The 72,089-nt window shown below is 40.7% G+C and overlaps 2 protein-coding genes across 3 annotated transcripts; one reads left to right on the top strand and one right to left on the bottom strand.

Moving 5' to 3' along the window:
* The first annotated feature begins 37,726 nt into the window (after positions 1–37,726).
* Positions 37,727–39,554, top strand: LOC110697587 (DNA topoisomerase 6 subunit A-like). The gene is made up of 2 exons (XM_021874973.1): positions 37,727–39,282; positions 39,375–39,554. The coding sequence occupies exon 1, from the start codon at positions 37,929–37,931 to the stop codon at positions 39,261–39,263; it is 1,335 nt and encodes a 444-aa protein (XP_021730665.1). The 5' UTR covers positions 37,727–37,928; the 3' UTR covers positions 39,264–39,282; positions 39,375–39,554.
* A 188-nt stretch (positions 39,555–39,742) lies between these two features.
* On the bottom strand, positions 39,743–54,114 carry LOC110697586 (pentatricopeptide repeat-containing protein At5g02830, chloroplastic-like). Of its 2 annotated transcripts, XM_021874972.1 has the most exons (13): positions 53,719–53,817; positions 53,445–53,636; positions 52,052–52,139; positions 50,887–51,091; positions 48,243–48,350; positions 47,395–47,559; positions 46,615–47,208; positions 46,100–46,165; positions 45,944–46,024; positions 45,637–45,734; positions 41,565–41,772; positions 40,426–40,486; positions 39,743–40,228 (listed from the first exon to the last, which is right to left on the bottom strand). In XM_021874972.1, exons 2-13 carry the CDS (start codon positions 53,545–53,547, stop codon positions 39,897–39,899), a joined length of 2,109 nt encoding a protein of 702 aa, XP_021730664.1. In that variant the 5' UTR covers positions 53,548–53,636; positions 53,719–53,817; the 3' UTR covers positions 39,743–39,896. The 2 variants fall into 2 exon arrangements, with proteins under 2 accessions (XP_021730664.1, XP_021730663.1); XM_021874971.1 differs by having other exon boundaries at positions 53,445–54,114.
* Between the last annotated feature and the right edge of the window lie 17,975 nt (positions 54,115–72,089).

Raw genomic sequence — 72,089 nt, 5'->3', positions numbered from 1 at the left:
TGGGCACATAGAGTTGTTGTTGTTGTTTGAGTTATTTGCAGATATGATTCTACAATTAAAAGCATTTGAAATGAAAAACTGATTAGGGGATTTTTACCCCGCCACGTGACCTAGTCCAGACCCTCCACGTGTCATTCACAAAAATCATCAGTCTGGTAGCAGGCGGCAGTCGGGGTCCTCTTAGAAAATGACAAGTTCTTTTCTTAAAAGTCAAAAGATTTTATGTCTGAAAATTTTGAGAAGGTGAGACGAATGATTGGGGCGCCGCCCTTATATAGAAGGGTAGGAATTTCAAGGGTCACCTCTGAAATTCAAAAATTTTAAAAAGAGAGGGAAAAACGGGTAAAAAAACAAAAATCTCGTCCCCTAATATTCAAGTGACACTGTCACATGTGCCACGTGGCAAGCCACGTCACCCCTGTGGGGATCAAATCATTAGGGGATTTTTACCCCGCCACGTGAACCAGTCAAGACCCTCCACGTTTCATCCACATGGACCAACCAGAGTCTGCCACGTGTCACTCAGTGAAGAGTCCAAAGTTGACCAATCAGGGCGCGACACATGGCAGACAGATGTCAGGCTAGGAATGGATGCCTTCCGGGCCAAAACTCCTAGGTAGCTCAATCAGTCCTAGGTTTCCGTAACCTAGGATTGGGCACGTACTTCAAGACCCTATAAAAGGGAGATGTTCCCACCTAGGGAACGAGATCCATTCACAAACATTCAGAGAGCGTTAATTGCAGAATTAAATACACTTGAGAGTTTACACTTAGATATTGAGGTTGTTCGCTATAACCGGATGATCACTTCTCTTTCAAGAGGAGCCTGGTCCTATTTACATTCTGCATTTTATACATCCGAACACGTTCTTACTTGATCGTCGAAGGCGGAGCTCCCACCCACCAGAGTCTCCGTTGTTTTGCAGGTACATGCGCCCAGAATCCAGTCTTAGAATTGTAACTTTCCCGGAGGAAAGAAAACCCCAAAACATTTGGTGTCGTCTGCAGGGAGAGTACTTCTAAGATGACATCACATGAACCTATACCGCCTCTTAATGAGAAGCGGCCCTCGGCCGAAGTCTAAGTCTACTAAGACCAGGACAGTAGTGACTTTGACGTCGCCACCTACGTAGCTGCTGATGGTTCGCTCAGAACTAGGCGTACCCATCCCTTGGAAATAAAGGAACGGGGCATTGATCAAGCCGGTCCAAGTGACCCAACAAAAACAGCCGACTGGACAAAACCAGGCGGTTAAGGGCGCAACTCCAGTTACTAGAAGTGAGCTCATGGACTTCATGACCACCTTCAAAGGAGAAATAAAAGACTTGATCAACAAGCAGACAACTGTCTCCACCAGGGGACAGGCGGCCAAGAACCCTTCTTCCTCAAAGAAGAAGAAGCCAATCAAGGACAGAATTCCTACTCCCCATCCTAAATCAAAGGAGGGGAATCAGCCATTGATTGATTTTTCCAAAATTCACTTCCCTGAAACGGAGAAGAGAAAACCCATCCGACATACTCAGCTGGATGGTTCAAAAAAGATGTATTCTGATGCCCGGTTGCTAATCGAGCATAAGAAGAATCAACAACTGTATGAGTCGGCTTCAACGTCGACTTACCCAGCCAACTTTTAGAATAACTCAATGAGGTATTCGGAATCCAACCAAGAGGGTTAGTCAGGCGGCCTGTCCGCCAACTCTGGCCCTCAGATGATCCATTCGGCTACGTATGTGCCTCACCAGCCATACATGTCGTATGGACAACCATGCATGCGGCCGGCCCTCTTCGGGGGGTAGGCGACACAACATGTCCAACCTTTGGACTTGCAGCTCCGACTGCTAAGGAAATAACTGAGGCGGCACAGCCGGCCAAGGTTAAAACTGTTCTGGTAGGTACCTATGACGGTACCACCAATCTAGAAGATCACCTTATGGCTTACACCAACCTTATGTATTTACAAGGGTTGGATGATACCGCATGGTGCCAATGCTTCCCAACCACATTGAAGGGCGTCGCCTAACAATAGTTCGGTAACCTGCCAGCCAGATCCATCATTAATTTCAAGACGCTTGCATACTTGTTTGCGTCCAACATATTAATGAACATCCCTGCTAAGAAAAAACAAATCTTGACTTGGGTGCAATTTAACAGGGAGAGAGAGAGAGGGGATTTGGTTATATATCAGGCGGTTCAGTCTGATGAGAATTCAGATTAAGGGTTGTCTGATGAATTAGCCTATATAGATTTTTTCAAAGGTCTAAAGGCCGGGTCCGCCTTTAAGTTCGACCTTGTCAGAAAGAGGCTTGCTACCCTCCAAGAAGCACTAATGGAGGCGGACGCCTATATACAGGCAACCAAACTCTGTAACATCAGTAAGCATTCGGACCCAAAACGATCAGACAAAAAAGATAGTGTTGCCATTACAACCGGCTAAGAAAGAAGAAAACAAAAGGAGAAAAGAAGTCTGGGCGGCCGACAGCTCTGAGCAGCCGTCCCAGAAGAAAAAGAAAAAATATAAACCATACTTTTCCAAGTATGAGTTTAATAAAGATTGTTACTCCATCCTCATGGAGATTAAAGACCGGGTGACCATTGAGAAGCTGACAGCTATGATAGGTTCCGCAAAAAATCGGAACAAAAATAAGTATTGTCATTTCCATGAAGACATTGGCCATGACACCAACGACTGTTAGAGTCTCTAGTGGCTGTTGGACCGTCTAGCTGACAAAGGAATGCTCAAATCTTACGTTCTAAAGTCCAAGGTTACCCTGCAAACTAACCATGGGCATTCGTCCAAAAAGAAGCCTCAATCTACTAATAGTTCGGACACAGATGAAGAAACGATCTATACAATAGAAGGCAACTTTGCTGGAGGCGGCCCAACCATCATGGGTACCAAGGATTACATCAGGCGGCTTGTCAGCTCAGTTGATGAAGGGCAAGCGTCCAAAGATGCTTTCCCTTAAGTTACATCACTGATAAAGATAAGGGAAAGGTCAAGAGGCCGCATGATGACCCCATTGTCATCGAGTGCAAGGTGGCCAACAAAAAGGTAGGCCGAATCCTCATAAACACTGGTAGTTCCTCTAATATCATTAGTCATAAGTGCTTGGCAAAGCTCAAGTACAAGCCTAAGAGCATGCACAAGGTATCTCACCCCTTAGTTGGTTTTGGGGGTTGAGTGGTGCATCCGGTAGGCCGGATAGATCTACCCACTCGGCTAGGGGAGAAGGAAGAAGGGCGCCACATGGTAGTCCTTTTCTTAGTAGTTGAAGAACTGACGGCATATAACTTGATATTAGTTCGTCCCACTTTGAATGAATCCAAGGCAGTTATCATTCCATCCCTTATGCTCCTAAAGTTTAAGAAAGATGATGGTTATGTCGGCTCCTTAAATGGGGACTAGAAGACGGCCAAAGAGTGTTATCTCTCAGACTTCAAGCCCACTGTGGCCGCATCCGGCCAGGGTGACGAACCAATAGACCTTGAAGAGGTCAAAGAAGCGGCGTCTGCTTCCACAGCAGGCGGCAAAAAGAGAAAAGCCCACCAGTTGGTGGCCGTCAAAAAAGAAAATTAATAACAATCACTGACTTAGGAATGGTCGGATGAGCTCCGTCCCCAGCCGGCTAGTGAACATATTGATATCGTACTGGACGACTCTCGGTCACAACGAACTGTTAAGGTCGGGACGGTTGCTTTTGCAAGCTTGGGTGTAGAATTGCACAATTTGTTAAAAGAGTTCAAAGACATTTTTGCCTTTGAAGTGGAAGAGATTCCAGGCATAATTCCGGATCTCGTTGTTCATAAACTTGTTGTGGATCTCAAAAAGAAGCCGATTACGCAAAAGAAGAGGAACCATGGTGAAGACAGAAGTTAGGCGGCAGCCGTCGGAGTAAAAAAGGTTCTTGATGTTGGGTTCATTCGGCAATGTTGCTTCCCAGATTGGGTTGCAATGTAGTCCTTGTCAAGAAGCCGAATGGTACCTGGCGCATGTGTGTTGATTACACAGACTTAAACAAGGCATGTCTAAAGGACAGTTATCCTCTACCAAAGTTGATAGTTTGGTGGATTCTACAACCGTCCATGCCTTGATGAGCTTCATGGACGCCTATTCAGGTTTCCATCAGATACCCATGTGGAAGAAAGATCAAGAGAAGACGGCATTCATCACTGATCAGGGGTTATTCTACTATACTGTGATGCCATTTGGTTTGAAGAATGCGCCTACTACTATCCAACGAATGATTAATATAGTCTTCATTAATCAAATTGGGAGGAACTTAGAGGCATACATTGATGACATGATAGTCAAATCCAAAATACAGGCAGATCACCTTGCTGACCTCCGAGAAACATTTGCCACAATCAGGCTGCACCAGGTCATGCTCAATCCCAAGAAGTGTGTATTTGGTATTGAGTCTGGTACGTTTCTTGTATTCCTGATTGATCAAAGGGGGATAGAAGCCAACCCAAAAAAAATACAGGCGGTCATAGACATGCAGTTGCCCCGCAATGTAAAAGAATTTCAAAAGTTGATAGGCTGTCAGGTAGCATTTGGGAGATTCCTCAATCGGTCAGGTGACAAGTGCCTCTATTTCTTCCAAGCTATAAAAAAGAAGACTATGTTAGAATGGGGGGCAGATGCTGAGGCGGCTTTTTCAAAAGTTGAAACGACATTTACACTCTTTGCCAAGGCTGGTTAGCCCTTTGCCAAAGGAAGTGCTATACATGTAACTAGTCGTCTCAAACCATGCGCTCAGTGCCGTTCTCCTTGCTGAAAGAGGCAGCACCCAGCTCCCGGTCTACTTCATTAGTCATGTCCTACGGAATGTAGAACTGAGATATCCAATGGTTGAAAATTTTGGCCTTGTCCTCTTCATGGCAGTGAAGAAGTTAAAACCTTACCTCTTGGCGCATCCGGTTGTGGTCTATACAGACCAACCTATCAAGCGGCCAATGAAAACCATGGAATCATCCGGTCGAATGATCAAATGGGCGATTAAAATTCAAAGCCTTAAAATTTACTTTGAACCAAGAAAAGCAATGAAGGGACAGGCGTTTGCCAACTTCATTGTCGAAATGACAAGGCCAACTAATCCTGAAAACCTTGATCAGGTTTGGAAGGTATATGTGGATGGGAGCTCTACCCTGAATGATTGTGGTGCGGGCGCCATATGTCAATCTCCTAAAGGAGACAAGTATGAATATGCACTACGATTCAAAATCCAAGCCTCAAATAATGACGCAGAATACGAAGCCCTACTAGCCGACATCCGCATGTGTAAGGCGGCTGGGGCAAGGAAAGTGAACGCATGCTCTGATTCACAATTGATTGTTAGCCAGTACCATGGTGACTATGAAGCCATCCATCCGGCTATGATTAAATACTTGCGGCGGTCAAGGAAGAGGTAGGGACACTTGATGAATTTCATCTAAGTCAAGTGCCAAGGTCAGAGAACAATTAGGCAGATGCTCTCTCTAAACTTGCATCAACCGCCTCTTGTAACACACCTAGGTTAGTCTTTTGGGAAGTTATGGAAAAAAGAAGTATTGAAAAAGATCCCATTAGAGTATTCGACCGAAGCTAAACCTGGATGGATGGCATCCGAGCGTATTTAACAGGCGGCACCTTGCCGGATACTTACTCAGAGATGGTTGCAATGAAAAAACGTGCGACCAGTTTTGAAATTCATAATGGAAAACTCTTCAAGAAGGGCTATCTCTTACCTTTGTTGAAATGTGTCATCCTAGAGAGGGGACGAGAGGTTTTAGAAGACTTGCATTCGGGCTTCTGCGCCTCCCATATAGGTGGCAGGACCCTAGCAAAGAGAGCTAAGCGGCAAGGCTACTTTTGGCCCACTCTTGAAGCAGACGCCATGGAAATGGTGAAGAAATGCGACAAGTGTCAGAGGTCTGGCAAGCTCACACATCGTCCGGCCACAGATCTGACGGCCATCCATAGTCCAGTACCATTCGCCAAATGAGGCATGGACATTCTGGGACCATATACGCCTGCTACAGGCGGACGAAGGTATATCTTGGTTGTTGTCGACTACTTCACCAAATGGGTTGAAGAAGAGGCAGTCAAAGGCATTAGGACAAAAGATGTAATCTCCTTCATCTGGAGAAATGTTGTCACTCGGTTCGAGTTGCCCATATCTATGGTCTTTGACAATGGACCTCAATTTGAAACACCTACTCTCAAGAATTGGTTGGGAGACCAAGGGATCTCTCATTGCTTTACATTAGTCAGCCGTCCCCAAGCAAACGGCCAAATAGAAGCCTCCAACAAATTAATCACATATGGCATTAAAAAGAAAATAGAAAGAGCTGGCGGCTAATGGGCGGATGAATTTCCGCATGTTCTATGGGCCATCAGGACAACTAAAAAAGGGGCGACTGGTGAAACCCCATTTCTCATGGTTTATGGTGCAGAAGATGTCTTGCCTATTGAGCATGAACTGACTCTTCGAATCATTTTATATGATGAAGAGGCTAACTAGGAGGCCATGCGGCTAGCATTGGACTTACTCCCTGAGCGTAGGGACAATGCTGCCTCGCATCATGAAATCTACCGTCTGAGAATGACAAGAGCCTACAACAAAATATTACAAAAGCGGCCCTTGAAAGTAGGGGACTTTGTGTTACGAAAAATGGAGGCAACTGGTAGGGCCAATGAGCATGGTAAGTTGACTCCCAATTAGGAAGGCCCCTACCGGATCTATGAAGAAGTAAGAGGCGGCACCTACCGCCTGGAAACACCAGACAGTTGGCGGCTAGCCATAACTTAGAATGTAGACAACTTGAAAAAGTACTACTTCTGAGACTTGTAAAATTTTTGTAAATGAAAGCATATCAATAAAAGTTGTTATTTGTTTTCAATACTTTATGTTACTTGTTTGCATCCTCTCAATGGGAGGGTCGCCTAAGCAATGTGCAGGTGGCCTTATTACCATTTCCTTTCAACTCCAACATGAGTATAGATAAGCTAAGTCTAACAAACTTAGCAGCTATGTGTTGTTCCTTTAGAACAACCTAATGAGGCCTATGGACGGATGATCTAAGTCAGGCCCATGGTACGGATGATCAAAATGAGGTCTATGGCCGGATTACATAAATATAAACAATATGTTTGTCCCAACATGAGCAGGCGTCCGGCGACATCCATTTGGGTGAATTCGTCGCAGAGAGCATCTCCCATTTGGGTGGCACATTGCTCTATAAACTTAAAACAAAAGACCCTACCGACTGTCAAAAAAGGCAAGCTCGTAGTCGTTTGAACCGATCAAATGAGACTAGGATAACAAAGACTACCAATTGTTCTAATACAAGCGGTAATCTGTAATATCTAGGTCGGATACCGGCTGCTATTGCTCATGGGCAACACAGGCGGCTAAATTTGAGGATATAAGCTAAGATCATACTTAGAAGCTATTGAAAATAAGCTAAGTCCAAAACTTAGCAATCAAGCATGCAAAGCAATCACAAGCGGCCATTCGCCGTTTGCTTCCTCTATACGCCAAAAAACCATGCGATAGAGACTGATTTACCCAAAGGGCTAACTCACAGTCGTTCGGCATAGTAACCTTAAATGGAACCTAAACGGTATGAACAAAACCGTCTGTCTTATTAACACAAGTCGGTATTCGGCCATTATTCCTACTTATGGGTGAAACTAGGATAGTTAAGGCTATCGCTTGTTATATAACATGTAGCCGCTATCTTGGATAGATATCCCGTTTGACACCTGCCATCGTCCAGGCATCATACAGACGATCTATTCACAATCAACAAATAAGCTAAGTATAAAAACTTAGTAGCTAAGCGCGGTTCGTATTACGAACAAAGGCCGGATAATACTGAATGTTTACCCGCCTGTTCAATGGCCGACTATCTGCTTGGTTTGGGGAAATCACCATAGTGATTGATTTGGAAATTTTCGATACTAAGTATAAAAACTTAGCAGCTAAGCGCGGTTCGTATTACGAAAAAAGGCCGGATAATACTGAATGTTTACCCGCCTGTCCAATGGCCGACTGTCCGCCCGGTTTGGGGCAATCACCATAGTGATTGATTTGGAAATTTTTGATACTTTAAAGAGTGTGGCTGATTTCTAAATCAATCAATCACTATGGTAATTTACCTTTGAAAACTAGGCGCACAGCCGCCCAGGGGCAAAAATAGTATATTGAAAAAAGCATTCATACAATGTAAAAATTAGAAACAAGTGTAAATTAGAGAAACTGGCTAAATGGTCGGATGATTCATAAACACAGTCGGCCTCATGACCCACAAAAAAGAGTTAACCGATATAACCAGCAAAGATTGTCAATAGACCCGACCCTTCGGTCAGTAAAGATACAATGAAGCAAACGGCACACATGCCTAAGAAATGTAATACAAAAACAAGAAAAGCTTAAGCACCAGGAGGGGGCTTCTCATTATCAGCAGGCACATCCTTCTCTTCCCTAACCGGCTGCTTTTCATTTTCAACATCCTCCCCCTCCTAGTCGGACCCCTCGGCCGAATCAGACGACTCGTCCTCTCCTTTTCCTCTTCAGCTTGGTCCATGATTTTATCATTGTACTCTTAAGAGGAGGCGGCGAACTGATTCTTCTAGCTCTCGTAGCCAGAATCCAGGAAGAGAGCTTCCCAGGTCATCTTCATGATGGCATCGCAGTTGTCCATCATTTGTTTGACATGGAGCCCCTACTCCTCAGCCCTAGAAGTATACTTCTTGGCGAGTTGAACTTCCTAGTTTGCCAGCCTTGCCTTGAGCTTATCAATCCGCGTACAGAGGTCGGCTGCCTCTTAGTCCGCCTCTTTGAGGGGCTCGAGCTTAGCCTTGAGGTCCTTGACCTGCTTCTTCAGCTTAGAGACCCGCCTCTTCTCAGCGTCCAAGTCAGCCTTGACCTGCAGGTTGGCGGTCGCATGTGAATATAGTATGTCAATCGTCAATATTTCATTTTGAGCAATCTGAATCATGGTCGTATCTAGAGAAGAGGCGGCCCGAGCATTCGCAGCTTTTACCTCTTTGGTCTTCTCATTGATGGGCCTACGAAGACTGTGCACTCGCAGCATAGACTGCATTCGGCAAAAGAGAATGTCAGTAACAGGCGGCTCTAAGAGTTATGTAAGGAGAAAAGAAGTAAAAAAAATTACAAGGATACCTCAGCTAGAAGGACGAGGATGGCGTCCAGGTTGAGGGTGCTGACTCGCCTTACCGACTACCTGTCCTCAAGGGAGACGGCTCTCAGCATGGTCTTTTCCAGCTGTTGAAGATCCGGCCTCTGAGAGGCATCTGCACAATCAAAACTATGTAAATACTTGGTGTAAATTCGACCAATAGACCGACTGCTTTCAGAGGTAATGGTCGATTGCTGTTGGAATTTGACCCTATAATGGTAAGGTAAAGGATTAAAGTTTTTTATACCTTCAGCCGCCACCTCCTTTTCCTTCTAGGGTCGGCTGACCTGAAGGATGGATGGAAACTTGGGAGGATGACTCTTCCCTGGCCTACCGGCCACATGCTTCCTGGGTTTACTAGGAGTCGTCACGTCACCAGCCGTCTGTTTCTGAATCTTTGGATCCGGCTGTGAGAAAGGAGAAGGTTTGGCTGAGTTGCCCTGCAACAAAAACCACAAAGAGTAAGAAGTAGGAAGCAAAAAATAAATTAAGACTTAGACATATTGGAAAGAAGTTCACCTGGGGCGCCAGTGACGCCAGCGACTGTTCACCTGACCGCTTGCCCAAGAGGGAGCGGTAGTATGCGGCAGTTTTCCTTGATGCCGAGAGCTTCTCCATTGCTTTGTCTGCACAAGAAAATTCAAATGGTTAAGTAAGAAGTATGAAAAAACAAACAAGTCTTACTAAGCACTTAACATTCGGTCATCTACCTCTCGACCTCTCTACACTAAGGCCACAGGCGGCCAGATAGTTCCCATTGAATAGCCAGTCATATTTGGGAATGTAACCCTGGGGAACAAACTCTCTTGCCCCAGTCTCTGCGTTTGCCTGGATGACCACCTTGAAGAGGCCCTTATCCAAGATCTCCTCCCTGGCTTTCCAGGGAACAAGCGCCAGTTCTGATCCGCCTGTTAGAAGAGGTGGGTTCCGGTTCCACCTGTTATACTTCTTGTTCTTCACTTTATCAAGGCAAGAGACAATGTAAAACTTATTTCTCCAGTCTTTCCATTTGTTCTCCTTCCCAATAGTCATCATGTAGCCATTGTGGCTAGAAAAAGAGTACCAGCCGAACCCGCTTAGTTTTGGGGTACGGCTAAGGTAATGCATTTGGGCGAATGCCACGAAGCTGGGATCCACACCCTATATTTCACATCCGGCAACTTAGCATAGTATGTTAAACCATGAATTAGGGGAAAGTTGCCAGACACCTAGTTAGTATCCGTCCAAAATCTGCTCACAGCCGGATGGAGGGGAAATGTAAGGCCAGCCTGAATGGCCGCCTCATAGCAACCAAAGCATTCGTCCCCGTAGCTGGACCCCTCCGGCCAGACTACGGTGTCCTTAGTATCCGACACATAGAATAAGATGTAACCATGTCCCATGACATGGTCAGCCCTGAAATTTCCCACTTTTTCAGCCATAGTCTTCCGCCTGCTTGCGGGAACGTGACAGTAATAGGCGACATACATCTCTCGGTTGCTAGCATCCAGCTCAGCCCAACCTTCACCCTTTTCCACATAAAATGATTCTCTCGTGGATAACAGCCGAGAGCACAATGTCTTCGAGGCATCAGACGGCTTGCCAGGGGTACTCGTCTCGGGTTCACTTTCAGAATAGTCGGACTTATCGTCCGCCTGAGGGACCTGTTCAACAGAGCCCGAGACTTCACTTTGCACTTCCTCCCCTGATTCTTCTAATATTGAATCATTAGGGGTGCTAGGGGTGCCAGGCGGCACAACAGATAGTTCACTAATAGGTGCCCTAAAGGAGGAGTCGTCTGAGTTCACAACCCTGGCTATTTGTTTGATTCTAGCCATGGTGTCCTGCACAAACACATAGACAATCGGACTTGGGGAAGTTCGCAAAGTATGGTCCAGCAAGGGGCAGTCAGCACTCCTAGTTCTAGATTCAGTCGTCCCCGGTGACCGGCTGATCACTAATCTAGGTTGTGTCGTGTGCTTTTTGGATATCATTTTCAAAAAGGAAAAGAAACAAAGAAAAAGTACGAGAGAAAAACAGGAGGTTACCTTTAGCCTGTAAAGTCGAAGGTGCTTGAAAGACTTTAAGAGAAGGCGGTTCGGTAGCAGGCGGCAGTACAGAGATTTTATGTCAGAAAATTTTGAGAAGGTGCGACAAATGATTGGGGCGCCGCCCTTATAGAGAAGGGTAGGAAGTTCTAGGGTCACCTCTGAAATTCAAAAATTATAAAAAGAGAGGGAAAAACGGGTAAGGAAAAAAAAACCCTATCTTCCAATCTTTAAGTGAAACCTGTCACAGGTGGCACGTGGCAAGCCACGTCACCCTTGTGAGGGGCAAATGATTAGAGGATTTTTACCCCGCCACGTGAACCAATCAAGACCCTCCAAGTGGACAAACCAGAGTCCGCCACGTGTCACTCAGTGAAAAGTCCAAAGTGGACCAATCAGGGCACGACACGTGGCAGACAGATGTCAGGCTAGGAATGGTTACCTTTAAAGCCATAACTCCTAGGCAGCCCAATCAGTCCTAGGTTTCCGTGACCTAGGATTGGGCACATACTTCAAGACCCTATAAAAGGGAGATGTTCCCACCTGGGGAACGAAATTCATTCATAAACATCCAGACAGCATTAATTGCAGAATTAAATACACTTGAGAGTTTACACTCAGATATTGAGGTTGTTCGCTATAGCCGGATGATCACTTCTCTTTCAAGAGGAGCCTGATCCTATTTACATTCCGCATTTTATACATTTGAACACGTTCTAACTTGATCGTCGAAGGCGAAGCTCCCACCCACTGGAGTCTCCGTTGTTTTGCAAGTACAGGCGCCCGGAATCCAGTCTTGGAATTGTAACTCTCCCGCAGGACACAGAAAACCCCGAAACAAAAACCATTCATGAAACCAATAAGTTTGAATTTTAAAGCGTACATGCAACTTTTCAATCTTATTGAGCATTTTATCCACGCATTAATATTAGTCCCTTTTAGGCGAGAATAAAACCATTCCAAGATCCCAAAAATCAAAAAGTGATTCAGCATGCTTTCGCTTTTCTTAATACTTATTATTTTAAGGTAATAAATTCAATTGCTAATAGCTCTAAGCTACTCTTGGTTCGATAAAACGTCGCATCTAATGCTTCCATGACATTTTATCTCCATTGCCACGACATCTAAGGACTCCTTACTTACATCGTTGAGCTTAACCAAGACCAACTTGTATACCTAGTATACCTTACGTTCCTAGGGAAGTAGTGATGCCTCACTTTGGCGTAGCCCATCATTACGCGCATTAGTTCGGTCAGTGATGTTCTTAAAATGGCAATTTTAGCTCAATTTTTATAGGGACATAGGGTTTCTATGTTGGTTGATTTAAGTGAACTTAATTAATCATCACAACATTTAAAATCCTAAACATGCATCTATCATACCATTCATTCATATATAAACACAATCATATATAGAAAACATAAGTAAAAGATGCATTTGGCAACTAGCATGACCACTTGAGTCTTCAAATCTCCATGGGTCTTTGATGCAACTTCTTGGTTTGTCTTCTTAGAAACGCCGTCTTCGAGACATATCTAACAAATATGCAACTACTAGTTACTATGACTAGGATTAATCAAAATATTAAGGTACAAAAATACGCAACGGTACGTAGACCGTATTTAGATTTACAAAAATACATAACGGATCACAGTCCATATTTACTATCCTAGTCCAGCCCCACTAGTTGTTATTTTCACAAAACTTGTGATACAATATACATTCCATATATCCATTCACTATGTGTGAGTGTCCCATGCATTTTACAACGAAAAACAAGTAACAATGCACAACACGCGTAAATTAGTAACTAACTTATTAGGTGGTTAATCCGATTAACTCACGTAATTAAAACTAGTCAAAGTTGTTAATTGATTATGTGATTAAGACGCAATAAATTAGCTCAAGTAATTAACGAAGCTCCCACTAAATTCTACATCCAACTTAAGTAATCCAATTAATCAAGCCGGTTATTCTATATTTTGCCAAATTATTTTGCAAATGCTCGAGGAACCAAGAATAAAATAATTAAAACCGGCCCGATTAACGCAAAAAGTTAGCCCACCAAATGGCCAAGTACCTAGCATCCAAGCCATGGGGCTAGGCTTGCTAGGCACCAATGCCCATGGCTATGCGTGCCTAGGGTGCTGGCCTGCCCAGCCAGCAGCGCACCCCACGCCTACTAGCAACAGCAGCCTCGTAGCATGCTGCTGGCGCTAGCAACTTGTAGGTGGACTGCTAGCATTGCTAGCTTGCTGCCCCTTGTGCCGCACCAAAAACGCAGCCTATGCACACACCGCATCACCAAGTGTGCACCACACTTGCACACACCACACACTTACGCATCAACGAAACAAGGCAGCCCACACATGCACCTTGGGAGCCACATATGAGCTGCGTGAGTAGCCCGGCTAGCCTTAGGTTGTGTTTTGGGCGGTTTTGCCTCAATTTGCGTGCACTTATCTCGGGATTTTAATCCCTTTTGTGTGATAAATATTGATTCTATATTTATTTTAGAACCAATTTAGAGCAAAATGAAAATAAAACAAGTCCAGCTTAATTAAATTCAATTTTAATAGTGCACAAACCTAAATTATTCAAGAATTATTCTTTAAATTAATTTTAGGTTCATCTTGATGCTACAATTTAAAGGGCTATACTTATAATTAATTTAACCATACATAAATTAATAATGAGATTTGACAAAATTAAAGAGGTTGGTAAAATAAACCCATTCATCTAATGAAAAATTTCCAACACTAACTTGTGTATAATAAAAAAAATTGCATCTTCTAATATGAAGATTAATTAAATTTCAATCACAAGTTTTGAACTTTTAGGACTTTAATCAACTAAAAAGTGATTAAATCCAAAAATTAGTTTAACATGGAATTTAGAAATCAAGGTTCCAACGAAATAAACAATTAAAGATTGGATCTTTAACATATTAGGGACTTCAAAATTACACATTCACCATAAACATTCACACTTGAAGCAATTGATTTGCATAATTATGAAATTTCAAGTTTATGTGAAAAATGAGCAATCTGGGTTCATTGGTCAAAATTAGTATAAATATGAGATTAAAATTAATTAAAACGAGCTTCTAATCTAATTATAAATCAAAACCAAAAATTTAATCCATTTTAAATCACCTTAATTAATTATTAGTTACAATAATTAAATTGAGCGCGGCTCCGATACCGATGTTGGGTTTCGTAGTGTCCAATACTACGCGGAATGAAACCCGCCCAAGACCCGCACACTAATCAATGTAACTAAACATGCAATCACATAATTAAACAACAAAAGAAAGAGAAAGAGAAAAGACATTCTTACCCTCGACGTGTGCTTCACCGCTTACGAGCTCTTACTTGAAAGCTTTAGCCATGCAAGTGTGTAGGCCTCTGACGACTCACACCCTCGACCCGAGCGGTCTTTATCCCGATGGTTAGTCGAGACTTGACCAAAGATAAACTAGAGTATTACGAACTTAAAGTTTTTCTCACTTTCAAGGAGATGCCTTATTGAGTTCAACTCAAGTGATTTTTCCCAAACCCAAAACTTGGGTATTTATAGGGAAAGGAGCCTTGAATTCCCATTCCCCATCAATGTGGAAGAATTGCATTTTTCCCAATTTATTTTAATCTAAAACAAATTAAAATGCAAAATGAATCAACAAGCTCCAAGTGGCACATGGTGAGCAAGGGTAGGTGAGGACCACCAAAGGGGGGACCAAAACACCAGTTGCTCCCCAAGTAAGGCCACCAAGAAAACGGTCCCCACTTTAACCAGGTTGGCTACGCACAGTTATCTGCCAGCCAGCCTTGGCTACCAAGGCTGCCTAGCTAGCACCTGGCACCTTGGCAGTGCTAGCAGCCCAGTCCACACACGCAATGGTGCAGCACGCAAGCCACGCAATGGCGCACCATGCTAGCAAGCACGCACAACCATAGCATGCATACGCACAGTACTATGCTTGTGATGCTCGCATGCTTGTGGCTGGTGCTTTGCCCAGCATGCTACAATGGTTGGTGCTGCTATGCTAGCAAGCACACATAGCCATGCACGCATAGCCACAGCACACATACGCATGGCACGCAGCTTACGATGCTCGTGTTGTGCGATGTGTGAGTGCTTGGAAATGCTTGGCACGCTAGCATGCATGCGGTTTGAGACCTCACCTAGCCTAGCACTCGCATGGATAGGCCAATGCGACGCTATGGCTTGGCTCGTACTTGTCGCTTGCTTGATTCTAAGTCTCGTTGAATTCTAAATTCGACTTGACTTGTGACGCTCGGTTTTGACGCTCCAAGCTCAATATTCGACGTCTTTGTTCGTAATACTCTAATGACTTATCTAATCCTTCGGATTGATTCGTCGTCTCGGATCGGTAACTCGATTGGGGTGCGACCCGAAGGGTTTAGTCAAGTTTAAGTCGTAATATTAATCACACATTAATATTACTGATTGGAAGCGGCCTTGACTTAGGCGTTCCGATCACTTAAACTCATTGAAGAATTAGCTTTCTAATAATTCCGAACCCTATATCGGAATAATACACTTGTTGGAAGGACACCATTCCTTTCATTGAGCATGAACATATGGGGGGAGTTATGCGACTTTATATTTCACCATAACTTCTACTGGGAGTACAGGACGTTGTATATTATTTTTTATTTTGCGTAGAAATTCCGCCACTTACAAGTGGTTCTTTTATACCGGCACGGTTAACTCCCGTGTTAGTACCCCTTTATCGGGGCAGGTTAGGGGGAAACTCGTTCGATGTGTAATCAAATTAAATGGACATTGGTATTTATCTAGTTAAGTGTTGAATGTCTTGTATGCTATTTTACAGGTGCAACAAGGTAAGTTGTGTGATGATAGGATGAAAGCATGATAGTGTGTTTTATTATGCTTATGTACGTTGATTGTGTGTTGTATGTTTGTTTAGCCTTGTCTTTACCTTTGCCCTAAAACGACCCATTTCTAATGGCGAGTAATGGGGACAAGTAGAGAGAAGTTTTTCAGGTGATGAAGCATTTTCATGATGGCATGAGTGAAGAGCGAATCATGCTTAGTTTCCATAGGAATATGATGTGTTTTATTCGCTTTGAATATAATTTATTATATTATGCTCATGAGACTAACATAAAGGTTTTCAGTATCGTTTGGTTTTAAGGGCCTACAGTGGTTCCAAGTTGTAGGTTGACTTTGTTTGACTTAGTTTGACTTCACTTTTGTTTGGTTTGACTTTTTAAGTTGACTTGTTTTGAATGGTTTTAAAGAAAGTCATTCGATGTGTGTCTTTGATATTTGCCTTAGTCATTTTCACTGTGGCAGTAATATCTTAGATTTTCCTATTTTGTATTTTAAAAAGGGCAAAAAGGGTATTTTAAAGGAAAGGAATTTCTAGGGTGTTACAAAAAACATTAATTTCAATATCTTTAATCAACCACCATTAAATTCCAATAAAAATCAATTGAGAAACCTAGGGTTTACCAATTTAGGGCTTTTTAATTCAAAAACCAAATCTGAAAATTATTTACATATTAATCATTATTAAAACATCATAAAATCATCACACACCCAAAAACAATAATTAATCAAAGCTAGATTGATTTGAAACAAAAGAAGATTTTTTTTAAAAACAATCGCACGCACGCACGCATGGGGGAGGCGGCTGTTGCCGCCTTCCACGCTGGCGGCTGCTGCTGCTGGTGGCGGTGGCTGGCCGGTGGAAAGTGGTTGTGGTGGCGGCCAGCCACCTTAGAGTGCATGTGTGTGTGATTGTTTGTGACTTGTGAAGGAGAGGGAAAAAATTAAGGAGAGAGAAAAATAAGAGGAGAGAGAGAGTTTACCTTTGGGTATTCTCCACCTTGGGCAAAGTCTAATTTGCTCATAAGATGGGTATTTATACTCCCTCTCAAACCCTCCTAACTTAATTTCCCCTTTTACCCTTAATGATTCCTATTCCCATTCAAATTGACACTTGGCTTTCTTTAAAACTCCCTTTAAAACTTCCTTTTATAAATTAAGTATGCCCCAAAGTTTCTAAATTATGAATTAAAATATTTCCAAAACAAATAAATAAACAAAATTGGATGTTTAATTAAAATAAACCTTTTTAAATTATTAAAATACCATAAATAATTCATTTCAAATAATTTAAATACGCCATAAAATAATACTTTAATTTAACATACGTAAAAAAATACGGGGTATTACATTACACCCATAATGATTTTTTGGTATTTTCTCACTCATCTCTCATTGCAATTTTCAATGAACTACCAGTGCATTATTGCAAGGGCAAAATAATAGTTCATATTTATATAGTCCTATAATTATACCCCGTAAGCAACTTGGATACACAATCTAATTTGCAATGTTCCCTATTCTCTAGTCTCTCACATTGAACCAAGAAAATATAAGTTAATCTCTATGATAAAGAAAAATTATATTTATCTAATGACATTTTAGTATTTAAATCAACAACTTTTTATAAAAAGTGAGCCCATTGATGTTAATTTATATAAAAAAAATACAATGTTAACTAAGATTTTATGTTGATTTATTTACATAAATGCAACTAAAAGATAAATTTTGTAAAGTGAGCCTACTTCACAAACAATTTTGTAAAGTAGACGCATGGCCAAACTATTTACCAAACTAAGCTTCTAGGGTAAAAGCTGTCTCGGACAATGTTTTATATCCTGGTAATTTTTTAAAAAAAAAAAAATCAATTTGTAAAACACTGTCTGGGACAACATTTTACATGTTGAGTTGTTTTTTTAAAAAAAAAATTCGTAATTTCTGATATTCAAAATGTTAAATTAAAAAAAAAATCAAACTAAAGTATACGCTGACTGAGGCAATGTTTAATTCAGTACATAAAACGCTGCCTGGGACATGGTTTTATGAACAATTGTTTTTTGTACATAAAATGCTGTCCCAGACAGCGTTTTTCCTGCTAGGCTGCAGCAGCCAACAACCAGCACCTTCCTCACTCCAAAATCAGCCCCCAACCCTCATTCAACCACCACCCTCCACTACTCATTCAGCCACCACCCTCCACCATCACCTTCTAACACCACCCTCACCACCAAGCCCAACCTCAACCACCATCCCCATCGTCATTCAGGATCCCCGACAACCTCCTTACCATCGACCACCACCAACCACCACCTCCCACCACTTTTTCCGACCCTTAGCCACTTCAAACCACTCAAACCACCCCCAACAGAACTACAACCACAATGAACCACCACATTAACCACGACTGGCCATCGCTTCTACCCCGTTTCTCATTATGGAGCCCAAATGTTTTGTGTTTGCTATAATATCGGCCTAGAATGATCTATTTTGACTAACATAAGTCCGATTTGGACAGTAGAGGAAATTAAATTTCAAACCCCACACAGATTCATTCAAAAAACATTTATTATATTAACAATGTAAGTGTTATATACAATAGACTAGAAAATCCAATTACAGTAAATAAATCAGATAATACTATCCAGACTCATTTATTCGAGATAACAGTTCTCTATCCTGTCTGTTGTCCCTCTGTCTAACACGACGCCGCCTGTAATGAGCAATGGTGGTAAATAGGTCTCAGGGCGGTGGTGGAGTTTGCTGGCTGGAGTACGGGTCCTCTGAAAAGAATGGTGTCCTTCCAACAATTGTATTATTCCGATAGATGATTCAAAATCATTGGATAGCTAATTCTTCAGTAAGGTCAAGTGATCGGAATGCCTAGGTGGAGGCCGCTTCCGATTAGTAATATTAATGTAGAATAATTAATATTACAGCTTAATCTTGACTGAACCCTTCAGGTCGAACCCAATCGAACAACCGATCCGAAATGACGAATCAATCTGAAGGATTTGATGAGTCGTCAGAGTTTTACGAACAAAGACGTTAGATATCGAGCTTGGAGCGTCGAGACCGAGTGTCGCAAGTCGAGTCCAATTTGGAATTCGACGAGACGTGAAATCAATCAAGTTACAAGTACGAGCCTAGCTATAGCCTCGCATTGGCCTAGCCATGTGAGTGCTAGGCTAGACAAGACCCATCACAATGCTAGTCGCAAGCCTAGCATGCTAGGCGTGCTAGGCTCATGCATGCTAACTAGCCACCGCAAGCTTCGCAGCCTTGCGTGTGTGCTAGCACGCCATACGCCCAAGCATCGCAAGGCTAGGCCCTGCTAGCATGCTAGGCGTTGGCGCAAGGCAAGGGCTAGCACTGCACGCCTAGCCATCGCAACCACGCACCATCGCATAGCAGCATGCTAGGCATGCTACGCTATGCGTGATGCTAGGCGCTGGCAGCCTCGCTAGCACAGCCTCGCACAACACCATGCGCCAGTCAGCAGCGTGTTGGGCTGTGCGTGTGTGTGCGTATGTGCCTAGCATTACAGCGCCCAGCACAACGCACCAAGCAGCAGCGATGCATTGCATGCTGGCTGGCTGCGCAGAATATGGACTATGTGCGTGTGCTGGTTGGCTGCCCAGCCTTGGTGCTAGGCCCCAGCTGGCAGCCTTGGCAGCCAAGGCAGGTTGTCAGCCAGCCAGCCACATGGAGGGGAGTGTCGACTTGCTAGTGGGGACCAAAGGGTGTGAGCTTTGTCTTGGGCACCAAGGCTATGGTCCCCCCCTTGGAAATGGTCCTCACTTAATCTCTCATCTTCCTTGTGCCACTTGTAACTTATTGATTGAATTGCAATTTTATTTTTGTTTTAATTAAAATAAAATGGGAAAATTGCAAATCTCCCACATTGATTGAGAGTGGGAATTCAAGGTTCATTTCCCTACAAATACCAAGGTTTTGGGATTTGGGAAGAACCCTTGAGTGAAACTAAAAAGGCATCTCCTTAGAAAAAGTGAGAAAACCTTAAGTTCGTAAAACTCTAGTTTTTATTGGTCGGGTCCCGACTAACCTTCGGGACTTGGATCGTTCGGGTCGGGTTCGTGGGTACGAGCCGTCGGAGACCTTCGCATTTGCGGGGTTCAAGTAAGAGCTCGGGATTCGAGCGAAGCACGCGTCAAGGTTAAGAATGTCTTTTTTTCTCGCTCTTGATTGTTGTTTAATTAGTGATTGCATGCTTAGTCGCTCTAATTAGTGTGCGGGTCTTGGGTGGGTTTCCCTTCTGCGTAAAGTTGGACTCTACGAAACCCAATAGCGGTATCGGAGCCGCGCTCACTTTAATTATTGTGACTAATAATTAATTAAGGTGATTTAAAATGGATTTAAATTTCTGGTTGTGCTTTCTAATTGGATTAGAAGCTCGTTTTAATTATTTTTAATCTCTTATTTTTTTTAATTTTGGCTAACGAACCCAGATTTCGACTCAAAAATAGTGATTTTTGGGTGGAATCGATGTTCTGAATCGTTTCTGATCCTTTAGGGTTGTCCAGAAGCCAAAATCCACCCAGAAATATGATTTTCGAGGGGTTTTTTGTTTTTAACGAAAAATTTTAAATCTTTTAACCTTGATTAATTATTGCATGATTGAAGGTAATTAAATGCCTTGTTTCATCCCTAATCTACTGCAATTATAAACCTCATTAAGCATGTTTATGAAGTCATAATTGGTGCATAATTTGTTGTGTTCACTTTTCACATAAACTTGATTTTTTCACATTATTGCAAATAAATTGCTTTAAGTGTGAATGTTTATGGTGAACTTGTAATTTTGAAGCCCCTAAAATTTTAAAGATTCAACCTTTAATTGTTTATTTGGTTGGAAATTTGATTGCTAAATTCCATGTTGAACTAATTTTTGAATTTAATCATTTTTGTGTTGATTAAAAGTTCAAAACTTGTGATTGAGTTTCGATTAATCTTCATATTGGAAGATGTAATTTTTTTTCAATTTTACACAAGTTATTGTTGGGAAATTTTGCATTGGATCAAAGGGTTTATTTTTCCAACTCTCTATTTTGTCAAAACTCAATATTAATTTGCATTTTGGTTAAATTAATTATGGGTGTAGCCCTTCAATTTTAAAGCATCAAGAAAGACCTAAATTGTTTCAAAGGTAATTTTGGATGATTTAGGCTTGTGCACCATTAAAATTGAACTTAATTAAGTTGGACTTGATTTATCTTCATTTTGCCCTAAATTGATTCTAAAATAAATTTAGAGCTTATTTTATGTCACACGTACAATGGGATTAAAATCCCGAGAAAATGCACGCAAATCGAGGCAACAACACCCAAGCTCCACCAAGGCTAGCCGGGCTGCCCACGCAGCCCACATGTGGCTGCCTTAGGTGCGCACAAGGGTGTTGTGCCTTAAGGTGCTGCTGCTGTGTGGCGAGGCATGTTGCGCGTTGATGCTGGATGCGTCGCCAAGGCTTCTAGAGGATAATTGGGCGTGTTGCTGGGCAACAAGGTAGCAAGCCCAAGCCAACCAGCCACTCGCTGCCAGAGCCAGCGAGCACGCTAGCATGCGTAGCACCAAGCATAATTAGGCGCAACACCTAGGGGCTGCATAGCAGCCATGGTGCGTAGCCCACGAGTTTTAGGGGTTGGCCATTTTTGCTTAAACTTGTGCTATCGCTTTTGCAAAATTTTGCCGTTTTAATTTATTTAATTATTTTAACTAGGCTAGGCCTCGGTTTTTTCCGGCTCTTGCAAAATTTTAATTTTGACAAAATTTAGGTTAGCCAGCTTAATTAATTGGATTAATTAAGTTGGATGCGGAATTTAGTGGGAGCTTCGTTAACTACATGAAATAATTGCGTCGTAATCACATAAAATGTTAAACAACTTTGACTAGTTTTAATTAGGCACATTAATTGGATTAACCACCTAAGTTAGTTACTAAGCTAGTTCGCACGCGTTATGCATTGTTACTTGTTTTTCGTTGTAAAATGCATGGGCCATTCACATATACTAAATGGATGAATGGAAGACATATTGTTTCACAGGTTTCGTGAAAATGGCAACTAGTGGGGCCCGATTAGGATAGTAAATACGGACTGCGATCTGTTATGTATGTTTGTAAATCTAAATACGGTCTGCGTACCGTTGAGTATTTTTGTACCTTAATATTTAGATTAATCCTAGTCGCAGTAGCTAGTAGTTTCATTTTGGCGAAGATGTCTCAAGACGGCGTTCTCATGAAGACGAGCCAAGTTAAAGACTCTTGAAGATTTGAAGATTTCAAGGGGTCATGCTAGTTTCCAAATGCATCTTATTTCATGTTTTCTATATATAATTGTTCTTATATATATGTGAATGATATTTTAGGTGCATGTTTAGGATTTCAAATGTTGCGATGATGTATGAGTTTTATACCATGATTTATCCCGGTTTACAATGTATATTTGCATGGTTTTGGGCTCTTTGGAGCCAATTCTTGCTAACAATCTCTTCTCTAGTGTGTTCGATCTATTTTTGTGAGTTTTGTATGAATACGGAGTTTCTTAGATGAATCGAACATGTTTTGGATGTTTATAGAAGAGGTTAGTGCATGAGGATGAAGATTTCCCCTATGCCCTGTTGACCCTTGCTTGCCCGGAATTAGACAGGGAAAAGAAGGATGAGCTAAATACGGAGTATGTGCTGTAGGTTCTACGTGCCCGGTTGGGCATGACTCGCCCGGTTGGATCGGGCACTAAAGAGTTACAATTTCAGCATCACAAGCAATTAATTTGGAGGCCGCCTTGCGCGCCCGATCGGGCGTGGTCTGCCCGGTGGGACCGGGCACAAGGAGGAAGTAGAATAACGAAGAAGAGGCACCTTATCCCAGCCGCTCAATCGGGCACCCCTTGCCCGGTTGGACCGGGCACTGCCTTGCGGAAGCCGTTTTGCTTAATTTTGAGATTTTATTATTTTGAGGGTTTAAATACCCTTTGTAATCACAATTAGAAGACACTTAATTATTTTCCTTAAGTTTTATTTCTCTCTCTAGAACCCTAGTTTAATACTTTTTAGCAATTTAATTCCTAGGTTAGATTTGGGTATTGTTGATTAACAATTTGAGTAATTTCAATTGAAGCATCATTGGTATTCATATCTATTCCTTTCTCTTTTAATTATTTTTGTTTTCAATTATGTTTTCTTTGATTATTATTGTTATTGCTTCTTTCAATATGTGTGAGTAGTTTTCTTATTCCAAGATCTAGGGTAGCCCAATTATGATTGATGCATGAATTGATTCTTTAAATTCTCTAATGACAATTGAGATTATTTATGCTAAATTGATTGTGATTATGCCATTACTAGATTAGAGATACTTAGTATTGTTATTATTCCATAGTTTTAATTACAACGAGAGTTGGGTTTTAGCGGATTTGAGTAGATCAATTAAGGGTTTGAGATTTATCACGAGAGTAGTTGAATTGATAATTGGGAAGCAAAGTAAAGTGTTTAATGTCTCTAATTTGCATGATTCCATGAGAATAGGCTTGATTGTGGTTAGAGAAGCCGTTGATACTCGAGAGAGGTCCTTGGTATTGATTAGAGTTTGTTTTTACCCATGTTGATTGGATTGTATGCTAGGGGTAGATAGATAATTGCATCGATCGTAATTGTGGTGATACTTGATCTTGGATGTTTTAGTTTATTGATTCATTATATTCTTTAGTTTAGTTTAGTTCTTCACATTAATTTCTAGTACTATTCACCATTGATTGTTACTTGCTTAGTGATTATTTGAGTCTATTTAATTAGGTGAACCTTAGTCTCTTGGGATTCGATCCTTACTTGCCCGTCTACATAGTAGTGGTCTTGTTAGGTTATTTTTGTTAGGTACGCGACCCGCCTATCAAATTTTGGCGCCGTTGCCGGGGACTAACGGTTTCATTTGATTATTTGTGATTCGTTTTCGCTAAGCTTTATTCGTTGCTTCGGCTATTTTCTCTTGTGTTTTTGATATTCTTTCTCTAGTTTTCTTGTTGCATGCAAACACGACATTTAGGGTCAGACGATCTTGAACCATTTGACTCTGAAATCGAGGCAACTATAAGGAGAAGGAGAATAAGAAATCGACATAATAGAAATATGGACGATGCCACGACATCTTTATTGGAGTACGGGATTCCTGATACAACAACCGGGCTCCTATCCAGCATTGTTAGACCACCTATTACCGCTCAGAGCTTTGAATTAAAACCTCAATTCATACAGTTCATCTCCAATGACTCATTTGCAGGTACACCTCATGAATGCCCTGTTAGTCACATAGACAGTTTCTTGGAGAAGTGTGACACCATAAAGCTCAACGGTGCTATGAATGATGCTATCAGACTTCGTTTGTTCCCTTTTTCACTACGGGATAGAGCAAAAGAATGGTTACGAGACGAATGTATAGGTTCCTTTGATACATGGGATAAGCTTGTCAAGGCTTTCTTAGTAAGATTTTTAGGGCAAGAGAAGACAGCAAAGTTAAGGAACGAGCTAGCTACCTTTCGTCAATCTAATGATGAATCTTTATATGAGGCATGGAGAAGATTCAAGCGCTTACAGAGACAATGCCCTCATCACGGTATCCCAGAGTGGATGTTGATCCAAACATTCTACAATGGTCTGACCCATGAGTTTCTCATATACATTGATGCTACGTCCGGGGGTTCTCTCATGAATAAGAACCCAACTAAAGCTAAGGAGCTTATTGAGAAGATGGCAGCCAATGACAATTATCATCCAAGGGGCAGAAATACTATGAAGACTAGAGGAAATTTGATGTTGATGCTTTAACTCTCTTGACAAGTTCTATACAAGCATTAACAAGCAAGTTTGATAAAATCCAAGCTGGACCCCCTTCCACTTCATTCGAAACATGTCAATTATGTGGTATTCAAGGCCATATTACACCACACTATCAACCTCCCTCTGACGAAATGTCAATCGAGCAAGCAAATGCCTTCTATACTACGACACCTAAAAGGCCGTATGATGCTGAAGCTCAATTGTATTCGCCGCCACCACCACCTAATTTTCAAGCAAGGGAATCTTTTAATCACCAACCCATGTATCAACAACTACCACCGCAAACTTCAAAATACAACCTCGATTCCACTATGGAGACTTTCACTACCTCCCTTCTTCGACAACAAGAGCTTATGACAAAGCAATTTGAGCTACAAGCAAAGCAAAATGAACACTTTGAAAGCTCAATTCAATTGCTTATGGATCAAAATAAGAGGATAGAAACCCACCTTTCTCAACTTTCACAACAAGTGAGTCATTTATCAACTCTTCATGATCAAGCAAAAGTCCAAAAGGAGCAATGAATGCAGTTTTCTTGAGAAGAGATGAATTATTTCCGAGGAAAATAGATGAGAAAGTGTGCAATGTGGAGCCAAGAAAAGATGAACAGGGTGAGGATGTAAAAAGTCCCAAACATGTTGCTCCATCGGCCTATGAGGAACCGATGCCCTTCCCGCAAAGGTTGTCAAAAGTCGTGCTCGATAGACATTTTGGGAAATATTGTGAAGCTCTTAAGAAGTTATATGCTTCTATTCCTTTTTCCGGTCTTTTAATTTAAATGCCTCAATTTGCAAATTTTGTGAAGAATATTAAAGATCAACATGATGATAAGAAAGTAGTAAATGAGAAGCGCTCTACTCTTTTAAGTGATAGCCTAGCACCTAAGCTGCATGATCCTGGTAGTTTTACTATTCCCTGTATGATAAACGACATATTTTTTGACAGGGTCTTGTGTGATTTAGGTGCTAGTGTAAATTTAATGCCTTATTCATTATATGAAAAATTAGGTTTGCAAAAACTTAAACCTTCCCCTATTTCTCTTCAAATGGCTGATAGGACTTCTAGACTCCCTAAGGGTGTGGTTGAAGATGTATTAGTTAAGGTTTGTGAACTTGTTTTTCCTGATGATTTTGTTGTTATGGATATGAAAGAAGACCATAAGATCCCAATTATATTTGGTCGTCCATTCCTTGCCACAAGTCAAGCTCTAATAGATGTTCCTAACAGACAAGTGACCATTAGGGCCCAGGATAAACAAGTAATGTTTAAGCTCTTTAATGAACACAATTTTATATTTGATGGTGGTACTTGTTTAAGAATTGATACTACTAACCCTTTGGTTGATAAGTGTGTATTTGATAGAAATCTTTTGAGAAACGTGGACAATATTCCACCAAATGATGTGTTTCGCCACATGAAGGTAACTTCGGATACAAAGCATGTCAAATATAGAATGAAAGAGTCACTTGGAGGCAGATATTTTCATAGGCAACATCGCGGAGTTTCTTCTTTGTGTGGTGACCTAGGTTGATTTAATAACGAAGGTCAAGCTTAAGACCTTGATAAACTAGCGCTTTGCGGGAGGCAACCCGTATTTTATTGTTTTTATTTTAGTATTTTTTTTAATCTTTGTGTGTTTTTGTTTTTCTTTGGATCTTATGAGGTAAGGAGATAGTAACATATACTTGTGGGAGTTTTTTTTGTGTAGATTTTGAGCTAAAGAAGAATCGAATTCGTTGAAACTTTCAATCTCCTTCGTGCCCGATCGGGCACCCCATGCCCGGTCTGACCGGGTGTTGAAGGTTGAGATTTAGCTCTAATTCTTTTTTCTTTCATACTTCTCGCGCCCGATCGGGCATCACGTGCCCGGTCTGACCGGGCGGTGGGAGTTTACAGCAAAACTGCAACTTTTGCGTTACTTAACAGATTTTTGCGTGTGACCTATCATCGGAAAGCTCTTCAAGTCTACTTTCCAACCCAATTGGAATCACTGAATTATCAATTATGCATAAAAAGTTATGATCAGAATAGTGCACATGACTCAATTTTTATCTTTTTTCCCACTAACACTTTGTTTTATTCTTGCTCAAATTTGTTCCAAAGAGATGCATTGCAATCCTCGAGGCTTTGGTGACATTATTTTGGGTGATGATAATGAGGAGTAGTCATATTGACTACTAGCTTCCCTTTAATACAATGAGGACATTGTCTGATTTAGCTTGGGGGGAAGTTCTTGTCTACATAAGGTATATCCTTCACTCTCTCTTTTTATTTTGGTGTGATTAGATTAGTTTTTTTTTAATTGTTTTTATTGCTTTCTTAGGTTAGTTTTTATTGCTTTTTAAAAAAAAAAAAAAAAAAAAAAAAAAAAAAAAAAAAAAAAAAAACCAAAAATATGTTCCATTGAACTGCTTCCCTGTGCCCCTATCCTTAATGCCAAAAAGGTTTTGATTTAACTTCGATTAAAAGACTTGCATTGTGGATTAAAAGATCATGATTTGACCTCGAATTGTTTGATCCCTAGCAGGAGTCAATGTTGTTAACCATGTATGAGTTTGGAGCTTGACTGTGTTAACCGTGAGGCTTGAGCCTTATCTATTCATTCATGTGTGTTTAGTTCCTGGCGTGATGTTGATCTTAGTTTTGACTCTAGACTTTTAGTAATGTGTCATAATGCATTACACGTGCACGTTGAGAATGATGAAGGCCATGTTCATTAGGTGATCTCTAGATGAATTCAGAACGTTTGTTCCCTTTTGCTCACCCATGTTGTAGCTTGTCCATATTTTTCGTGAAACTCATAAATTTAACCCTTGGCCCTGAATTGGTTACTTTTCCCAAGTCTGGCTTGGGGGAGCTTCATTGTGTGGTGTTTTGTGTAAATTTTGTTATAAGTTTGGCGTGAATGTGGAATTGTAAGAAAGAAAAGAAAAGGAGAAAAGAAGGAATCATAAGCATGGAGGTTTATTCCTTGAAAAAAAAAGAGAAGAACAACAAAGAAACTTTTGATAAAAAAGAAAGTATGTTTGTTCTCGAATATAATATAAGAAAAAAAGTTGATATGAAAAGAAAAAAAAGGGTTTGAAGTTGAAAAAAAAGTAAAAGTTAGTAGTGGATGTCTCTTGAATAATTTGGGTATGTGCTCTTGTTAATGAGAAGAATGGATTGAGGATGTTTATTTATTGCATTTGATAGCTCCCCGGTTAAACTACAATCGCCCACATTTCCCAAATTTATCTCCTACCTACTCTTATCCCGGCCTACATTACAAGATTGAAAAAGTCCTTCCGATCTTCGTGCATGGTATTGTGTTCATGTGAAACGAGTCTTTTGTCAAAATGTTGGAGTATATGTCACATTTCGAGTCGACATTTGACTAGGTTGAGCGATATTATAACCCTTTAAACACGCGAGTGTCGTGAGATGGGGGGATTGCATTATTGGTGGGGATGGTAGGAGATCGAGCTCATTTTTAGTTCGCCACATAAAAAGTGTGTTGAGTGACCACCAATGTGAGATATTCTAGTCATCGATTCTTTTAGTTGTACATGGTTGATTTCGTTTGACGACTACTTAGGTTGATTGATGGTTTGAGTGATTTGATTGGTTGGCTATGATGCATGCTTGTTTGATTTCGATTTTGAGTCCGTTGCTTTCAATTGCATTATGGGATGACGTATGTTTACTTGGTTGTTTGTTGTTCTTAATTGCCTTGCTTGAGGACAAGCAAGAGGTTAGCTTGGGGGAATTTGATGTATGAGTTTTATACCATGATTTATCCCGGTTTTACAATGTATATTTGCATGGTTTTGGGCTCTTTGGAGCCATTTCTTGCTAACAATCTCTTCTCTAGTGTGTACGATCTATTTTTGTGAGTTTCATAGGAATACGGAGTTTCTTGGATGAATCGAACATGTTTTGGATGTTTGTAGAAGAGGTTAGTGCATGAAGATGAAGATTTCCCCTATGCCCTACTGACCCTTGCTTGCCCGGTCAGACAGGGCAAAGAAGGATGAGCTAAATACGGAGTATGTGCTGTAGGTTCTGTTTCGGGGTTTTCTGATGTCCTGCGGGAGAGTTACAATTCCGAGACTGGAACCGGACGCCTGTACCTGCAAAATAACGGAGACTCCTGAGAGCTCCGCCTCCAACGGTCAAGTTAGTACCCGATTAGGGAGTAATCAATACAGAAATTAAAGTAATCAGATCTCTCTAGGTGAGAGTGCTTAGTGTTGGTAATCTGCGTTGTTAGCGAGATTAGCCGGTTGTTAATAAGTCTGTTCTTCTCTGCTTGATCTCTTAATTATTCGGTCGTGTTGATTAATGAGGATTAATCGAGTATTTATAGCCTTGGGAAGCGTGCAACTCTCTAGGTTTAAGGTAAACCTAGGGCTGATCGGGCCTCTAGACTGAATTGGGCCTTGATGGCCGGTTGTCCCATTTGGCATGGGTGGACACGTGGCGTGTCTTAAGTGGTCCGTGGAGGACATATCTGTGATTGACACGTGGCAGGCTCCTGTTGGCCTTCGTGAAGGACACGTGGCGGAACCTGGTTGGTCCACTTGTCAGACGGTGATTGGTGGATAAAAATCCCCTAATCAGGTTCTACGTGCCCGGTTGGGCATGACTCGCCCGGTTGGACCGGGCACTAAAGAGTTACAATTTCAGCATCACAAGTAATTAATTTGGAGGCCGACTTGCGCGCCCGATCGGGCGTGGTCTGCCTGGTGGGACCGGGCACAAGGATGAAGTAGAATAACGAAGAAAAGGCATTGTATCCCAGCCGCCCGATCGGGCACCCCTTGCCCGGTTGGACCGGGCACTGCCTTGCGGAAGCCGTTTTGCTTAATTTCGAGATTTTATCTTTTTAAGGGTATAAATACCCTTTGTAATCACAATTAGAAGACACTTAATTATTTTCCTTAAGTTTTATTTCTCTCTAGAACCTTAGTTTAATACTTTTTAGCAATTTAATTCCTAGGTTAGATTTGGGTATTGTTGAATAACAATTTGAGTAATTTCAATTGAAGCATCATTGGTATTCATCTCTATTCCTTTCTCTTTCAATTATTTTTGTTTTCAATTATGTTTTCTTAGATTATTATTGTTATTGCTTCTTTCAATATGTGTGAGTAGTTTTCTTATTCCAAGATCTAGGGTAGCCCAATTATGATTGATGCATGAATTGATTCTTTAAAGTCTCTAATGACAATTGCGATTATTTATGCTAAATTGATTGTGATTATGCCAATACTAGATTAGAGATACTTAGTATTGTTATAACACCTTTGTTCCAATGCTCAGGGACTAAGGATAAATAGGAGGCTAGAGAAGGGAGAGGTCGAGCTTCGGGTCGGCAATGGAGTAAGTATGTCTACCATATCCATTGGAACTCTCAGTTTTTCTTTTCCCTCTGGGCTAGTTTTAGAACTTGACAATTGCTATCATGTTCCTAGAGTTACCAAAAACATTATTTTAATTTCGGCGTTGGACGCCAAAGGTTTTGAATTTCGAATTAAGAACAATAGTTCTTCATTTTATTTCGACAATGTTATATATGGTAAGGCATATTCACAAAATGGTCTTTATGTGCTTTCTCTAGACAAACAAGTTTATAACATTAATGATACCGCCAAAAGGGCTAAGACCATCGAGTCGAATCAAACCTACTTGTGGCTTTTTCGTCTTGGCCACATTAACGTCAAACGCATCAAGAAAATTCTTCAAGAAGGTGTTCTTGACTCATTCGACTTGGAGTCGTTTGAGAATTGCAAAGGATGTCTATTAGGCAAGATGATAAAGCAGTCATTCTCCAAGTTGGGAGAAAGGGCAAGTGACTTATTGGGTTTAATACATACGGATGTGTGTGGACCAATGAGTACACCCGCAAGGCAAGGTTATCGATATTTCATTACCTTCACGGACGACTATAGTAGATATGGTTATGTCTACCTTATGTCAAATAAATCTGAATCTTTTAAGAAATTCAAAGAATTTAAGATTGAAGGTGAAAATCAACTTGGCATGAAAATAAAAGCACTTCGATCGGATCGAGGTGGCGAGTATTTAAGCCATGAATTTGATGATCACTTGAAAGAAAATGGTATTCTTTAAGAGTTGACACCTCCTGGAATTCCACAATGGAACGGAGTATTCGAATGGAGGAATCGAACCTTGTTAGACATGGTTCGATTAATGATGGGTCTTAGTGAACTTCCTATCTCTTTCTGGGGACACGCACTTCTAACTGCGACACTAACACTGAACCGTGCTCCGTCAAAAGCTGTCGAAAAGACTTCATATGAATTATGGACGAAGAAACCTCCGAGGTTGTCTTTTCTTAAGATTTGGGGTTGCGAAGCATATGTTAAGAGATTAATTTCTGACAAAATTCACCTAAAATCAGACAAGTGTTTCTTTGTGGGATACCCAAAAGAAACCAAGGGGTATTACTTCTACAACAAATCCGAGAACAAAGTGTTTGTTGCTCGAGATGGTGTCTTTTTGGAAAAGGACCTTTCCAAAATGACAAGTGGGAGGAAATCAAACTCAACGAAGTTCGAGAGGTAGAGCAACAAACTTAACATGACAAAACTGACAAACAAAGTGCTTTAGAAGCAACTGTTGACATTGGTCAGAGTCAAACCGACAATGTAAATGCTCAACCTATTACCCTGCGTTGGTCACAACGACCAAGATCTCAACCAGACAGATACCTTGGTATTGTCTTAACCGAAGATCAAGACATCCTAGTTATGGATGGAGATGAGCCAGCGACATACAAACAAGCTATGACGAGCCCCTACTCTGCTAAATGGCAAGAGGCCATGAAATCCGAGATGGACTCCATGTCTGAAAATCAAGTCTGGAACTTGGTTAATTTTCCCGAAGGTTACACACCTATCGGTTGCAAATGTATTTTCAAATTAAAAACAGACAAAGATGGAAATGTATCTATATACAAAGCTAAAATGGTGGCAAAAGGTTACAGGTAAATTCACGGAGTTGATTATGATGAAACCTTTTCACCAGTTGCAATGCTTAATTAAGTCCGTCCAGATAATCCTAGAAATTGCTGCATTTTACGATTAAGAAATATGGAAAATGGATGTCAAAACCGTCTTCCTTAATGGGATTTTGGAAGAAACTGTGTATATGACACAGCCGGAAGGTTTTGTTGATCCAAGTAATACCGGGAAGTTATGCAAGCTTAAGAGGTCCATTTATGGACTAAAGCAGGCAAGTAGAAGTTGGAATATGCGATTCGATGAAGCCATTAGTAAGTTTGGTTTTATCAAAAATCCATGATTCAACATGGAAGGGGCCAAGAGAGGACACCTACCCATGTTCCATGGCATAACTCTCAGCAAGAAATAGTGTCCACACACACCTGATAAGCGAGAGAGAATGAGTCAGATTCCATATGCTTCGCTTATTGGATCGCTCATGTATGCCATCATATGTACTAGGCCAGATGTATCGTATGCCTTGATGCTATGAGCCGATACCAGTCAGACCCAAGAGAGGCGCATTGGACTGCGGCCAAGAATATCCTAAAGTACCTGAAAAGGAACAGGGATAAATTCCTGGTCTATGGTGGCTGTAATGAGTTGGTTGTTGAAGGCTATACTGACGCGAGCTTCCAGACTAACAGAGACGACTCCAAGTCGCATTCGGGGTACATATTCTGCCTTAATGGAGGAGCGTTTAGTTAGAAGAGTGCTAAGCAGAGCACCACTGCAGATTCTATAACTGAAGCCAAATACTTGGCAGCTTCGGAAGTAGCTAAGGAGGCAGTTTGGATTCGTAAGTTCATTGGTGAACTTGGTGTTGTACCCTCGATCAAGGGTCTAATAGATCTCTATTGTGATAACAATGGAGCTATTGCTCAGGCCAGGGAGCCAAGGGAACACCAGAAGGTCAAACATGTCAAGCGGCGATTTCATATGATAAGGGAATGGAAATCCGAAGGTGAAACAGAATTTGTAAGTTTGGAACGGACGAAAATGTAGCCGATCCTCTGACTAAACCTTTGTCTCAAGTGAAGCACAACAAGCACGTTGAGGCAATGGGAATCAAGCACATTGGAGATTGGCTTTGATTTCCCTGTATAGATGTTTTAATAAAACTCGATGTCTTAAGGTAAAACGCTAACATGTTGAACCATTCAGTTTTGGAGCAATTAAATTTTCTGCAAATTTGTGATTACTTCATATCTATTTAATTGTGGTTTATAATTAAATGATGAGTCCATTCAATTTTGAGAATATTCAAAATAGGGTATCAAGACCATGTTTTGGATAAAGAAACACTTGTTAAGTGAACATTGAATATTTTAATCGAAAATTGTCCCTAATTGAGGTCATTTAAACGATGGACGATTATTGACCACTTGAGATTAGTGTGTAGTATGATTTATAGCACCATTTCTTGTGCTACAAGGACTTGATAGTCATAAATCATTTGCACAGGTACTAGTTTGGAACTATACCGGATAGACCTATGAGAATACTTTAAGAGATATCAAATCGTCATAAGTATATTTCTCATTATAGCTATCGGAACCTTTTTCCTCGACCATGAGTACTGCAAGTTCTCTTGTTTGAGTACTAGTCGTTTTGATGTTGTCAAACCTCTGCCGTAAATGGGGACTATAACGGCAGCACTTAGGCGACTAGGTCCTCTTAGTAAGGGAAGCTTACTGTACAAGACTGGGAATGTCCACCTATTAACAATAGGGAATATGTCTTTGTTGTTTACAAGGCCTCTCGATGAGCGAGACTATGAAAATGCATGGCCGTGCTCAGATGGATTTTAGAAATCATCTGTTTATTGACAATCGAACTCAGGAATCGAGAAACACTTTTGGACGTAACAAGGATGACGAAGAATCTTACCTTATAATTCATGAAGAGACATCAAGAGACATAGGAAAAGGGCTATACCTAATTTGCACACTTGTCCGGAAGGACAAGTGGGAGATTGAAAAGAATGGTGTCCTTTCAACAAGTGTATTATTCCGATAAAGGGTTCAGAATTATTGGATAGCTAATTCTTCAGTAAGGTCAAGTGATCGGAATGCCTAGGTGGAGGCCGCTTCCGATCAGTATTATTAATGTACAATTAATATCACAGCTTAATCTTGACTGAACCCTTCGGGTCGAACCCAATCGAACAACCGATCCGAGATGACGAATCAATCCGAAGGATTTGATGAGTCGTCAGAGTTTTACGAACAAAGACGTCGGATATCGAGCTTAGAGCGTTGAGACCGAGCGTCACAAGTCGAGTCCAATTTGGAATTCGACGAGACGTGAAATTAACCAAGTTACAAGTACGAGCCTAGCCGTAGCCTCGCATTGGCCTAGCCATGTGAATGCTAGGCTAGATAAGACCCATTGCAATGCTAGTCACAAGCCTAGCATGCTAGGCGTGCTAGGCCCATGCATGCTAGCTAGCCACCGCAAGCTTCGCAGCCTTGCGTGTGTGCTAGCGCTATGCGCCCAAGCATCGCAAGGCTAAACCTTGCTAGCATGCTAGGCATTGGCGCGAGGTAAGGGGTAGCACTGCTCGCCTAGCCATCGCAACCACGCACCATCGCATAGCAGCACGCTAGGCTACTCTATGCGTGATGCTAAGCGCTGGCAGCCTCGCTTGCACAGCCTCGCACAGCACCATGCGCCAGCCAACAGCGTGCTGGGCTGTGCGTGTGTGCCTAGCATTGCAGTGCCCAGCACAACGCACCAAGCAGCAGCGATGCATTGCGTGCTTGCTGGCCTTGTGCAGGCTGGCTGCGCAGCATGTGGACTGTGTGCGTGTGCTGGCTGGCTGCCCAGCCTTGGTGCTAGGCGCCAGCTGGCAGCCAAGGCAGGCTGCAAGCCAGCCAGCCACATGGAGGGGAGTGCCGGCTTGCTAGTGGGGACCAAAGGGTGTGAGCTTTGTCTTGGGCACCAAGGCTATGGTCCCCCCTTGGAAATGGTCCCCACCTAATCTCTCATCTTCCTTGTGCCACCTGTAACTTATTGATTGAATTGCAATTTTTTTTTTTTGTTTTTTTTTTTTTGAGGAAAAGCATTTTATTTTTGTTTTTATTAAAATAAAATGGGAAAATTGCAAATATCCCACATTGATTGAGAGTGGGAATTCAAGGTCCATTTCCCTATAAATACCAAGGTTTGGGATTTGGGAAGAACACTTGAGTGGAACTAAAAAGGCATCTCCTTAGAAAAAGTGAGAAAACCTTAAGTTCGTAAAACTCTAGTTTTTATTGGTCGGGTCTTAACTAACCTTCGGGACTTGGATCGTTCGGGTCGGGTTCGTGGGTACGAGCCGTCGGAGACCTTCGCATTTGCGGGGTTCAAGTAAGAGCTTGGGATTCGAGCGAAGCACGCGCCAAGGGTAAGAATGCCTTTTTTCTCTCTCTTAATTGTCGCTTTAATTAGTGTGCGGGTCTTGGGTGGGTTTCCCTTCCGCGTAGAGTCAGACTCTACGAAACCCAAAATCCTCCTAAGTAGGTGTGGGCGCAGATCTGTGGATGAGGTAATCCTCTGCGGCTCTAGGTGACGTAGGATCACCTCTACCGCTACTCTGACCGGCCTCGAACTGTGAATGGACGGAGTGGCCTCCATGATTGGCCCATGGGTGGACAAGATAGTTGTGACCATATCTCTGCAAGGTAGCCACGCCCATATCTCGCACCCGCTCGACCTGGGCTCTAGTGGGTCCGTCTGCAAGGGCACCTGATAGTGCATCAACCATCATCGCCATATTCACCGCCTATAATAATCATCGATCAGTCAGTTGTATGATATAGAAATTTAAAAATTATTGAGAATAAGTAAATTAAATAAACTCACATAGCTTTCTCCTTGGCATACCATGCTTTTCGATACGAAACATCGAAATAAAATTGCTTGGAGATGAGATCCTGTATGAATTCAACTTTCAAGGACGGATCTTTCTGCACAAAGGACTTCACATACTCATATATTATGGACGAATCCAAGTGTGGGTGATTAGTATATAGTACTTCAGTGACATAGTTCTCCCAGTGCGGGCCTTTGTATATGACTAGGGTGAAGCCACGCGCGTGCTCACTTGTTTTAGTACCCCGTAGCGTCCAACCACATTTCCTCTTGCACCGCAGATGAAGGACATTCTCATTCGAGGTCACTGTGGTGTAGAATTGATTCCTCTGTATATAATACATCTTCACCATTTCTGAAGCATTTTCTTACTTTCAAAAAACATGCCCTTCTCAAATTCTCCCCCAGGAACAAACGATGTATGGCTACCTAATTCGGCCCAATACTAATCAACTTCATAGTTCTTGTTTACCTTACTGAACCAAGGTATGGGAGTTCTAACCACAGCCTCACCAACTTCCATGTGTGTAGGTTCAACATCCAAGTTGTCAAGACCATCTTCCTCCTCTCCGCTCTCGGCTTCATCATTTGTTTCCGCATACACATCATACACAGATTTAGCATAGGTTGAGATGGTGATGCTTGAACATCATCTTGCATAGGTGAATAACTATACAATTGCATCGGTGAAGGTATGATGGTGTTTGATGTCAAAGGACCAGGTTGGCCGGTCATTGCCACGGGTGAAGCTATATGAGAACTAAACGACATGTGAAAATGGGCATTTGCAGCATTCTACTAAAAGATCCCATCCCATATTCATTTCATGTGAGGGCATTTGCAAGGACTCTATGTTATAACTAGAAATATATGTAGTTTGTTGTTCTGGATGAGTGCTTTGTTGGGTACATATAGGCATCATTTCTACATATATCTCAGTGGGAACACCCTTCATTGCAACGACGCTCCTCAAAGCTTTCAAATGTTTATCCGTAGAAACAAGTAACACTTGAACCCCATTGACAGTCTCAAACCTCATTTTAATGTTTAGTTTAACATTCATTGGGTTTGAACCAATACTACTATGAACCTCGTTCATCAAATCATTGAAAGTCATGTCCGGTTCAAGTGTTAGTGGTTTCATACTTCCTCCATTGGTCCAACAAATAGAATTTCACCTCCCCACCGACATAACAAAACTACATTTTGTGCAGCCATAATTCTACATAAGAACCAAAACACATTTTACTTAAAGACACTAAATCATCCCTAAATCACCATAATCAAACAACAATGTAGACATACTTTTCAAATTACAACAACTTAGAAGCCCTAGCTCACCATTATTAAACAAATGTAGGTTATCACAATTACTCAAAAACTAACAATTATCAACCATTATCAACAATTATCTAAACTAACAATTCAACATTTTCAACAATTATCTACACTAACAATTCAACATTACCACCAATTATGAACACTAACAATTCAATATTATCAACACTAACATTCACAAAAAATATCAACAATTATAAAAAAAAACCTAGATTTTAAAAACCTATGAGAGAGGGGGCAAGTACCCAATTCGACAAGGAAGTGAAGAGAGGGGGCGTCGGGGCTGTCGGAGGGAGACGCCGGTGGGGGGGGGGGGGGTATTTCGGTTGAGTGACAGATAGATTGAGTGAAAGGATTGAAATGAGGGAATTTGAGTTAGAGAGAGAAGTTGCCCCTGTAATGTAGCACCGATAGAAACGCTGACTGAGGCAGCGTTTCATTAAACCACTTAAAGCGCTGCCTTAGTCAGTGTTTTAGGGTATTTGAATTTTTTTTTTATTTAACATTTTAAATATCAGAAAGTCCCAGACAGCGTTTTACAAATTATAATTTTTGTTTTAAAAAACCAGGGTATAAAACGTTGTCCGACCATAAAAGCTTAGCTTGGTAAGTAGTTTTGTCACGCGTCTACTTTACAAAATTGTTTTTACAATAAGCCTACTTTGGAAAAAAAAATCCGCTTTCTCCCCTAAGCCCTTGTTTTTTTGTTTTTTTTTTGTTGGACATCCAGAATTCTCTCTCACTTCCCGCCACACTCTCACACACTCCTCTCCATCTCAAACTCAATCACCATGGGAGAAGACAAGAAGAACAAAAAGCGCCGCCGTCCCGATACAGACAATTCAAATTCCGACACCGACGATTCTCTCTCAACCATTAAAAATCCTCATCTTTCTCAGAGATCCGTCCCTTTCCAGAAACGCCTTAAACCCGACACCACAATCCTCAAATCCCTTAAACAACTTGCTTACTCCATCAAAAACCCTCCTTCTTCCTCCTCCAAAAAACCCGTTACTCTCGCCGACGTCTCCGCTTCTCTCTCTTCCTCCTGCCGCGAAGTTACCGACCTTTCTCTCTCCTCCGTTCAGTCGGAAATCGAAACCCTCGTTTTATCCCTCACTAAATCTATTCTTGCCGGAAATGGTTTCTCCTTCAGTGTACCCTCTCGTGCTTCATCGAACCATCTTTATATTCCTGAGCTAGATCGTATTGTTCTTAAAGACAAGTCCTCATCTCGCCCCTTCGCCGCGGTTGGATCTGTCCGTAAAGCTACCGTCACTGCCCGGATTTTGTCGCTCATTCACCAGCTTTGTCTCCGTAGCATTCATGTTACTAAGCGTGATCTGTTTTATACTGATGTGAAATTATTCCAGGATCAATCTCAAAGCGATGCTGTTTTGGATGATGTTTCTTGTCTTCTTGGGTGTACTAGGTCGAGCTTGAATGTGGTTGCTTCTGAGAAAGGGATTGTTGTGGGTAGGCTTGTGTTTAGTGATAATGGAGATATGATTGATTGTACGAAAATGGGTGTTGGTGGGAAAGCAATTCCGCCTAATATTGATCGTGTGGGGGATATTCAGAGTGATGCATTGTTTGTTCTTTTGGTTGAGAAGGATGCCGCGTTTATGAGGTTGGCTGAAGATCGGTTTTACAATCGGTTTCCGTGTATCATCATTACAGCGAAAGGGCAGCCGGATGTTGCCACTAGGTTGTTTTTAAGAAAGTTGAAGCTTGAGTTGAATTTGCCTGTGTTAGCTTTGGTGGATAGTGATCCATATGGGTTGAAGATCTTATCGGTTTATGGGTGTGGCTCGAAGAATATGTCCTATGATAGCGCAAATTTGACTACACCGGATATCAAGTGGCTTGGTATTAGGCCAAGTGATTTGGACAAGTATAAGATTCCAGAGCAATGTAGGTTGCCAATGACCGAGCAGGATATTAAAACGGGCAAGGACTTGCTGGAGGAAGATTTTGTGAAGAAGAATCCTGGTTGGGTTCAAGAGTTGGAGTTGATGGTTAAGACCAAACAGAAGGCTGAAATTCAGGCTCTCAGCTCTTTTGGGTTTCAGTATTTATCTGAAGTTTATTTGCCCCTCAAGTTGCAGCAGCGAGATTGGCTCTAATTCCATCTGTTTTGTATTGGTATTGAAGAGTGTCAATACTTGTATGCATTCAGGCGATGTGCATTGGCAGCACGTATTATGTATCTGTCTAATTCCATCTGTTTTGTATTGGTATTGAAGAGTGTCAATACTTGTATGCATTCAGGCGATGTGCATTGGCAGCACGTATTATGTATCTGAGATTTTGCTAACAAGATGTATCTGAGAAGTTGAATTTAATGTTTGTTGAAGTTTCTTGTACTTGCAATTGATAGAAGAGGGAAATAAGAAATCTTTTTTACATGTCCTATATTTCTGAGTTCCAAGATTCCTGTTATATTAGTTTGTTCTATGAAATCTTTTTTCACGTCCTATATTTCTTAGTTTGTTCTTGGTTATGACGATTCAGATGCATAGTTGCATACACAGAGTGTGTCATGGACGTAGGGGTGTGTATTGCTCAAAGCATCCACAAGTGTGACAGAATTTGCTCGTATTAATGAAATGAAAACAGTAAGAAATTATTTCACCATTTCTAAAATTTCTGTATTCATACAAGGCTCAGCTTTTGGATTTACATAGCTATATAGCTGTATGAGATATTTCGTATAAATTGTTAGATTTATTACAGTATGAAATAATGTACATGTACAATTAACGCCTAGAGCCAGCATCCGACCTTCTTTGTAACCAATGATTCAAAGATTTTCTTGGGACCAATAGCCTTTGCAATACTGCAGGTCGTCGAGCTGAAGTGTCGAGACTATTAGGCAAATCACTCATTTTAGCACCTCTCGAGTTTGAACCTAAATTGGAAGCACCTTCTTTATCTGGGGTTCTGTCAACTGTCGCACTTGGATCTTCTGCAATGACTTCAAGCCCGAGTTCCTTCTTCAAAAGATTTTCTATAGCATCTCTGACCATACACCGTAGGCCTACTTTTGTGATTCCTATTATAACTGTTAGATCATCTTTTACAGAACATCCTGCAATGAGATAAGAAATTCAACACTATTGAATAACAATATTGCTGTCTATGGGACAACAAAAAATCGAAAGGAATAAAAAAGGCATACGATGTATATTAGAGAACAGCTAATTCAACTTAGCTGTCTATGCTGTAGTAAAATACTTCTAGTTCGGCAATTTCCTCCACACCCCCCCCCCAATTTTGTTTTCATACCTGATTTATAATTTTCTTTAATCATACGTAAAGCTGCTAGAACTACAAGCCGAGCTTCTACCTGCACAATAAGTGGAAAACATTCAATGGAGAAAAAGGCAGGAGCTTAAGGCTTGAAACTGCACTCATATCAAATTACAACTCAGTGGAGTCTGTAAAGTGGTAGATAAGTTATAAAACTTTCAACATTACAAATACACCAAGATTAGGAGAGTCTTAATCAAGACTAAACAACAATTTTCAACAGATTGACCTTTTGACAAAATTGCTATGCTTAGTGTGTGACTCGGATTTTGTTAAAATTAGACCTAAATAAACTCAACTTGTCCTGCCTTTTGCTACGGGCTCAACTTTGAAGCTCCAGACAAGCACTCTAAATAATATAGATTTACTATGCAGATTCAATTGTGTATTAGGTAGTCATAATTGCACACAACGATTCTACTGGGGAACCTAAACCATCTCCTGTTTTCTCTAAAGTCTATAAACTATGCCTACTTGCCTTATCAAGCCACGGAAAATCAGAAAAGATTTGCTGCTTTGATGCCACTGTCTTGATTATTTTGAATGTGAAAATCTTAATTAATAGCCAATTTGTTTAACTCAGGCACAACATCATATGAAGATGGAAATAAAGTTCAATAAATTGATTAGCATTAGTTATAATCTGCTTTTTTTTTTTCTTTTTTTTTTTTCATCTATTTTTTTTAAAGCAATGCAGAAGAAAAGAGGTGGGATCTCAAGTCCCTAAAATTTGTATCTCTTCACTACAAAATGAAATGTTGCTTGTAACCAGCTACTAATACTGAGTGGTAAGCTGAGAACCCAGTCAAAAAGCAAAGCTTCAAATTAATAGTACTTCAAATATATATTCAATGAAAAGATTAAAATAAATACTGAAGTCGATCTTATGCTACTAATAAGAGAATTAGAATAAATATATCTTGAGATTCAATACCAAACAATGAACTCAACTGAAGTTATACAGATTTTGTGTTTTAGCTGAAGTAATTACATCGATATACAACATAAAAATAAAAATTAAATTAATTAGTTGATTATTTAATAGAAAAAAATAAATATAAGTGAATATTTATATTCTAGTAAGTCGTCTTTTTAGGTTTCACCATTAAACATACCTTTGTCAGCCCCTGAATATCAACTGCAAGACTTTTAACTGTGTTCTTCCGTAAATGGGTTGCTACCCTTTCAAGAATCTGACTTCGCATTTCCCCTAGGTCAGCTTTGTTGCGTGAATATGAAAGTCCTTGCTGATTATTCCCTTGAATTACTCCTTCACACCATTCTTCAATCAGTAGTTTAAGATAGTAGTCATTGGATTTGTAGCTGATAGATAAAGTTAATGGAAAATCAAGAAGAATGTGAGAACATATTATTTCATCAGAGCACGATATGCTGTGGAAGCATATATCCATATATATCAAGACTTTGACTGAGTCCAACATTCAAAACATTCAACATGCATGTGTAATCTTATGAACAGTATCATGCATGATTGATACAATATCACCAGATATAACACATAGCTGGACTGGAGGAGGCTGAAAGGCAGCAAAGCAAGATATAGAATGATTCAGGCCCCATAACACTGCATCCCCCAGCAATTTTTAAGTCAAAATAATATGAACAACTCACAAGTTCACATGAGGCATAATGACTCTAGCAGTTATTGTCTTCTAAACAATAGCCAAAAAAAAAAAAAAAAAAAAGAAAAAAAAAAAAAAAAAACCTTGCAAGTCAGTTGCATAAGCTAGAGCATGGTAGTTTTGGCCATGGTACAGGATAAGTCTCTTCCTCACAGGGTGTCACCCAAAACAATGATTTAGGTTATGTTCTCTTCACCTGGAATAAAGTGTTATGATTTGAATTTTCTAAGATCACAACTTTGATCGTATATGTTGTTTATGTTAAGCTTGGTGGATACTTACAAATATTTTACAAAATAATATAGGTTCCGTTTAGTATGACAAAAAACAATTTCAAAGAAAAACGATTTTTCATGGAAAACCACAATTACAGTGTAATTTTCCTTCGTGTGTATCCTTACAAGAAAAGTTACACAAAAATTGAAAATGGATGAGGGGTAAAAAAAGAAAGGAGGTAAGGAGGGAGGAAAGTGTGACATCCCTTCTTTTGTAAATGAAAATGCTTTCCACTTAAGACTAATTTTCCACTATTAGAAATTTGTTTCCCACTCCTTCACAAACCAAACATAGGAAAATGAAGTAAAATCATTTTCCATGAAAACATTTTACATCAAACCAAACACTCCAAAGAAACTTACAGTGCTAATTGTCCACCATACAACATCCTCTTTTCCCCCACCGCCAAAACCTTCTTCCCTCTCCTTGCATCTTTTCAATAGGGGATGGGGAAGGGGTGGCTAATGGTTTTGGGGGGTGGGGGAGGGCGGTTGAGGGTTTCGCAAGGAGGGGTAAAGGGTCTCTAGGGTTTCAGGGGAAGGGGAGGGTTTTCTAAGGTTTGCTGGGTGGTTCAGGGCAAAGGGGAGGTTTAGCAAGGGTGAGGGGAGAGACAATTGGGTGTTCAGAAGGAGGGGAAGGGTAGCAAGGTGATAGGTGGGTGGTGGGATGGGGTTTTGGTGCTGGTGAGGGGTGATTTCAGGTTCTAAGGGTGGTTAGGGCGGGTGATAGGGTGGCAAAGCTAGTGCATGTGATGATGGTGGGTGGCAGAGTAAGGGTCAACACCGGAATAGTGGTTCAATGACCATATTCCAAGTAAAGGTGGCTTTTCACAAAATAATAGTGAAATCAGGGCTATTGGGACAAGAAAAAATAATAAGGTGGTTTTTGACAGAATTTGTGTTTTTAAGGTGGTTTATGACAAATTTTTCATTTTGTATATATTTTATTGTTATAATTTCTTAGTTTTACAATGCTTATAGAATTATCTTTACTACATAAGCATCAGTAATAATTTGCATATAAATAGGTTATTAGAAAAGAATCAATAATATTGTAAAAAGGAGGCAATAAATAAAGGATGATCTTCCATATTTTAATACTCCTTGAAGAAATTCCTTTGAACGCCAAGATATTCTCTCAATCGGTCTTGCATTCAGAAGTGCTTTTGCAAATATATCAGCAATTTATTCTTCGGAAGTAAAATGAACTAAGCTGAACTTTGTGCACTTTACACTTCACACACGTAGTGAAATTTTATATTAATAAATTCTGTTTTTTCGATGTAGTAGCAGATTCTTAGCAATAGCGATAGCATATTTACTATCACAATATATCTTTGTGGGTTGTTTTTGAACTTCTCCCATTTTAGTTAAAATCCTTCTTAGCCAGATTGTCTGATTTGCTGATGCACATACTGTAATATATTCTGCTTTTGTAGTTGATTGAGCCACAATATCTTGCTTTTGACTTATCCAAGAAAATACACCATTTCTAAGTGAAAACATGTATCCCGATGTATATTTTATGTCATTGATAGATCCAGCTCAATCACTTTCAGAATATCCAGCAAGTTCCGAATTTTTAATAGTCGTGCACCATATTATGTAATATGAGGTTCCTTTTAGATGAAAAGAACTTTTTTTAATTGCTTGTAGGTGTATTTGGCTTGGTTTCAGCATAAATCTTGTTAACATGCTCCAACGCACATCATGTTAGAACAAATTTAGAGTAATTAAACAAGAGGTACCACATATTTCTTCTAAGCACATATTATAGCCGCTTTTGTAATAGTTTATTATCGACCTTCTACGAAGCAATAAGGTTAACACGATATAACTATTGAGGTACAAAGAAAACACAATTGATTTTGGTTGTTTATCGAAATCAATCAACAAGAAGTTTGCGAACAAGTGTTAGTAAAAACCAAGAGAAAATAATCTAGAAAATTCTCTCAAATGAAGCAATTTTAACGATGTTTTTCTTCTTTATCATCTATCATGTATGTCACATAAACTCCTGTTTATAGAGTTTATATGAAGAGCGGTTAACATCCAACATATATGTCCGCTCACAAAGCACTTTGTTCAAAAACTGCTGAAAACCGTCACTTTTACCCAGTTGGGCGTGCAAAAAAACATTGAAAAAACCATGTAAAATCTGAAAGCACCTGTGCCTCGGTCAGACCGAGCAAAGCCGCCCGGTCAGGGGCCCAACATCTCAGTAAAATTTGAGATTATCGGCGAAACTTGACTCGTGCTCGCCCTACGGCTCAGAAAGGGCAAAGCACAAATCAGTCGATTTTTGTCATGCATTGTCATTTTTGTACATCTTGCTTTGCAATGCTCTAAGTATAATCATTATACTAATCCTTGTATAATATAAACCTCATATATGAACCCATAAGAAAATTTATCTAATAATGTTCCAACATATCATATGTAGTTTGTAGCATTTAGCACCTTCTGAACCATCTTCTTTGCTCAACTTTTCATTTTAAGCTATAAGAGAGGATATTGATTTGCTATTTTCCACATTATACTTTTTTAAGATGTTTTGTCTTTTGTGCATATATCTTTTGACTTATGAAGATCCCTTGTACAAAGAAGGATTCGTCTTTTCTCAATTTGGATCATTCTTCGACCATTTCATCCCATATTCCGTTGGAGAATCTAATTGAATTTACAATACTAAAATAGATGCTTCTTGGAATGAAAATTTCACTATGACGTTGTACAACTACAATATTTCATTAATCAGGGTTTTATTAAAGTTGGGTTTAGAATGAGAAGACATCTCATTAAATTATCCTTGTTAATTTTTCCAATAAGTAATTAATGAGATCCTAAAATGAGTGGAAGAAAAAAAAGATTAAATGTGTTGCTGATGAGTTAGATAGTTATACTATTCATTTGACCTCAAGTTCTAGTCACACAAATTCCACGTCTTGACAAGTGTATAGAGACTTAATGTAACACTTCATTTGGGCCAAAAGCAATAAATTTATCTATAAAATGCCCAAGTCTAAATACTAGGCACATCAAATTTTCAGCGCTAGCAGAGATGGTTACAATTAATGACCTAAATTCCTGATGGATATCAAGGGTGAGGAAAAGAAAGGCAATAGTTTATAGGAGATAAGTGAAGGGAAAAAAAATACAAAGGAATCCTTGTAGTGTAAGAAAGGCACTACAATTAACAAGTTTGCATCATGACTAAATACATGAAATTGAGACCTAATATTTGTGACACAAGTAATCTTTGAACTTACCCAGCTTTCCGCATATCTTGATATATAGCTAGGCATTGTTGAACTTCTTGTAGGGAGCCATATTTGGTACGGGCTCTCAGCAGAGTATTATATGTTACCTGAAACAAGCAGACTTTCAATCATCATCACATATTGGGACTTGGGAGTATACAGTAAAATGCGATTACAAACTCATAATTCATCTGTGCAAGTGAAAGATATACACAAAATACGCTTGCCATGCCACCAAAAATAGACTAGTAGAACAGTAGAATAGCTTGAAGAATCCAGTCAATACAGATACTTGTACTTCACAGCTCATACTTACCAAATTTGGTTTAATGCGGTTCCTTTTCATTTCTGAGAATAATGAAAATGCCATATTCAGGTTTTTACATTCCACACAAACCTACATTAGAGGTCAAACATTTTAATAACAATAATTGACCTCATTCTGATAATATTCAAGATGACGGAAGCAAACCTTTATAGCAGTTGTATAAGCAACAACATCAGGCCTAATTCCTGAGTCGACCATGGATTTCATTAGCTGCGGGGTACAGGAAAGATATAAAGAATTTAAAGTTCATTGATAGAATAAGAATGGTTTTCAAGATAAGAAACAAACCAGCATGGTACTTCTTCAGGTGGAAATTGACATATAATTAAAGACAAAATTAAGTTTTTGTGTCACTGGAATATGTATTACACTTAAGCAATGAAATTATAAAACCCTCTTGTCTTGCATTTTAAGCTTTCTCATCTTCAAAGTTAAGGATAGCCATTGATCCATATAAGAAATTAAACTTATACTTGAAATTATGAAGGCCAAACCAAACTACAGTAAGAAGTCCATACTGTAAATTTATACATAAAGCAAGGCAAAGTAATCACTATCCTGAATGATATGTTGGAAAAAGCCAAACAAGTACTTTCTTCAGCTTATGCAACTCTAATTTATAATAGCCCCATTAAAACCAACAAAAGATCATTATTTACCTGTAAGGCACCTGCTACATTTCCTGCTCTACCACAAATATTAATTAAAATTGTATAGCTGATGTGATTCGGAGTAAGACCCATAAATTTCATCTCATCTATTAAAGATTTTGCCCGGTAGAAGTCAGTACCACAAGCCTTCAAAAGTATATTGTATGTTGCAGTTGTTGGACTAAATGGAATACTCTTAGAAAAGCTCAAATTATGTGATGCAGTCATAATGTGCGGTGTATTTACGGTTGAATTTTCATCTGTTCGAAGAACATTTGAAGTTTTGTATTCATTGGTAATAAGATCTTCACTAAAATTTTCTGGAGATCCACTACTCTTCCAGGCATAGAAAAGACGAAATGCTCGGTCATACTGACATCCCTCCACACAGGCATGAAGAAGTGTGTTGAAACACTGTGAATTAGGCTGACAACCAGCCATAAGCATCTCTTCAAAAAGCTGAGTTGCCTGGTCGACAAGACCACCATTAGCACATGCACTGATCAACGAAGACCATGTAACTGTATTGGGAGTAACACCAGCAGATAGCATATCTTCTTTGATTTTGATAGCCATTTGCCACAATTTTGCATCTGCAAATACCTGAAATTTTATGCACTTGTTGAAATAAGCTATGCAAAGTAAACATTCTAATTGCATATTACACCCACAAATTAAACAGAGAGATGCATAGGGCAATATGCAATAATGTGACTAAACTGAAGCATTAAGGGACAGCCAGAGAAGACTGGCAAAAAAAGAATACCCAGTAAACATGGAGGGATATACCTTGATAATAGTGCTGTAAGTAAAAACATCTATTTTAATTGCTCCAGTTGATTCCAAATGCAATACCTCCCTGTATATATCCTGAGCCAAGTCAACTCTTCCTGACAGACAGCAGGCCTTCAGAAGTATGTTGTAAGAAGTCATATCTGCCTCAACACCCATACTCTGAAAGGACAAAAAATATGAGACTGACAAACTGCTAATTATACAAGTCCAGACATATTTATAAATGATTCTCAAATTTTACTCTGCTGGTTATACCACATACATAATACAAGTTAAGGAACTGGAGAATTACTTAGGATGAGAAGTTAAAATTCTTTTTAACAATCGTAGCAGCACATGTTTTGTAACAAAGAATAAAAACAGTATTCAATAATTTTGGTGGTTGCAGCTTTGTAATAAAACAAAAGACATTATCTGTTTTGCAATAGTGGATCTAAAAACCAAAAAGGACCATAGTTGTCTGAACCGATTAAAGATCACTTTTGTCCCTTTTCCTGTTGGTTACTTGACTGGGGGTAAAGCTAAATACATTCAGACTTTCCAAAATCCACTAGGGTCACCATAATAGGACATACAATTGGTTATTTCCGTTGTTCTAAGATACAACATTTACCCACAACACCTTTGTTTAACCACATTGACTGATTGTGTATAATCAAAATTAAAACAGTACATAGTTAGATGGACGTATGATATTATACTACAGCAGGCAAATGGATAAAGAAGAAAGGGACAAATCTATTCCAAAAAAAGTTAGGTACATGTCTCTCTCTAAGTGTTCCGCAAGCTATAATATGTTAATGCATAGAAATAGATGTTAGACAGTTGAGACAGGACATTACTTGCATTTGCTTGTACACTTCCATTGTGTAAGTCAAGTCATGTGCATTTACATTCATGAGACTGTTGAAAACATAGATATTTGGGGTAACTTTCTGAGCCAGTAGATCCTGCAGTAATAACAGAAGCTTCAGAAAACAGGGACAACATAGACAACAAAATTGAATTGGAAAGTAGAATAAAGCATAAAATGAGACAATCCTCAAAAAATTTAGATGTTATTTTCAGATCCAAGGGTGTAGCTACAAGAAGAGTTGGCCTATGCAGAAAAAAATTTAAACCGTCCCTGCACAGGATATATCTAATACTTCCTCTGCTCCATATCGCTTGCAACATACCCCTTGGGAGTGCATTTTGAGGAATGGATTTGAGGGTGTAAACAAGCAAAGTAATCAAAATAATTTTAACACCTGTAAATTAAAGGTTACCTTGTGCTTGTGTTTAAATTATATCGATTAATTTTGCTTGTTTACACCCTCAAATCTCTTTCTTAAAATGCGTGCCGAAAGGCATGTTGTGAGTAATATGGAAGTGCATACTTTGCATTTATATCAAGGAAGGGAATATCATAATACGGCAAGAATGGTTAAGGGTGCACATGGGATACTGTGCTCATCCTGATACTATAATACTCCTTACGTGTATTGGATTTTATCATCTAAACTGCTTGTTTCCTTTTAATGCTTTTTGTTTCATGTTTGCTTCCCATTTCAATTCCATCGTTTCCCTTCCATTCATAATACAGCTACTCTATTCCATAGAATCAAACAAATAAGCAAAATTCAGTTCCTTTTCAGTCAGTTTTCATTTTTCACTACCATTGACTTCAACTTAAAGTAAATGGATACATAAATAACAGTATCTTATTTTTATACTTTTTAAAGGAAACTTACGTTATTCTAGACACTGAGAACCTTGACTAGTTTATAAACAAACCTCTTAAGAATATTTGTAGCAAAATGGTTACTAATGCCGCTTTTGCAACTGTACCCAAAAACACAGGGTTAGAATTACAAATTTAAATTTAGTTTGGCTACCAAAGATAAAATCAAAATAAAGGAATACCATTGAAAATGTCCCTTATTTGTTTTAGGGAAAATTGATATACATTACACTACCTCCGTTTTTTATAGTTGACACGTCTTCCTTTTTGGGAAGTTTTTTTTTTTTAGTTGACACGTTTCTATTTTGGGCATATTTTCTATGATGAATGGTCAATTGTACCCTTACCTCTCTCCTGCTCATATCTGATTATTAGACCAATCTCTCTCCTCTCTCTATCACCTGACCCAACAAACAAACCACCCACATACTAGTATCGTACCTCACCACCACCACCACTCGTTAGTCGTCACCTTTTTCTCTCTCCTCCCTCCGCCTTCAACACATCAAGAACCCTCAAATCATCGAACCCACTAGATTAAGATCTCGATTTCATCAATCATGTCGTTCCTCTTTAGATTCGGTCGGTGGGACTAGTAATTTCATCCCCACATAACAAACTAACAAAGTATAGATATGGGATTTTTTGATTCAACTTTTTTAATTGAATGACTGGAACTTTGATTGCAGCATCATATTGTCATCCTTCGTCATCGTCATCTACTTTTTCTGGTACGGAGTATTTGAGAATTGAGATCTAAAGCCCCTAAAGGTAGTAGCAGTTATTGGGCTGTGAATTATTTTGAATTTTTAGATAATTATTAAAAATGAGTAGTTTTGTGGGTTTTATGTGATGAAGGTAGTGACGAAGGTGAGGCGGTACCGGAGAAGTACATCTGGCTGATCTGGGTGGTGGTGATGGTGGTGGAGTAGAATTAGTAGATAACTAGATATACATGGGGTGGAGTTGGGGTGGGCTGGTGGTGGCTCATATGGCTGGGCAATAGATGGAGGAAGGAAAGGGAAGGTTAAGTAAGGGTATTATTGTCTTTTACATATCTATCTCACTTCTCCTAAATTTGTGTGCCTAAATCAAACATGTCAACTAACGGAGGAAGTATATATTATTTTTTCCATTTTTTTGGAGGGAAAGGAGTCTGTGTGTGTGTGGGGGGGGGGGGTTTCAAAATTGCACCATTTGTTATATCCTTTTTATGTTGGGTCCCAAGGTATGTTGCAAATTGGGTCTCTCTCCAAAACATAGGATTTTTCCTTTATTACAACATCTATATTTTATTCTTAGATTTTAATCTAGCTATCGCCTATCGGTTTTAATTTACATATCTTCAGTTTACAATCCTCTTAACAAATCGTATTAGCAACACGCTCTAATAATGAATCCTCCAAACAACATTTGCAGTAGAATTACTAATTTTTTACTTCTCAGAAGTTGAGCAATAATTAATGTTAATTCATAGCTCACTGCTCAAAACAGGCATCACAAAGACTAGCAAATCTCAAAAGAAAGTCAATTAGAAAACATGCATGTTGACGCACCACATATTTTAGGTAGTAATTATATACCAATACTGGCATGAAACCGTAAAGCTACTACAAAAGGCAAGTCAGCTTATCAGTCGATTAACCTTCACGCATTATACCTCCAGTCAAGTGTACAGGAAAGTTATATCAAAACAAAATGAACATTATTGACAATAGCCACATAGCAGTGATTTATCCTAACATAGCTGTCAAAGAAGCTACCTCATAGATCAACCTGGACTTGATGCAATCACCACATAAGCCACAAACATCGATTATAGTGCGGTAGACATACATGTTATGACCACTCAACTTCTGTTTGGAAGCTTCAAATACTTTTACAGCTGAAACCAGATCTGATCTCTTTCCAAAGTCTTTAATTATGGTACAAAACAATATCTCTGCCTGTGGAAGGAGACAGGCATACCTGCCAAATTTGATTTTGACAATACCTGTTAAAGTGGAGATATAATTTTATTGTGTATCTACAAATGTTGCTTTAAATCATATTCTACTTTTCAGTTGATAAGGTATATTGGTCTACAAAGGATATAAAAAGCCAAGATAATAGAGCTTCATGAATTTTAAACATTATTAGGCCAAAAAAAATAAAAAAAACCAATTATCATAATCCCAAATCTGTAGACAAACATCCTTTGGATCATGACATGTGCTAAGAGAGCTAAATAGGAGACCAATGCCACTTTCACGATCACAAACCATACGACAGATACAAATACAATGCAGCAGCTAGATTCTATAACAGGAAGCTAAGAAGATCCAGTGTGGCCAACCTTCAGCTGTGGATGATATACGGTAGTAGGTCAGTCAGAAATTGGCTTTAGAACCATTTTGGACTATATAACAGAATGATTAGTAATTTGAAGTTTTGATCACTTTAAATGTAACATCTATGTCTCTCCTTCATACTATGTCATTTACAAAATGAAGGCATGTGAATTTGAGCCAAGCTCTTGAATTATTGCTTGCACATAAATGGGGTTATACCAACCTAAATGAAAATCACTCCAATTCATCATTTTACTATTAACATCTAGGCATCTTCCGCACTATGTCAATTACAAAGAGAAGGCATGTGATTTTGAGCCAAGCCCTTAAATCATGCTTGCTTTGAAACGGAATAATACCAGCTTAAATGATAATCAACTCTTAAGATCTCTACGACGAATGCAACATTACATCAGAAACTTCACTTTCAAATAGGATATTACTGGATTAACAAAGTTTTTTAGTCAACACTCTTCATTGAGAAGCATGACAATAGAATAAAGTAACAAAAGAGCACAACAATAATTTATTTTGTCCCAAAAGACAATGTATGATGTGACTTCCATAAGAATATATTAATGGTGAATCGTAACAGTACCTTACGGCCAAGCTTGGGCTGTGTTTATCAATAGATATTTTTATCATTTCGCTGGGCTTTATCAAGTCTTTGATTGAAAATTGGAAACCTGGATGATTCAATGAAATGTCATAATATAAAACAAGTCAAACGATGAAACCCTTTTCATGATCACTCAAAGAAAGCCAAACTATGGCATTTCAAACCAAATTTGTAGGGAACAAGTATTTGGAAGTAACAACTTTTTGTACTCACTCCATCCCACTACAATAATGCCCCAAATATTTCACTATTTTAAGAGTTGATTCGAGAAAAAAACATGTGGTGTTATGAACTTGTCATCTTCCATGCTTTTATCTCTATCTTCCAAAAAGGGAATTTGGGTGAACAAAGTGGGACAAGCAATAAAGGAAAATGGGGCAAACCTTATGGGACGGAGGGAGTACTAGGCATTCAAGAACTAAGACAATAGAAACATCTTCAAGTGAGCCTACAACCATATGCGTAATGCAATAAACCAGCATATAGTACAAATGACAAGAAAACAAGACAACTATGAACACGAAATCCAAATATGAGAGATTACTCTCCCCCTCACCAAACAAGTATATTCATGTCATTTCTATGCCTCAACAAGCAATAATCAAGTCAGAGGTAATCACCCTTAAATCCTTGATGGATTAAATCAAATATAGAATTCTGAAAAAAAAAAAAAAAAACAAAACAAAATCACTCCAATCCATAATAATTGCTACCAATGTTATTTTGCAACATCTGGAAAAACGTGTGCTAAATTCAATTATAAGGGAACTCACATGTGCTGGGGGTGTGTGTTGAGCATAGCCTTCCTAAAATCAATGTGGGACACTCACATGTGTTATTTGGGAAGGCTATGCTTCAACTCTCTTCTCAAATTTGAGGTCTTTTCTAACTCAGTCACATGTGATATTTCATGGGTGAGAGTGCATTTTCACATAAATCCAATTCAATTTGTCCCGAAGTATGTTAAAGCCATTAAAGGTCCCAACCATGGGCCTGGCTCTAACATACCATGTTAGACTGAGGACTAGGTCGCACTAGAGAAAGAGAGTCCACCTCACAAGGCCAAACGAGGTTTCATCACACAACTATATCGATTAAGAAGTGTTGGTGTATCAACGAGGGACATTCACATGTGTTCTTCAAGAAGACTATGCTTCAACAACTTGTCACATTTCTTGAAAATAAAGAGACATTGTATTATTGTTTCCGAACATACCTCTACTTAGACGATGTGGCAATTAAATTCAAACAAAGGAAATACTGAGTAAGTCACCTTTAAATTCTTAACAATGAAACAACTATTGGAAAAAATACTATTAATTTCACAGTGAATCCTTAAATAACAAAGAAACATGGTGTATAGCAAAATTACCAGCCAACATTTCCATTAACTCAACGGCTTCTAGTAGATATCCCTCTTTTACTACCTTGAAACACTCTTTTTTAAGCAACTTCATAGTAGACCCATCAAACATTTTCAAAAGGGTAACATTCAATTGAAGCAAATATCCCAACAATTCAATAACATCCTTGATTCTCCCTTGTCTCAATCCCTTAATAACACCTGAAACCACAAGTTTAGAATTCAATTGTGTACCAAAAGATAAAGACCCAGTAGCATCAGAGCTCAAAACACTCTCCACAACCTTGACAAAATCATCGAACAAACCATCATCAACGAGCTTCGAAGCGATTTCGGCGTAATAAGTAAGATCATTTTTAGTAGATTTGAAGTTTGGTGGGTCAGAATGAGGGAAAGTAAGAGGTGTAGAGGTAGAAGATGAAGAAGAAGGTGGAGTTAAGGAGGTGGGTTTGGAGAGAGAAAAGAAGATAATGTTGTGGAGAGAGAAAATTGGAGTTTGTTTATGGCTAAAGAAATGGTGGTGGTGGTGGTGGTGGTGGTGACGAGTTGAGGTAACAATGGCGGATGAAGAAGCTGTGGTAATTACAAGATTCCTCATAGTACAAATTTTGAGCACGGAAAGATGCTGAGATAATCATGGAGCTCATCAAAAAAACTTGGATGAGTTATCTTGTAGTGGGCCACCTACGTGTAAAGTCCCGTTCACTTTAGCTTATTTTCGTTGTATTGAAATTATTTTTGCTCAATTTAAATTATTTTTATTGAATAGAAATTAATCTTATGGAACTGAAATTAATTTTTCTGAACTGAAATTATTTTTACTGATTTTCTATTATATTTCTTCTTTATAGTTATTAAATTTTATAGAATTGAATTTTTTTTACTAAACTGAAATTAATTTTATTGAACTGAACTTATTTTTAATAAAATGAAATTATTTTTACTGAACTTATTTTTACTTAACATTATTTTTTTTAAGGTGAAGTGCACAGGGCCTAACAAAGATCAGTTGTTACTCCCTCCGAATTTTTGTAACTTTTTGCGGCTGCATTTTATAACTTGTTTCATTTTATTTTTTGAAAATCTTTCAGAATATTTTACCAATTTCTTCTCCAACAGGTCTTGTATGGACCCGGTCTACAATAAATTATTGTAGACCCAATATTTAACACTCTTAAATAATATAGTCACATTCTAGATTATATAATCACTTTTTTAGATGATATAATTATCTTGTTGTCTCTCCTCTCTCTTCTAGAGTTTTATTAATCTTGGTCGTTTAAACCGGAAATAGTCTAATTTCTTCGAAAATTAGACTATTTTCGACCCTTTTTCTTTAATTCAATTTAGTTTTTTGCTTTGATTTACTTTTTGTTTTGTTTTGTTCTCTCCATTTGTGAGAGTATGTCCCAATTTTCTGGGTTTTTTTCCAATTCTCTGAGTTTTTGAATCTCATCCATGGATGAGAATTTTATTTTTAGGATTTTTATAATAATTGGGAAGGTGATTTGGATTTCATGGGTCTAGGGTTTGTCATCAACTTTTCGATCAAAAAACATCAGCGTAGATTGCAAAGGTCTCTACTTGAAAAGATGCAAAGATATCGAAAATCATTGCTTACGTCAAGCTTGAAGCAGTGGGGTATGAGCTATGCCAAATATGCAAATTAGTTATGAAATTGATTGTAAAAGTTATGGTATTTTCTCTAAATCTGTGGTTTACAAATCTTTATTATTGTAGATGCCGTATGGCTATTATTTAATGATTTTATTACTTCCCTTTCAAAAAAAAATTATATTGTTGTGAGTCATATTTTGAATGATATAGTCGTATTTTAAACAACTTAGCTAGATGATATAATTATCTTTTGGAGATATAATTATCTTTCGAATGATATAATTACAATTTGATACTTTTTTTAAAGATAAATTCACTTTTTGAATGATAAATTTACATAATCAGTTTCTAGATGATATAATCACTTTTCAAATAATAGTAGCGCGCGGTCCCCCAATTTGGTGATATTTAATTTGTAATAACTACATAAATTGATTATTATTACTAAATTTACGAAAAGATTTAATTAAGTTGTAGTTTCTTATTATACTTTAATTATAATAACTATATTAATAATGGCAATAATAAAGTGGATTATTGTTAAATTGATTGGAAATAGTTTTAAAAGGCTAATAGCATTATAATAGTTATAATGATCTAATACTTAATAATAAGGGTAAAAGAATTATTTAGTATTGTTTGGGATTTTGTTAAAAAACAATGGTTTATATAAATAAAGGTAAAAGTATTGTAACACCCTAGAAAATTCCTTTCCTTCTAAATATCTGTTTTGCCCTTTTTAAAATATGAAATAGGAAAATTTGAGACATTACCGCCTGTGTGAAAACGGGCAAGGCAAATATCAAAGACTCACACAGCGGAAGACTATCTTTAAAACCATTTAAAACAAGTCAACTTTAAAAAGTCAAACTAAAAAAAGTAAAGTCAAACTAAGTCAAACAAAGTCAACCTACAACTTAGAACCATTGTAGGCCCTTAAAACCAAATAATATTAAAAACCTTTACATTAGTCTCATGAGCATAATAAAAGAAATAATATTCAAAGCAAATAAAACACATCATATTTCTATGGAAACTAAGCATGATTCGCTCTTCACTCATGCCCATAATGAATATGCTTCATCACCTGAAATCTTCTCTCTACTTGTCCCCACTACTCGCCATTAAAAATGGGTCGTCGTAGGGCCAAGGTAAAGACAAGGCCAAACAAACATACAAACATACAATCAGCAATGTTGAGTACATAAGCGTAATAAAACACACTAACATGCTTTCATTCTATCAACACACAACTTACCTTGATGCACCTGTTCACAAGCATACAAGACATTCAACACATAACTAGACAAATAACTAGTCTCATTATTTAGCTTGATTAAGCATCGAACGAGTTTCCCCCTAACCTGCCCTAATAAAGGGGTACTAACACGGGAGCTAACCGTGCCAGTATAAAATAAACCACTCGTAAGTGGCGAAATTCCTGCGCATAATAAAAAGGAAAATACAACGTCCTGTACTCCCAGTAGAAGTTATGGTCAAATATAAAGTCGCATAACTCCCCCCATATGTTCATACACAAGGTATATACGTTCCAAGAGTTTTGGTGCGTAATCTCTTTCACTTTACGTTGTTTACATACTATTTTACTTGGTGATGACTCTCAAACCATAATATAATCAATCATCATAACTCATTCAAGTAATCAAACACACCAATTTAATTCTTGAATAATTAGTGACCACATAACTTTAATGTTGAATCCTTTTTAATCTACCTCGGTGTTAAATAACACCTTAAGTGCATAAAACACCTCAGATCCTATCCCTTGGTGTTAGAAACACCTTAAGTGCACTAAGACACCAAAATATAATTTAATCTTCATGTACATAGACACTTAAATAGCTTCTTCCTCATACTTATAACATCAATAAAAATTATATGAACCATAATAAAATTCCCTTTTCATACTCCAAACCAAATTAAACATTTAGTTTAATTAAACATGCTCTCTAACATGCGAATAATAAAACTGTGGTTCATAGACAACATGCCAATACAATTAATTCCAAACACTAATTCATCATAAGTAGTTCATACATCACAAATCAATCACCAACAGACCCAATCAACCAATTCCAATTATCACCTATCATGATACTATTTGGAATTAATTAAACAAACCCTAGCATGCTTCTACATATTCAATTAATTACCAAGTACGTGAACGTACCTTGAATATGATCTTAAAATTGCCACGACTAAATAAAATCACTCACTTGAAAGTCTCCTACAAACCAAAATTACAAAGAAGTATTAATACCTCTTCCACACAAATTTTCAGCAATATATACCCTCTTTAAATCACTCATAAACCCTCTAAAATAAGCTGAAATTTTATTTAAAATCCTTACTTTTATTCCCAATTAATGGGTAATTAAAAATCCTTACAAGAAACCTAAATATAGCCTTTATATAAAAATTCCAGTTTTATTAAACCATTTAAAATTGTTGTAATTGTGTTTTAAAACACTTATTTCAATAATTTAAATCACCCACAAACAATTCCCATCAATATACATCAATTTAGAAACCTAGGGTTTTCAATTGGGGCTTTTTAATTCAAAATCAAATCTGAAAATTTATATACAAAATAATTATCATTAAACATCATAAAATCATCACAAAACACAAAAACAATAATTAGATTTAGGGTAGATTGAATTAAAATCAAAAGGAAAAATAATTTTTTATTTCTTGAATTGTGCGCACGAACCACCATGGTTGGGCGGCTGCCGCGCGCCGCCGCTGCAGGCGTGCGCTGGTGGTGGTGGCCACCGGCCGGTGGTGGCGTGTGGTGGTGGGCGGCCGGTGTGTGGTGGTGTGTGTGGGTGGTGATTGAAACAAAAATAAAAATAAGGGAAGGGGAAAAATTAAGGGGAAAAAAAAATAAGAGGAGAGAGAGTTTACCTTTGGGTGCACTCCACCTTAGGCATATGGTGGGTATTTATACCCCCTCTCAATAACCCTCCTACTTAAAATTCCTTTACTACCCTTAATGATCCCTTTCCTAGTCAAACTAGCATTTGGACTTTCCTTAAATACCATATTGACTTTAAAAATTATCTTTTTATAAAATAATATTGTTTTGGGTGTTTTTAGTCCCTCGGGAGAGTTACAATACTAGGTATGAGCGTCTGCCTTCTGTACTTGCAAAACCATGAAACTCCGATTGGTTGGAGTTCCGCCTCCGAAGATCAACTTAGTATGACTCCGGATGAGTAAGCGTGCGGAAAGTAAAATTGGTGTTTCTCTTTGATTCAGGGAGATTCCGCAATTAATATTGCTTGGGATTTGTGTATGTATTTATAAATGCCAATAAATGAGGAGGATTCCTCTATTTATAGCAGATGAGAATCTGCTCCCCAATTGGGGGTTCAATGCCACGTGGCATCCTCTAATTGGATCCCCTTGGGCCCATATGAGGGTGACACGTGTCAGGCCCCCATTGGGCCACGTGCAGGGGTAATTTTTACCTTAATCATTTGCCCCTCATAGGTGTCATGTGGCTTTCCACGTGGCACCTGTGACACTTGTCATCATGCGGGAGGACGACGGTTCGCCTCTTTCCCTCCATTTTTTAAATTTGAAACTAAAGGAGGGAAGGTGACGGTTCACCTTCTAGGATTTTCTATAAATAGGAACCCCCCTCCTCACATTCCTCACTTTGCCAAACTTGAGAGAGAAATCATTTGAGAGAAAAAAGAGAGCTCCTGTTCCGCTTTCTTTTTCGTGCAAACAACCTCCAACCTCAATTCATCCGGATACCGGTTGAGTATTTCCTTGCCCATCTTACTAAGGTATCCGTCTGGCCTTGTCATTTTCTTCAATCTTGATTTTTGATAAAGCTGCAGCAGATTTCATGCCGTTTGGAGCTTCTTTAAGCAATCTCATGATGAATTGCACCCAATAGACCCGCAACCGGTTTTCACCGTCTGGGGTGTCTTCAAGCAATCTTATTGGGAGTTGCATTCAATAGACCCTCAGCCGGTTTTCACCGTCTGGAGTATCTTCAAGCAATCTCATTGTGAGTTGCATTCAATAGACCCTCAGCCGGTTTTCACCGTCTGGGGTATCTTTAAGCAATCTCATTGTGAGTTGCATTCAATAGACCCTCAGCCGGTTTTCACCGTCTGGGGTATCTTCAATAAAATTTTCTTTTGAATTGCTTTGCGGTTCCCTCAGCCGGTCTCACATCGTCTGGGGTATGTGCGAGCAATTCCCTTCTAAGTTGCTTTGCTGACACCTCAACCGGTCTTATACCGTCTGGGGTATCTGCGAATAGCCTCTTGATTTATTGTTTTAACGGATGCGCTACCGGATTTCTGTCACCTATAGTAGTTCCATACAATTTTCTTCAAAAGTTGCCTATAATAGTCCTCAGCCGGTTTATACCGTCTGGGGGGTCTTTGGACAACCTTTCATAAAAACACCGGACTACTTGTTCTGTATGTCTACCATAGCCAGCTTCTTCCGCGTGTGGTATCTTTGGGCAACATTGGTAATTAACCTTGCTTTCTTTTGCCAATTTGCAGCCTGCTCAAGCTGATACCGTCTGGGGTATCTTTGGTCAACAATCTCAACTTCTTTCAACTACAAGGTAACACCTTTGTTCCTTGCTTTTTTGGAGGTTTTTTGAATTTTCCTGGCTGTATATATTGTTAGAATAATGGGCTCACCCAACACACACACGGCATACCACGATTTAGAGGTCAGCTGGTCTCCTAGTACGGCTGAGTCTAGGACTAGGGGTGCCGCCTTAGGGTATTGGGACTCTCCTTGTTCATCTCCAAAACCGACCATCTCTGTCTCTGTGCAGGACGCAATGGCTCGAACTAGGAAAACAACCGTTGATGTAGAGTACAGAGGGGATACCTCTGAAGAATTGTCGCTTGACTCTAATCAGGCTAAGATGACAAGGGGATCTCCGCATGGCACCCCAAGCACTCCCAGTGATGGAATGCTGGGGTTGGGTCAAGAAGGCGGTGAAGATGCCGCCTCTCCCTCCAGGGTTGAACAAGAAAACCCTTCAGAGAATGAAAACGATGGAGAGACCGCCTCCTTATCCGGTTCAGAGTAAAGCGGCAGCAGCAGCAACCTTCTTACATTGGATGCGGATAGCGAAGAGGAGGAGAGGCCCACATGGAACAATAAGGGCAACCCTTTCCTTATCGTTGTCTCTGCAAAAGATAGGGCCAACATGGCTAGAAACTTAGAGGACTTCGTCAAAATACGTCCTCTTGGAGAAGATTGGAGAATAATCGTGCCGCTTAAGATGGGCACTATAGTTTGGGAAGATGATCAGCCAAATTCAAACGGGTATTTCGGCTGTTACGAGGCGGCGTTTCTAGCCGGTCTCCGCTTCCCTTTGCACAACACCATAAAGGCTATTCTTCGAGGGTATGGTCTGGGTATTTGGCAGTTAACCCCTAATTCATGGGTTAACATTTTAGGTTATATCTCCGCCTGCGAGATGCATAACATCAACCCCGGCTGGGAGGCCTTTGCCCACATGCACTATCTGAGTAGAAGCCTAGGCGGGTGGAGAGCCTGGTATACATTGACCACCTACCCTCAATACCTGATGACCCTAGACAAACCGTCCAAGTGGTCGGACTGGAAGAATAGGTTTTATCTGGTTTCTGCTCCCACCAAGGAGGAAAATCGGGAGTATAGGATATACAAACGGAAGCTAGACCTTCTAGGGCACAAATGCAAAAAGCCTCGAGTCCCGAATGAGGACTACGAGAGAATAATTGAGGCGGGGTTTTTTGAACAAACCACAACCACCCTCTCTAATGGAGAGTTAATAAGTGAACCCAAGAATTGGGTACCAAAGCACGAATTTCTTCGTGATGAGGCGCTTTTGTCTTCCTGTAAACTTAGCACTCAGTTTGAAAAACGTAGGTTGCACTAGTGCTTAATCCTATTTTGCCGTTTGTACATGATATGCTTTCTTAACTTTCTTCTAACTGGATGGGTTCTTCTTTGCAGTGCGAGCCTTAGCCATGTTGTCAGCAGAAAAAACACCGGCTAAATCTGCCAAAGAAATCCGCAAAGAAAATGCGTAGAAGAAACTTGCCGCCTAGGCGGCAAAAAATAAGGTATACTGCTTTTCCTTTCTTTTTCCTTCAACTTCCGTTTGACTTCGTGTCGGCTGACCTTTTTGCGTGTTTATTTTAGGATGGGAGCAAGGTGCCCCGCTCCCTTACAAAGCTAATAAGGCCCCGGCCGGGGGAGGAGCCGGCCACTCAAAATAAGGCGAGGAAGACTTCCTCCCAGACAGTTCCCAGCCGGCTGACGGTTGGGGGTAAAATTGTCAAAAACACAGGCTTGGGGTTCGATCTTACCTCCAGGCAGCCGGATGTCCCAGAGGCATCCAAGGAGACAGCGCCACCTAGGGCATCCGGCGCCTCTGTGCCGGCTGAGGGCAGTCGTGGCCCTCATCCAATATCCCAAGGTACTAATGATCCTTTCAACCCTTCTTTGTTTGGCAAGCTCATGCGGGTCAAGTCGCACTCCCCGCTCCAGCCAGAAGACTCGTCTGGCAGCCGGAAGTCCATAGGAGGGAAGTATGCTGCCTTCTCACCATCTTTTTCTGGTGCAGATCACTCCCCTCGGTGGCCGGATGTATAGCAGTACGCCCGCGCCATGTTGAAGGCCATCCCTAAAGAGGAGAAGGAGGCGATCCCAGGGATCAACACCTTCAATGCCAACCAGGTCATGGCCGGCCTGACTGAGGTATATGCTCTTCCAACTTTTTAAGTTATTATGCCGTCTGACCTCTTCTAACACCGCTTGGGCTTTTGCAGTCAATGCTGCGCGTGGAGGGGCTCAAGAAAGCCTATGCCCGCAAGTGTGAGGTGGTAAGACGGGCTAAACGGGATGCGTCTGAGGCACATAACATTGTCCAATATTCCATGATTATGCATGAATTGAAAACTAAAAGCATAATCATGCAACAGGCGGACTCAATCATAACTCTTCAGAAATCTCTTAATGAAGCCCATACCAAGATTTTCAACCTCCAGGCGGCGAAAGAGAATGCTGAAGCGGAGGCGAAGAAGGCGTCAGATTCTATCAAGCTTTTGGACTTGGCCAAGAAGGAGAATTCGACGCTCCTGGCTGACAACGTCTGCCTGAAGAAGGAGGCGGCTGCTGCCAGTCAGAACTTCCAAACCACGCTGGAAGCTGAACAGAGCCGGCTCATTGAAGAGAATGAGCAAGACTGTGTTAACAGAATGCAAATGGCTTAGTCCCTGGTACATCCGGACACGGAATATGTCGTCTGGGAGCTCGCTTACAAATACGCTGATCTTATCATTGAGGCGCAGGAATCAAACCAGCCGGCTTCGGAGCCTTATGAGGAGTGGGCCAAGAAGCAGATCGAAGCCATGCAGGCGGAGATCGAGTCAGACGGGGGAGAGAATCAAGATGAAAATCAGGAGCAAGTCCCTCCTGCTTCAGAGACCGCTTCTAAGGACCCGGCTAAGCCTCAATCTTAAGCTTATTTGTCTTCAACTTTTTTCCGGCCTGCGTGCCGTGTGTTTGATGTATCTCTTTCACCGGACAGGGGTCCGACTAACATTTGAACAAATATTATATATATATATACATATATATATATGTATGCCGACTGAGTCGGTTTGCCTTGTCACTTTGACTAGATTCTCTTCATTGTACAATTTTTGAATTTTTGCAATTTTGCTTTGGATATGCCTGCCCTTGGGCGGTTGGCTGCTTAGTTCCAATTCTAAGCAGGCAGCCATCTATAATCATCCGTGTCGCTTTATAACAGGATTGCTCGGGTGAGCTCAGGCGGCTTAGGACCGGACGCGTGCCATTCGAGCCTGTTAGGTATGGGACAAGGTTTTGGCTTGTCAGTCGGCTGCATACTAAAGCATCGGTTGCCGCCTGAATTGCACTGGGGCAAAGGTCAGACGGATACCGGGGTCAACGTGACTTGATATTTCGCATGGGTGCCTGTATTGCATTGGAGCAATGACCGGTTGTGACTTGAAATGTAATTTCCCGGCTGGGTTCTCTTGGGGTAATAGCCAATTAAAATTTCCGAAATAACTTGGAAGTAAAATCAGGTTTGAATCTTAATCATAAGAGCGGTAGCCGGCTGGGTTGCTTTTGGGCGAAAGCCGGCTACCCAACGAGATTTAACTCACCGTATGTATTGCCTTGGGGCAGTAACCGGTTTTGACCTATGACGCTACTTTCCGGCTGTATTGCCTTGGGGCAATAGCCGGTCGTAGTGTGACAAAATTTGCCAGTTGTATTGCCTTAGGGCAATAGCCGGTTACAATTCTTTAGATATGATTTTGAAGTTAATTAGGGTTGAACTTCAGGAAAGAAGCGGGGTTCGGCTATAGTGCTTTTGGGCGCTGGCTGATTAACAAGATTTAATTCACCGTCTGTATTTCCTTGGGGCAATAGCCGGGTGTATCTTGTTTGCGATAGGTCATTTGAACGGACATGGGTTATTTTTAACCTAACCGGTTAAAGCCGTTTGACTTTATGACGCATAGAACAATGTACCACCCGAAAGGGAGATGTTCTCCTCGACGAATTCACCTGGATGGGCGTCGCCGGATGCCTGGTTATGGTTAAAGCAGGTGGTTTAGATTATGTAGGCTTTGTGCCTTTAAACGTATAAGTTAGGTACTTAGTATTTTAACAGCTAAGTTAGGTACTTAGCATTTTATTTGGTTGAGCAAATGGGTGCCCGGTTGTGCATTGCACCATTAGGTCTTAATAGGTGCCCTGGTGTGCATTGCACATGGGACTTTAAAGGATGCCCGGATGTGCATTTCACATTGGGAATTAATACAAGAAATTGAAATAAAGTTACTTTCGTTCATTTACTCTATTTACAAAAAATAATTACATCTCCTTAAAAGTAGTTCTTTTTCAAGTTATCTACATTCCAGGTTCTGGCCAACTTCCTGCTGTCTGGCGTTTCAGGCGGTAGGTGCCACCTCTAACTTCTTCAAAAATCCGGTAGGGGCCTTCCCAATTGGGGGTTAGCTTTCCTTGTTCATTTGCCCTACCGGTTGCCTCCATTTTTCGTAACACAAAGTCCCCCACTTTGAGGGGCCGCTTGTGTACTCTTTTGTTGTAAGCCCTCGTCATTCTCAGACGGTATATCTCATGACGCAAGGCGGCGTTGCCCCTGCGCTCCGGGAGTGAATCCAATGCTAGACGCATGGCCTCCCAATTAACCTCTTTGTCATAGAGCATGACTCGGAGTGTTGGCTCATAAAGTTCAATAAGCAAGACGGCTTCAGTGCCATATGTCATGAGAAACGGGGTTTCACCGGTTGCCCCCTTTTCTGTTGTCATGATGAGCCAAAGGACGTGAGGTAAATCATCCGCCCAAAGACCACCGGCTCTTTCAATCTTCTTTTTTATGCCGTCTGAGATGAGCTTGTTGAAGGCTTCAACTTGGCCGTTTGCTTGGGGCCGGCCAACAGATGCAAAACAATATGAGATCCCTTGATCTCCCAACCAACTCTTGAGGGTAGACGTTTCAAATTGAGGACCGTTGTCAAACACCATGGACATAGGAACCCCAAACCAGGTGACGATGTTCCTCCAAACACCATGGACATCCTTTGTCTTGATGCCTTTGACTGCCTCTGCCTCGACCCATTTGGTGAAGTAGTCTACAGCCACCAGAATATATCTTCTGCCGCCTGAAGCAGGCGTATAAGGACCTAAGATGTCCATGCCCCATTTTGCAAATGGAACCGGGCTGTAGATAGCCGTCAGGTCTGTTGTCGGTCGGTGAATGAGCCGGCCAAACCTCTGGCACTTGTCACATTTCTTCACCAATTCCATGGCGTCTGCCTCGAGGGTGGGCCAAAATTAACCTTGCCGCTTGGCCCTCTTTGCTAGAGTCTTGCCGCCTATATGTGACGCACAAAAGCCCGCATGCAGGTCCTCTAGCACCTCTTTTCCCCTTTCCGGGGTAACACACTTCAGCAACGGTTGGAGGTAACCCTTTCTGAAGAGTTCTCCCTTGTACATTTCAAAGCTCAAAGCTCGTTTTTTAAGTGCAGCCGCTTCTGGAGAGGCATCCGGCAGAGTGCCGTCTACCAAATATTCTCGGATGGGGTCCATCTAGGTAGAGCTTCGGTCAAGAATTCCAATGGGGTCATGTTCAATACTTCTTTTTTCCATGACCTCCCAGAAGACTGACCTAGGCGCATCACAAGTGGCGGATGAGGCTAATTTGGACAAAGCATCCGCTTGATTATTTTCTGACCGGGGCACCTGACTTAGATGGAATTCATCAAGTGTCCCCGCCTCATCTTTGACTGACTGAAGGTATTTGATTAGTGCCGGATGGGTGGCCTCATAGTCACCATTGAATTGGCTAACAATCAATTGAGAATCAAAACAGGCGTCAACTTTTCTTTCCCCTGCCGCCTTACACATGCGTAGACCGGCTAACAAAGCTTCATATTCAGCTTCATTGTTTGAAGCTTGAAACTTGAACCGTAGTGCATATTCATACGTATCCCTTTCCAGATATTTGCAAATTACGCCTGCACCACAGCTGTTCAAGGTAGAGCTACCATCCAGAATAACTTCCAAATCTGATTGGTATTCTTCGGCTGTGCCGGCCTAGTCATTTCAACAATGAAGTCAGCAAACGCCTGACCTTTCACTGCCCGCCTAGGTTCGAAAGTTATCTACAGGCTTTGCATTTCAACAGCCCACTTGATCATTCTGCCAGATGAGTCTATAGTAATCATTGGACGTTTGAGTGGTTAATCAGTATAGACAATCACCGGATGAGCCAAGAAGTAGGGCTTCAACCGCTTGACTTCTTTGTAAAGAGCCAGCCCAAATTTTTCAATCATTGGGTACCGGAGTTCAGCATTTCTAAGTATATGGCTGATGAAATACACCGGGAGCTGTTTGTTGTCTCTCTCAGCAAGGAGAACAACACTAAGGGAGTGATCTAAAACGGATAGGTACATGTAGAGAACCTCCTTAGGTAGGGTGCTTACTAGCCTTGGCAAAGAATGCAAGTGTTGCTTTAACCTCTAAAATGCCGCCTCAGCCTCTTCTCCCCATTCAAATCTAGACCTCTTCCTGATTGCTTGAAAGAAGTAAAGGCACTTTTCACCTGACCGGCTGAGGAATCTTCCCAATGCCGCCAGGCAACCAGTTGTCTTCTGGGCCTCCTTGACCGTACGGGGTGACTTCATGTCAATCACCGCCTGTACCTTTTCCGGATTGGCCTCTATGCCTCTTTGATCAATCAGAAATCCTAGAAACTTCCCGGACTCAACACCAAATACACACTTCTTGGGATTAAGCATGACCTTGTGTCGCCTGAGGGTGGTGAAGGTTTCTTGGAGGTCGGCTAGATGATCCGCCTGTAGCTTGGATTTGACTATCATGTCATCAATATACGCCTCTATGTTCCTCCCAATTGATTGATAAAAACGGTGTTGATCATTCGTTGGAAGGTAGCAGGCGCATTCTTCAATCCAAACGACATCACCGTGTAGCAGTACAACCCCTGATCAGTGACGAAGGTCGTCTTCTCCTGATCCTTCTTCCATAGGGGAATCTGATGGAAGCCTGAGTAGGAATCCATATAGCTCATCAAGGCATGGCCGGCTGTAGAGTCAACCAGGCTGTCGATCTTAGGAAGTGGGTAGCTATCCTTCGAACATGCCTTGTTCAGATCTGTGTAATCTACACACATCCGCCAGGTACCATTCGACTTCTTGACAAGAACAACATTTGCTACCCAATTCGGGTAGTAGCATTGCCGAATGAACCCGCCATCAAGGAGCTTTTTGACCTCAGCGGCTGCCGTCTGAGACCTCTCCTCGCCATGATCCCTCTTCTTTTGCCTAACCGGCTTTATTTCGGGATCAACAGCCAACCTGTGGACGGCTAGATCCGGGCTGACGCCTAGCATCTCCTCCACTTCAAAGGAAAATATGTCTTTGAACTCTCTCAGAAGTTTGAGCAAGCCTGCCCCCAACTTTTCCAAAGCAACCGTCCCAACCTTGACTGTTCTGTCAGGACGGCTGTTGTCTAGGACGACATCCACACTCTCACCAGCCGGTTGGGGCTGGGAGTCATCCGACCTTTCCCCGGCTAGTGATTGCTATTTTGTTTTTCTGGCGGGGGCCATCTGGTCCGCCTTTCTCTTTTTACCGGCTGCCTTGAAGGCAGACGCGGCTTCCTTATCCTCGAGGTCAGCAGATTCCTTATTATGAACGTCTGCTGTAACAGTCGGCCTGACGTCTGAGAGATAGCACTCTCTTGCCGTCTTTTGATCCCCGCTTAGGGCACCCACTAATCCGTCATCCCTCTGAAACTTGATCATCATAAGAGAGGGGATGATGACCGCCTTAGACTCGTTGACAGGTGGGGCGGCCCAGAATAAGGTTGTAGGCGGTCAATTCCTCGACCACCAAAAACTTGACAACCATGTGTCGCCCTTCCCCCTTGTCTCCTAGCCGGATGGGTAGGTCAATCCTCCCCACCGGATGCACTACCCCTCCCCCAAAGCCGACTAGGGGGTGGGGAGCCTTGTGCATGCTGCTTGGCTTGTACTTGAGCTTTGTCAAGCATTGATAGCTGATCAGGTCAGATGAGCTCCCAGTATCAATTAAGATTCGGCTAACTCATTGATTGACAACCTTGCATTCGATGATAATGAGGTCATCGTGGGGCCGCCTGACCATGCCCCGATCCTTCTCGGAGATGAAGACCTCAGGGAAGGTGTCTTTCAACGTTTGGCCCTCATCCTCTGGGTTGGACAACTTTCGGATGTTATCCTTGGTGCCCCGGATGGTAGGACCTCCGCCTGCGAAGCCACCTGCGATGGTGAAGATGTGCTCTTCATTAGTTTCAGAGCTAGTATCCGGCTTTTTGGACGGTTGTCCACCTCCTGATTTGGGGTTGCCCTTGGACTTCACCAGGTAGGAATTCAGAGCCCCCTCATTAGCAAGACGGTCTAATAGCCGCCTGAGGCTATAGAAACCATTGGTGTTATGGCCAACGTCCTTATGAAACTGGTAGTACTTGCTTTTGTCCCTGTTCTTGACAGAGCTTTTCATTGTAGCCGGTTTTTCAATTGTCATCCGGTCTTTTATCTCCATGAGGATGGAGGAGCAGTCTTTGTTGAACTCGTATTTGGGGACATACGGTGCTAACTTCCTTTGCTTCTTCTGGGACGGCTAACCTGGGCGGTCTGTTGCCCAGACTTCTTTTCTTTTCTTTTCTTCTTTTTTGGCCGGTTGGGTAGGCCGGCTATCTCTCCTATCGGATCGCTTGGGTTCCGAAGGATGCTTGATGGCGCAGAGCTCAGTTGCCTGTATATAAGCTCCGGCCTCCATCAACGCCTCCTAGAGGGTAGCTACCCTCTTGCGGACCAGGTCAAATTTAAATGTTGACCCATCCTTCAGACCCTTGAAGAAGTCTATATATACGACTTCGTCAGACAACCCCTGGATCTGAATTCTCATCAGATTGAACCGCCTGACATAGGACCGAAGTCTTTCTTTGTCACCCTGCTGGATAGCCCCTAGGTCGAGACTTGTCTTTTTGGCAGGGATGTTCATTGAGAAGTTGGACGCAAACAAATAGGCAAGCGGTTTGAAATTATTTATGCACCCGGCTGGCAGGTTGCCAAACCATCGTTAGGCTATGCCCTTCAATGTAGCCGGGAAGCATCTGCACTAGGCGGCATCATCCAACCCTTGTAGGTACATGAGGTTGGTGTATGCCATGAGGTGGTCTTCCGGGTTGGTGGTACCGTCATAGGTACCGACCAACACATTTTTAACCTTAGCCGGCTGTGCCGCCTCGGTTATTTCCCGGGAGAAAGCCGAAGGCTGTTCTCCGAGGTTTAGCAGCCGGAGCTGCCAGTCCATAGGCTGGACCTAGTATGCCGCCTGACCCCCAAAAGGAGCCAACTGCATGAAAGGAGATCCATACGGCGCGTATGGCTGTTGGGGCACATACGGAGCCGGTTGAATCACATGAGGGCCAGTACGTGCAGACACGCCACGTGACTGGTTCCCTTGCTGCGTCTCCAAGTGCTTCATTGAAGCATTTCAAAAACTGTCTGAGTAGGTCGACGTTGAAGCCGACTAAGACATGCTCTGACTTCTCTTCTCCTGGATGAACATCCGCGCATCAGAGAAAGTCTTTTTTGACTCATCCGGCTATGTATGCCGAATGGCCTTCCTTTGCCCTGATTCAGGGAAACGAAGTTTTGAGAGGTCGATCAGGGGTCCATCCGCCCCCTTGGGTTTGGGGTGTGGAGTAGGCACCCGGTCTTTAATTTGCTTCTTCCCGGAAGGAGAAGGCTTCTTTGCCGACTGACCCTTGCTTGAGCCAGTTGACTTCTTGATTATGTCTTTGATTTCCCCCTTGAAACTAGTCATGAGATTCATGAGTTCATCTCTGGTGACGGGGGCAGCACCCTTCGCCGCCTGGGGTTGTCCAGGGTGCTTGCCGCATGGGTTGTTGGGATAAGCTTTGTCTTGGCCCCGTTCCCTTGTTTCCTTGGAACGGGTGCGCCTAGAGCGGAATGACCCGTATGGGGCCATGTAGGTTTCGACATCGTAGTCATCACCACTGCCACTTTCATGGTCCGTATCGACCTCAGGGTCAGCCGTAGGCCGGCTGCCCTCTGCATTCGGTACAGCATCAGATGCCATCTCAGTAGTATTCTCCCCACAAACGGCGCCAAATGTTTCGAGTGTTTTTAGTCCCTCGGGAGAGTTACAATACTGGGTATAAGCGCCTGCCTTCTGTACCTGCAAAACCACGAAACTCCGGTTGGTTGGAGTTCCGCCTCCGAAGATCAAGTTAGTATGACTCCGGATGAGTAAGCGTGCGGAAAGTAAAATTGGTGTTTCTCTCTGATTCAGGGAGATTGCGCAATTAATATTGCCCGGGATTTGTGTATGTATTTATAAATGCCAATAAATGAGGAGGATTCCTCTATTTATAGCAGATGAGAATCTGCTCCCTAATTGGGGGGTTCAATGCCACGTGGCATCCTCTAATTGGATCCCCTTGGGCCTGTATGAGGGTGACACGTGTCAGGCCCCCATTGGGCCACGTGGCAGGGGTAATTTTTACCCTAATCAAATATGCTCCACTATTTCCAAATCATGAAATAAAATAATTTCAAGATTATTAAATAATTAAAAATAAACTTTTAATTAAAATAATTCTTTTTAAATTAATGAAAGCACCATAAATATTTCATTTTGAATTATTTAAATACTTTAAGAAATACTTATTTAAATTAAAATACGTATAAAAATACGGGGTATTGCAGCCTACCCCCCTTAAAAGAAGTTTCGTCTCGAAACTTGGGCAACGAAATTCAAACTTTTTCCTCACTTTGTATAATATTGTTGTACTCTTTTGTCTTACTTTTGCCTTTAACATATCTTTGAAATAAAAATTACTCGAAATATCCGTCAAAAATGTGCAAAAAGCACAAAAAACTGAAAATATAGGGAAAAAGCGCGTAATTTTACCGCATTCTACCCCCTTAAAGAGCACGAGTTACGTCCCCGTAACTCAACATACCTTAACAACTCGGGATACTTCTTTTCATCTCATCCTTAGCTTTCCAAGTTGCATCCTCATACTCTTGGTTAGACCATAACACTTTAACAATCTTAACTTCCTTATTGCGTGTACGACGCACTTTATTGTCAAGGATCTTGACAGGTCTTTCCTCATAAGTTAAGCTTTGATCTAACTCAATGGTTTCTGGTTATAACACATGTGACTTATTAGGGATATACTTTCTTAACTCAGATACATGAAATACATCATGCACTTAATTAGCTCCATAGGTAAGGCTAACCTATAAGCTACTTTGCCTATCCTTTTCAATACTTCATATGGACCAATATACTTTGGACTAAGCTTTCCTTTCTTTCCAAATCTCATTACACCTTTCATTGGTGACACGTTTAACAATACTTTGTCACCGACCTCAAATTCCTCCTCTCTACGCTTCAAATCCGCGTAGCTTCTTTGGCGATCTTGCTCCGCTTGAATCTTAGCTTGAATCTCCTTTACTTGTTTAACTGTATCCTCGATCATTTGAGGCCCTAAAATCATTGTTTCATTTATGTCGTTCCAACATATTAGACTGCGACATTTTCTTCCATATAATGCCTCAAATGGAGCCATGCCAATGCTTTCATGGTAACTATTATTATAGGAAAATTCAATTAAGTCCAAGCTATCTTCCCATCCCCCTTGGAAATCTATAACACAAGCCCTCAACATGTCTTCCAAGGTTTGAATGGTTCTCTCAGTTTGCCCATCTGTGGCAGGGTGAAATGCTGTACTCATCTTAAGTGTTGTACCAAAGTTTTCCTGCACACTATTCCAGAATTTTGAAAGAAACCTAGAATCTCTGTCAGACACAATATCCTTTGGAACTCCATGTAACCTCAAAACATTTTTGATGTAAGATTTTGCAAGTTGTTCCATCTTCCAGGTCCCCTTTGATTAGGGGATTTTTACCCACCAAGCGCCGTTTGACAAGTGGACCAACCAGGTTCCGCCACGCGTCCTCCACGGACCACTTAAGACACGCCACGTGTCCACCCATGCCAAATGGGACAACCGGCCATCAAGGCCCATTTCAGTCTAGAAGCCCGATCGGCCCTAGGTTTACCTTAAACCTAGAGAGTTGCACGCTTCCCAAGGCTATAAATACTCGATTAATCCTCATTAATCGAGGGACCGAATAATTTACGGAACACACTAATAACCGGCTGATCTCGCTAGCAAAGCAGATTACCTACATTAAATACTCTCACCTAGAGAGACCTTATTACTTTAATTTCTGTATTAATTACTCCTTAATCAGGTACTAACTTGACCGTTGGAGGCGGAGCTCTCAGGAGTCTCCGTTATTTTGCAGGTACAGGCGTCCGGTTCCAGTCTCGGAATTGTAGCTCTCCCGCAGGACATCAGAAAACCCCGAAA

Source organism: Chenopodium quinoa, unplaced genomic scaffold, assembly GCF_001683475.1.
Source record: "Chenopodium quinoa cultivar QQ74 unplaced genomic scaffold, ASM168347v1, whole genome shotgun sequence".
In the NCBI taxonomy this organism is placed as follows: domain Eukaryota; kingdom Viridiplantae; phylum Streptophyta; class Magnoliopsida; order Caryophyllales; family Amaranthaceae; genus Chenopodium; species Chenopodium quinoa.
This window is presented reverse-complemented; position numbering and strand designations above follow the sequence as displayed.

Excerpts from the sequence above, each read along its gene's own strand:
- LOC110697586 (XM_021874971.1), bottom strand. The coding sequence starts at position 54,033 with ATGAGGAATCTTGTAATTACCACAGCTTCTTCATCCGCCATTGTTACC. Across the intron at positions 52,140-53,444 it reads GTTAATGGAAATGTTGGCTG|GTTTCCAATTTTCAATCAAA; the intron begins GTAATTTTGCTA and ends TGAATCATCCAG. Across the intron at positions 51,092-52,051 it reads AGCCCAAGCTTGGCCGTAAG|GTATGCCTGTCTCCTTCCAC; the intron begins GTACTGTTACGA and ends CAAATTTGGCAG.
- LOC110697587 (XM_021874973.1), top strand. The coding sequence starts at position 37,929 with ATGGGAGAAGACAAGAAGAACAAAAAGCGCCGCCGTCCCGATACAGAC.